Source organism: Cynocephalus volans, chromosome 13, assembly GCF_027409185.1.
Source record: "Cynocephalus volans isolate mCynVol1 chromosome 13, mCynVol1.pri, whole genome shotgun sequence".
Classification (NCBI taxonomy): Eukaryota; Metazoa; Chordata; class Mammalia; order Dermoptera; family Cynocephalidae; genus Cynocephalus; species Cynocephalus volans.
This window is the reverse complement of record NC_084472.1, coordinates 54,551,349-54,623,437: the sequence shown is the minus strand read 5'-3', so window position 1 is coordinate 54,623,437 and position 72,089 is coordinate 54,551,349. Positions and strand designations below refer to the sequence as shown.

The window sequence follows — 72,089 nt, the reverse complement described above, 5'->3', positions numbered from 1 at the left end:
CTTCTTCACTTTTCAGACTCACATTATTATTATTATTATTATTATTATTATTATTATTATTATTATTATTATTATTTTGCAGCTGGCCGGTATGGGGATCCGAACCCTTAATCTTGATGTTATCAGCACCATGCTCTCGCTAGTAAGCTGACCGGCCAGCCTCAGATTCATATTAGATAGCCCCATTCTTAGCACTTCTCAGCCCCTTTCTCTTTGACATCCTCCCACCCACTTGGGAGGTTTGCTTGGCTACCTGCTCCTGGCCCTCCCACTCCCCTCCCCTTGCAAGCTATACAGTGTCTTCCTCAGTGGGCTGCTTCTTCCTGCGTTCACAATGGTATAGGAAGAGGGGGAGAAACGCTTCCAGAGGCAGCCACCTACCCCAGTGCAGCAGAGTCCACCAGAAGCCTAAGAAAATGTCTTGAAATGTACATCAGAAGTGTCTCTAATCACAATACTCGCGGCTCTAAACAAATCCTACCCGCTATGGCACTGACAGTTTTGATGCATATGCCATATTGTTTATTTATAGGGAAGAGGGCATCAGAATATGCATACTCGTGCCAGAAAAGGTGGGAGGAGGGGAGGCAGGAGGTATAGGAATTGTCCCAGCCCAGCTGCACACCATGACCACCTGGGGAGCTTAAAAAATACTGATGCTCAGGCCCCACCTCTGGCCAATCGAATAAGAATCTCTGGAGTTGGGATGGGGCATTTCAAATCTCTGCAGGTGATTCTAATATGCAGCTAAATGTAGGAAATCCAGTCCAATGGCTCTTAAATATTACTGAGTCACAGACTCCCTTGACAAATACTACAGACCTCCTCTGCAGAATAAAACAACCCCTTTCTACATAATTTCAGGGGAGATACTGACAACATGAGATTCCTGTCAGGTCAGACTTTTTGGGAAATGATGAGTGAGGCTGGGAGCAGTTGATGAGCTTCTACCCAGCTAACAAGGACTGTGAGCCAACAAACAGCCAGACCAACGTTCTTTCTCCTCCTCTAGTGGTGAGCAGTAGCCAGAAACATTTTCTAGCAAGGTATCATAAATGATGAGAAAGCTAATAGTTGCCATTTGTTTTACCAAAAGCATTTATTGAGCAGATCTCAGGCAAATCATATAATAATCATAAAACTCATCAGTCTACTGAAACTGTCCTTAGTGAGGTTTTACTTATTATTTTAAACACCTCCTGTTATAGATTGGATTGTTCCTCCTAAAAAGATATATCGAAGTCTTACCTCCCGATTCCTGCAAATATAACTTTATTTGGAAATGGGATCTTTGTATGTATAATCAAGTTAACATGAGGCCATTAGGATGGGTACTAATCCAGTATGACTTGTGTCCTTCTAAGGACAAAGCTACATGAAAACCTAGACACATAAGGAAAATGCCATGTAATAATGGAGGCAGAGATTGGAGTGATGCATCTACAAGCCAAGGAATGCCAAGGATTGCCAGCAACTACCAGAAGCTAGAAAGAGGCAAAGAAGGATTTTCCCCTATAAGTTTCAGAGGGAGCCCAGCCCTGCTGACACCTTGATTTTGGCCTTTGGCCTCCAGAACTGTGAGAGAATACAGTTCTGTTGTTTTAAGCCACCCAGTTTGTGGTACACTTTGTACAGCAGCCCTAGGAAATGAAAACACCTGCTAATTGTGTCATGGGTTTAAACAGCAAGCTGGGATGTAGAAGCCACAAGGAGAGCTACTAGGCATCTGCACCTTAGCCTTTGTGCCTGGCTCAGTGTTGAGCTAGGGCTCAGAGACCCTTCAAACATGTTGTATAGACTGGGTCACCAGACCCCTCACATGAAGATCCATGAGCTAGGTAATAGTAAAAAGCCCCAGGAGCCACTGGCAGAGTTGACAGTTTCATTCCAACACAAGCTCAGTCCTCAGCTTCCTCAGCAGGAGCAGCAGCTTACAGCAGATCCAGCAGCAGCAGCAGCTCATAGCAACAGCCTCCAGCAGCAGTAGCGGCCTCCCTGTGCCCCACCTCCCCCAGGGGCGTTATGGGGGTAGAGGGCACTGTGGATCAGAGCCATTTGTCCTTACACTTAAATCCAATAACCCAGGAACACCTGGGTGCGAGTCAGACAACCCTGTGTGCACGTGCATATTTACATCAAATGCTCGGCAGGACTCTGAACATCTGAGGGACTCTGACCATTTACCTTCACTTTCCCTACACTTGGTGAAGAGATTTCCTTGATGGGATCATGAAGGCTGTCCCGTACTCTACTTTTTAGAAAGATTCCACTTGAATATTTTGTTCTCTGTTAGTTTTGCCCATGGCACTTTATTTCCTTTGGGCACTTTTTTTTTTTTTTTAATTTTATTTTGTCAATATACAATGTGGTTGATTATTGTGGCCCATCACCAAAACCTCCCTCCCTCCTCCCTCTCTCCCCTCCCACCCAACAATGTCCTTTCTGTATGCTTGTCATGTCAACTTCAAGAAATTGTAATTGTTGTGTCTTCTTCCACCCCCCCCCAGTTTTTTTTTTTTGTGTGTGTGTGTGTGTGTGTGAATTTATTTATTTATTTTTAGCTCTCACCAATAAGTGAGAACATGTGGTATTTCTCTTTCTGTGCCTGACTTGTTTCACTTAATATAATTCTCTCTAGGTCCATCTATGTCGTTGCAAATGGCAGTATTTCATTCTTTTTTATAGCAGAGTAGTATTCCATTGTGTAGATGTACCACATTTTCCGTATCCACTCATCCGATGATGGACATTTGGGCTGGTTCCAACTCTTGGCTATTGTAAAGAGTGCTGCGATGAACATTGGGGAACAGGTATACCTTCGACTTGATGATTTCCATTCCTCTGGGTATATTCCCAGCAGTTGGATAGCTGGGTCATATGGTAGATCTATCTGCAATTGTTTGAGGAACCTCCATACCATTTTCCATAGAGGCTGCACCATTTTGCAGTCCCACCAACAATGTATGAGAGTTCCTTTTTCTCCGCAACCTTGCCAGCATTTATCGTTCAGAGACTTTTGGATTTTAGCCATCCTCACTGGGGTGAGATGGTATCTCAGTGTGGTTTTGATTTGCATTTTCTGAATACTGAGTGATGTTGAGCATTTTTTCATATGTCTGTTGGCCATTTGTATATCTTCCTTAGAGAAATGCCTATTTACCTCTTTTGCCTTTGGGCACTTCTAACTGTCTCCAATGTTCATGTCCTCAACTGAATCATAACTTCCCTGGGGGCAGGAAAAATGTATGTCTTGTTCATGGCCCACACTTATCTCAGTGCCTGGCATGAAGTGGAGTCCAAATAAAGGCTTGGATGAATGAATAAATTAATAAATGTGCAAACGGTATTCAGTCTTTTTCTTGGTGGATTTCTCTGCTGCATCTCACCCTGTTGATACCACATCTCCTCCCTTGACTAGAGTGATGCCAGTATTCTACTGACCATTTCTGACTGTTCCTTCTTATTCTCCTTTAAAGGCCTCTGTTTCTCTACACATCCCTCAAACCGTTGTGTTCCCCAGATTCATTTTTCATCTCATTCTCTGTTCCACTCTTCTAGTTGTAACTACCACTGATACTCATATGACGCCCAAATTTTGGACTAAGTTCTTTCCTGAGCTTCATAGTTATATATTCATGCTATCTGCTAGATGTTTCTACCTGAGAGCCCACAGATATAGTAAATAAAAGTAAACCAACTTTACCTCTTCTTTATATCTCAAATCCATTCCCTCTTCTCCTACCCTTAACACCTGCCAACACTGAGGCCTTCATCATTTTTCTACAACAATCTCCTCTTTGGTTTCCCAGATTTTAGATTCATCCCTCTCAAATCCATCCTCTATATAGGTACCAGATTGAGATATTTAAAATATCTACTTTCCAGTTACTCCCTACTTATACTAGCATAAGCATCCTACAAGGTAAAGTCCAAGCCCCTTAATATGACATACCAGGCCCTGGTTCTCTCTCCAGTCTCAAGCCCTACCTCTCCTGCCTTCAGCATTAAGGGCCAGCAGCACCAAAGTGTCTCATATGCATGCTCTTCTCCTCATGCACCTGCTCAGACCAGTTCCTGAGTGATATGCACTGTTAACTTCTCACTCCTTAAGACTCATTGTGGTGGTGGACAGCCTTTAAAAATGGATCCCAACTTTTTGTATTCACACCCTATGTGATCCACTCCCCCTGAGTGTGAGTGGGATCGACCTAGTGACTGGTTTCTAACAAATAGAATGCAGTGAAAGTGATGGGAAGTCACTTCCATGATTCAGTTATAAACAATTGTGACTCCCATCTTGTTTGTACTCTCTTTCTCTCTCTGGTTCTTCTCAAATGCTTGTTTAGATGAAGCAAGCTGGAGAAGCCCAGGTTGCAAGAAATCGAGGGTGGCCTTTAGCCAAATGCCAGTTGAAACTGAGACCTCTATGCCAACAATGGTATAGAAACTGGGTCCTTCCAACAGCCACCAGAGAGCTTAGAGTTGAATTCTTCTCCATTTGAGCCTTCAGATACAGCCATAGCTAACACCTTGATCAAAGCCTTGTGAGAAACTCTGAAGCAAAAAATCCAGCCACTCCATGCCTAGAATCCTGATCCACAGAAACTATGAGATAATAATTGTGTGTTGTTGAAAGCTGCTAAATTTTGGAGTAATTTGTTACAGCAATATGTAACTAATACAATCATCTCAGGCAGAATCTGTTTTATGAAGACTTCAATATCTCCTGCGAAACACATAGACACACACACACACACACACACACACACACACTTTGTCAGCCTCTTCAGAGCTCCCACAGTGCTTTGTACTCACCTCCTAACACTGTACTGACAGGATTGATTACAATTGTTTGTTTTTGAGTTGATGTCCCCACTAGACTTTGAGACATTTGAGGCTATAGCATGCTTCTTGGTAATTCTATATTTGTATCTCTAGTTCTTGACACATATGGTTAAAAAATATTCCATGGATAAATGAACGCATGAGTGAATAAATGAATGAATGCAACTTTGCTAAGTGAAGCAGGCGGTAAAAAAATAAATTACATCTGTTATACCTGTAGGAGTTTATAATCAAGTTGGAGAGTCAGACATAGAACAACTAACATAAATGTGAATGAAATAAGTGTCGGATCATGATTTTTTTTTTTTAATGTGGTGTGGAACCCAAAAGATAGAATGTCCTTTCTGATCTGGGCAATCTGAAAAGACTTCTCAAAGGAAATAGATTTTGACATGGGCCTTGAAGAACAACAGAGCTTTGAGCAACAAAAAAAAAAGAGAGAGAGAGAGAAGGAAAAGAATCCAAAGCTGATGAAATGCATAAACAAATCTTAGAAAGTGAAGAAATCTAGCAGGGAGACAGAGGCAGGGGGGACATGCCAGAGGGAAATGATAATTGGAAACCAATGAGCTTAAAGAGGGCACATGTGGTCATCATTCTGGGATAACATGGCTGAAATAGGAACCTTGTGAAACTGACATTTAGAGAACAAGAAGGAAGAGGAACTTGCTACAAAGAGTGAAGAGCGTTCAAGGTACATGAAGACATGTGCTAATTACATATGTGTGAAGGAGAAGGTGATGGTCAGAGGTTAAGCATGATGCAATGTAAAAAGAGGCCTTGGGATGTGGCAATTAGACCACAAGTGACCTTTAAGAAAACAGTATCTATGGGGGAAAAAAAAGTAGATGGAAGACAGATTACAAAATGACAAAAATACAGTCTATTTGAGGAAGTTAACCAAGAAAACTAGCTTTTGGAGAAGCAGTCCCAAGGATAACTTAGTAAACCTGCCCATTAAGACTTCTGGTGATTGTGATAGTGAAATAATTTATCTGATAGTGAAAACAACACCTTTCTTTATTTGAAATAAAAAATAACTGACCTTACTTGATTTTTAAATTTTTTCCAATGAACACTTCATTGGTTTATAATGTTCATTCTGGACCATTTGCAGAGGTTTGCCTGGTGGTGCTCATCTGTCTCTGCAACTCAGCAGTAAAGTCTGTAAGGCAGGGGGAAGCTTTCTCCGTCTCTTCACTCAGTATGTGTGTTGAAATTGCAATAACATCCACGATAACATTTGGTTTTTGTAAACTCTTTGTAATGCCCCAAATTACTTTCTTCAGGAGCTATTTATTGGGGGCTTACTAACTTCCAGACCCGGGCTAGTTTTCCTGATTAACTTGAGTAATTTGCTCCCATGATATCTTTTAATGCCCTTAGGAAACTTATGATAGGCACAGCACTGGGGAGTTATGATTATCCCCGTCTCATAAATGAGTCAAAAGTAAGAGAAACAAAGAAATGATAATTGCATAAGGTGATTGATACCTTAACTACCCCAACCTGATTATTACCCAATATATATCAAAACATCAGATTGTACCCTATAATTATGTATAATTACAATGTGTCAATTAAAATTAAAAAAAAAAAAAGAAAACCCATTGAAAACCAACATTGGATAAATGGTTCAGAAACAACTGTATAAAGCTTATGTAAAAGATAATTATACATCATTCCCAGAACAAAGTTTAATCCACTGAAAAGGAAAGGGGGGAGGGGGGAAGTGGTGTATAATTTACTAGAAATTCTCAGGGCTAAAGATGTTAGAAGAACACATGGAATCACATTATTTCTATACAGGGGTGACTAACTGTGTCAGTTTGCCAAGAACTGAGGGCATTTCCAGGACAAGGAACTTTCAGTTTTAAAACAGGACAGTCTCAGGCAAACCAAAATCAAAAAGCATTCCATATTCTTTTTAGGATGAGACAATAAAATGCTGCCATAATTACAAGAGCTGATATCTATGGCCCACTCACAATATTTTTCATGAAGAGATTTCTGCTGTAACTGTAAAATGGTTTGGGTTGAAAATTATAGCCAAGTATGTTTTCAAACACTTTTGCATTTAGCCACCTTGTTCTAAAAATAGTGTGTTTGCAGTAATGCTCACCCCTGCCTTATTACTATCCTTTTTCCTCTAAGGTAATAAGTCTGGAAGAAAAGCCCAGATTTATCACGTCAGGCTGGGTACTTTCCACCGCCCCAGGAAAGGTCCCTGGCTTCCCTGGCAGCTAACGAGTCATCTATGACTATCAGCCTGACTTCCTTATGTTCTTCTATTAATTACATTTTGAAAGTTAAAGTTTTAGTCTTCATTTGGGAATTCTCAGAAACCTGTTGTTTTTCACGTGACACCAGTAAAAATTTCAAAAGGAGTCTTCTCACTGTAGTTGCCAGTGCTATATTGTGTTGAAAGTGTCATCGTTTTTCTCAGATGGGAAAAGGGGAGTGTTCTTCTGATTAATTGTTAGATGTGTGTTTCCTGAAGCATCTGGAAATCTCTTACTAAAAAGTAACCTTTGTAAAACTGTTACCGGACGGCATATCCCTGTTCATGGCCCATGAAAGAAGAATCTTTCACGGGACCAGCAAAAGGAAAGGGAGAGAGAGAAAAGAGCACATGACGGAGCTTTATTACCAAGCAAAGGTACTCGCCCAAGTGCACAGGTCCCTCCACCAAAGAGACGCACGGGCCCCCACCTGCTCCTTCCCGCGTCTCAGGTGCACGCTCCTCCTGGCCCCTCCCCCCACCCCCTGCTCCGCCCAGGGCGCAGGCGCTGGCCGAGCCCGGCTGAATATTTATGATACCGGCCCTGGGGCGTGACCTTACTCCGTCCTGACTCAAAACCAACGGATTTCGTAACCAACCCCCCACCTGTGGATTTCTGCCCCACCCCAGCACTTGTCCAGAAGGAATCATCAAAAACACGGACTGGTTAATTTACATAGTCTCTATTGTTTGGTTTTTTAAAAAACTGGTGGCAACAATTCCGTCTTCCTTCCTAACTTCTGGCCGACTTCGTGAAATGGGGCGGACAGATGCTGCTGGGCTGTGGACAAAGCAAACAGGTTGCTGTTTTGACGGGCTTCTTTTAATCCCTTTCTTTACTGTTTACATGTAGCTCGTGGAGGTCTGTCTCAGTGGGTGCTGTTTTGGTTTTAGCTGGTAAAAAGCTCGCCAAGGGGTAGTGTACCATGCAGAATTAATTCTGTCCTCCTACCACAACATTCCTGCAGGGATATAAAATGCGGCTTTGCCTTCCCCGCCTGACGCGATTTGGCTTCTCGGAATAAGGTGAGACAGTTTACCCAGGTCCCATTTTATTGCTGGAGATCGGAAAGCCCCAGTACAGGAGAGGAATGCAAACAGGTGCTGCACTTTATCAGTCTTTTTTTTTTTTTTTTTTTTTTTTTTTTTTTTTTTTCACTTAGCAGGCGTAACAATCAAACTTCCACCCTCAGAAAACCCAGGGGTGTAAAACATAATGAGGCGCTGGACTGGAAAACAAACTAGTCTCGCTCTGGGATGAGGACCCCTCCCCCAAGCACACACTGGAAGGCAGCTGTATTGTGGTCGCAAAAGAAGACGGTTTGGAGCTCAGAAAGGCCCAAGTGCAAATCCTGTGTCTCATTTGCCAGTTGACTTTGGGGAAATTGCTGATTCTCTGAGGCTGCTCTCTCAGCAATAAAATGAGAAAGATAATCATACCTCCCGAATAGGAGTGTTCTGAGCACTAGAGATAATAAAGTTATGTTTCTAAAGATCCTGGCACACAAGGGCGATCTGTAGGTAGTATTGATCTTGTGGAATTTTGTTCATATCAGTACAGGTTCCAAGTAGCACAATGGCCCCCCTGTGAATGAATGCAACTCTGACTCCCTAAAACCAAAAACAAAGCAGCTGGGATTTGATCTCTGTCTTCCAAATTAACAAATTTTCAGTCTCATCTCAGCGGAGAGCCTTTCAAGATTCCCAGCTGGAAAACCCACCTTCCCCAAATCTGGCCGTACCCAAATACAAAATAACTAGGCAGCTACTTTCCTTCTATCTCTTGAGGTGATATTATGTAAATCAGGACCTGAATTTTTATATAAATACAGACAAGTGGCTTCGGACAGTTAAATAGCATTCGTGAAACCTGTTTTATACAGGGTGAAAATAAATGGTTTACCATCCCTAAGAGTTTACAAACTAAAAACAGCCTCATCAAGGGAAAAACTGCCCCTTTCCCTCCATCTCCCTCAATGCTCTGCCACCTTCCCTCAAAGGGTTTCGTTTTAGTCTAATACTCTTAACTGTGCAAGATTTTCCCATAGTTTTGTAGAAAAGCTAATCTCTAACCCCCCACCTTGAGGGGAAAGTTAACTGACATTTACTGGGCACTAAGTGCCAGACGCTATGCACATATTCTCATCTCGTTTGATTTTCACGATGGTCTGAATAGTTATATTTTACAACATTTTATAAGAAAACAAAAATCATGTATTTATCCAGAGTCACACAAAGAGTAAGTGGCAAAATGACAGGCTGATTTCAAAGCCAGAAGCAATGACAGTCATGGGGAGAGGTACACTGTGGTTTTGAAAATAGCTGAGTAAAGACCTGAAGTTGGAAATGAGCAAATCTGATAAGCTCTAGTAGAGATCATAGTGAGAGAGCATGACAAAAGAATAGAAGCCTTTTTCTAAAATACAAGAGATATAAAGGGGTTATTTGCACATTCTATGTTGTTCTGTGCTATTCTATTGCACAATTCAAACCCAAGCCCAGGCTCCTTGCATTGTGCAGTTTCTAATCACAAGGAGTATACAGTGTGCCTATGGCGGGTAGGGGGACCCAGAGCTTGTGGTTAATAACTTATAAGTAAAGGAATACTAAATCCCCACCTATAACTCTCATCAATTCTCCCATTTCTCTGTTGTTTTGAAGAATAACATATCTGAAAAAAAATATGAGAAGAAATTGTAGGTGAGTGTTAATGTTTGACTCTAAATTTGCTAAACTGATTTCTGAAAGTTCTTAAAAGAGAAACTAAAGTTAGTGCCTGGATTGAATTAACAAAGGTTTTCCTCTTTAACCATGACCTATTACTTAAGTACATGCAAGTGATTATACCACCATAGGGTGTGTCTGTCAGGTGATCCCAGCTATTTTCAGCTACATATAAAAAGGAGCTCCAACAGTGACACCACCACCAGGGAAACCAGAATGCACGGGGACTTCTCATGTCCAAGAAAATACTCCAAATCCAAGAAGTTGCCACCCAAATTCCTCTGAGATTTAGAATCAATGTTTGGGAGAAGAATCTAGAAAATAGATTTTTGGGAGGGGGGTTTAAAATTCCACCTCCCTTCTTCTCTTTGCAAACCCTTCAGGTTCCTTTTATACTGTGTGAAAAGAAGTCAGATATGGGGGCTAGTAGGGCTGGAACTGTGGTGGGAGGCCTTCTTCAGACCCCCTTGACATCCCACTTTCTGATTCAAACCACAAGGCACCTTAAAGGTGATCTGGGTCTCTTGATTTCAGAATAACTCTGGCTCAGAGAAGTTGCCCAGCCCAAGGTCACATGGCTCATGACTGGTTTTGCCTTGAAAGTCCAGCTTCAGGATTCCAAAGTGGGGTGCTCTGTGCATCCCACCACCCTCAGTCACTGTTCTATTTTTAAGGTGTCAGTTATCTTCCTGATAGATCCTCCCCTTTGACAAAGGTTTGATGAGTTTAAAAGGATTTTTACCATTTATGCTGTTCCTGCCCAGTGATGGGGAGTGAGGGTAGGAAGCAGGGCAGGAGGGAGTTTGTAATTATTGCAAGGGATTCTAAAACCCAAATCATAGCATACAGTTTTTAGACTGAAGAACAATTTATCTCATTCATGAATAGATACATAAATAGATACTCTTAAAATATACACACTATTGAGGTTTTCTTTTAAATATAATTAAAATGCTAGTAGTTTGTCAGTCAACAGACACAATAACAATTATGTGAACATCTTGGGAATTTTTTTTTTTGCAGCTGGCCGGTACAGGGATCTGAATCCTTGACCTTGGTGTCATAACAGTGTGCTCTAAGCTAACTGGCCAGCCCCTTGGGAATTTAACATTAAAATATGCTTCTCAAAAAAATACGTAGTTTTCATATCTGAAGACTATGAACCTGCGCCTAAGCCTTCATGTGCTACTCCTTACATAAAAGAGCAAAAAGAGTACTTTTAGCAAAACAGTTCTCGCTATGCAAAGGCTTAGAGACAGGAGTCGCTCTTCCAACAACCCTCAAGTCAAATCACACAGATTGACTCCGCCCTTTCTGAAGCCAATCTTCCCCTCCAACTCCTGCAATACAAAGCCCTTCCTCTCTGGACATTGTTATGTATCTTCTTCTTAGCCCTGCATCCTACAGCTCTTCGGCTTTTCTTTTCCTCCAATAACTCCTTGCTACCCACACCACCCACTTCAGCAAGGCAATTTACATTCCATGATGTCAGCAGACTCTTTTTGAGGGCAGGGGTGGGGGAAGATGTGACTCCTAGATCCAAGCGACAATCTAGGGTTATCTTTTAGTTCTCACAGTCAAACAGGAAGGCCATTGAGTTACTGCTTCTGCACGACTAGCTTCAGATGAAGTAATCTTTGCTGCTCTAGAGCTGGGGCAGAGGAAGGGAGAAGCATGAGGTCACCTAAAAAAAACTGCAGAGCAGCTCCTCTTGTCTGGCAGACCCAGGAGCAGTCAAAGACAAAGGTTCATAATACGTCTAATTAGATCATGAATCCCTATAGCTATTTTAAATAAATCACTCAGGGTATTCATGTGAGACACCCAGCAACTCAAGACCTATTCCTGGCATTTATTTCCTATTTCACTATTCCCCCCACTCCAATTAAAATGTAAGCCCCTATGTAAGCCCCTTGACAGCAGAAACCATACCAAATGCCCCTGTGTTTTCTATTCCTACCACAGAACTAGAACAGAGAAGATGGTGATGGTCAAAAGATGCCTGCTTATGGAAATCAGTTAAAATATGTTGGCTTGATAATTAACACTTAATAACTTACATGACGAAAAAATAAACACACAAAGAACAGTGATCATTTTTAATAGTTTACTGCCACAGTATCAACTTTTGTGTATATACATTTAAATAGTTACAGACATAAATACCCACGTGGCAAAATATCTGCCTCTAGTCACAAAAAAAAAAAAAAAATCTTTGCAACTAAATAAACAACCTTAAGTAATACTGAATAAAAGCAGATGTGAGGTAATTTATCTAAAGTGACTATAGCCTATATAAGACATTCTTACTGTAAAAATTCAAGTAGTTATGAAACCCTGTCTCATAACTCAAAAATACAAATTTAACTTAAAAACACATTTTCAAACTAAACAAAAATATTTTATTTATAAATAGGTAAAATAAATAAGATTATTCCTGCTGAAATTCAATCATGACATTATTATTTCTTTTATAGGTATGTGGGGACTTTGTTTATATATACCCCAGATAAAAAATGAAACTTACAAAACCCTTCTAAGAACTTACATATTATTCTACTGCACATTATCTATACAGATATACGTGTGTGTATACATATATTTTCATGTATGTATATATGGGATTTTCATTTGGGATGAGAAATATTTGTTCTTTTTTAAGAAAAGGATATCCCAATTATAAAAACATTCTTAGTTTCTCTTAAAAGATCACTTTTATAGGATGCACACTCACTAATGTGAGAACAGCATTTTATAAATTTTTAGAAACACTCATTCTCTTACCAAGTTACTTCTGATTATCTGTTTTACTAAGTTTTATATCAATTAAAAAGTCAAGATCCTTTTTTTTTTTATTAGCCCTGGTTATTCAAAATCCCCATGCTCTTTATCATTTAATATGCAATCTGCAAGAGTTTTACTGGCATCAAGTAACCCACCTATACTTCCATCCAATTTTTTCAGTTACTTTCCAGTATTCCATACTTTCCAATTAGTGCTCAAGGTCATATGAACATTCAGAAGCAAAAGAAACAAATTATCAAATTATTTTGCACTTTGTAGTGACCTATAAAATCTACTTTCATCATGACATTCAGTGTTCTCAGAATGAAATTTTTCATTTTAACAAGATAATACGTGTAAACCGAGTATTATACATTGTTCTGGAGTTGTCATTGAAAAGCAAAAACACTGAACTGTATCTTCTTGCTGCCCAGTCTAATCATTTAATAAGTTCTCTTACACTAAGTTGGAGAGCAATCTTCAGCAAAACTACTAGAATAATTCTCTTAAGCGAAAAAGAAATGTATTAATAATCATTGCCCTATTTTCAAGGCTCTTCCATTCTTGCTTTAAAATAAACAAAGTTTAATAAGATAAACAAGGTTTAATAAAATGTCCTCACATCCCAAAGAATGACTTCTGGGAAACTTCCAACAGAAATTCATTTTTGATGTATTTCATCTTCCCTTTCCAAGGGTATCCAAAAGCAAGTGACCGCTCTGTCACATTCCTCTCAATTACAATGCAGTCTCTCCTCTAATTGACAAAATTTCCACCTACTGAAGAAACTTTTTTTTTAAAGAGTCTCCTCATGCAAAAGCTTTTGAAGAAGTCATGTTCCTGAAGGCAAGAGTTTAGACATCAGATTCAGCAGTTTCTGCCGGAAACTCAGTTTGTCTCCAATTCTCCGGAGTTGATTGGCACACTCAACTTCAGGCTCTGAAAAGAAAAGCAAAACATCCAAATTAGATTAAGAGTATTCCAAATTGTAACAGCAAGAATTAATACACCCAAAGTTGAGTACCCCAGGAAGTGTTTCTCATAACTTTAGCTTTTTGGGCATCTGTTTTCTGAACGTGAGAGAGACTACTTAGAAGGCACCATGCAGACACACAATGTGTGTGTCTATACACACACATTGTGACTCATTAGCAAAAAACTAGTTAAGAATAAAGACATTTACTTTGAAATTTTTTTTTAAAAGCATTCTGAATAAGGCAAGTGTTATTTTACTTACAAATAAGGAAATTTCATGTGTCAAATACTACAAAGAATAACGTTAGTCACCTTTACTGGCCTCAGGTGATGTCATCCCTTCCTCATTTAAGGTTGGTTGGGGAACAGAAGTCAAATTCTAAACACTTGTGTCGTTTTCCAGTAGGATTTGGTTTTCAATGGCAATAATTCATGGCTTAGATTATGCCATGATTAAATGGCAAATCTGATGTATTCTTTTCCTCATTAAAAAACTGATATTTTCTCATAAAACACTCAAATTCTTATTCCAAAATTAAGCCCACACTCTCTAAAACAATTTTTAAATTTACATTTTAATGTAAGCCAACTTCTTCCCATGAACCCCATCTGTACCAATCCACTGGTTTTATGAACATGAGTGAAGCAAAAAATAAGTAATATTTAATTCACGTGTTTATTACTTAGAATTGAGATATTCAATTATCTGATTATTATAGTTAATTAAACTAATATTATTTTCAGAAAATTTCCAACTAAACTTTTTCAGCAAATGAAATTAACACTAAATCTATATTGAACACAATTTCAACTTTCTTGAACATTTTAAATAGCAACTCAGGATTTTGGGGCCCACTTTAAGATCATGATTGTGAACATTAAAAATCATCATTACTACAAATTAAAATTTGATGTATTTTATAAATAGACTGTATAGTTTGGCTCAAAATATGTCAACTGCAAATATATAGTAAAGCAGTTTTTTAAATCTACATTTCAACCAATTTCTTTCTCTACAAAAGCTGAGTGAAATCTTCCCTAATCCCTACACCAAGAGATCTAATAGCTCTCATAAGATGCTATTCTTTAGGGGTTACAGAGTCTAACATTTTAAGAAGTATTTACAGAAACATGTTCTTTTCAGTGAGTGGAAAAATATTAGCATACAGTTCTTAAAAAAGCACAATATCATTCTGCATACGAATTTGAAAACTCTGAATTCTAAGAGGAAAAACTATTCCTTTTGGAAAAAAAAAATTTTCAGGAATAGATAGATCCCAGTTGTTTCCTCAATTTTTTTTTTATTGCAGTTGCACATCTATAAATGTATTCATATCTAATGTCTAATCAAGTTTAAGGGGGACTTTCTGCTGTCCCTTGTTTTGGGGAACTAAGTCGGACTGAAGTGAGCTATGTATGCTCAGGTTATATCTTTCAGGAACATAGTCAGAACTCTCGAACATCACAAAAGGTGGGCACGGCAAGAGCCACGCAAGAGGCAAAGAAAGCAGCCTGGTGCCAACCTAAGCCATAGTCACATTTGCAATGCACCACTTCTTTTGCACGCCCCACGAGCTCTATAAAATGAAACTAAATTTAAAAAGGGCCTATTACCGTCTGATGCAATAGCAGTATGACCTACATGGATTCCTTGCTGTCTTCCTTGCTACAGTATTTAACTGCCTTCGTTGGTAAGATTTTTTTAAAGGGGGTGGGGTGGGGTAAGAATGACCTGAAGAATTAGGATGGTGTTGCGTGTGTGTGGTAAGATGGGGGTGGGGGTTGGGAATAGATGGACAAAAAAAGGTAGGGAACCAACTCTTATTCTCCTATCCTTCCCCCCACCCTCACTGATTGTTAAAATGTTATACTCTTAGCAAAGAGGGAAAACTTCCTTGGCTCCTAAACACAAGGGTCCTTGCGGGGCCTCCATAAACCCTCACCAGTCCTGTGAGGAAGAGCTGTGATAGTAGCAGGGTGAATTCCTGCTTTTGTCCCCGTCGAGGGTGAGGGCAGTGGTTACCCATCAGGGGCCCTCAAAGGTCGACTCCGGAGGAAGAGGACTTGTCTCAGGAAGCGCTGGGAGGCCACGAGGCTCTCGGAGCCCTCTTCTGCCCGCACCTGCTGTGACTGTCTCCTCCGGGCAGCCGCCTGCACTTGCACTTTTCGTCCCGTGGCCCCGGGAAAGGGAGAGCGGGGAGGTGGAAAGGGCAGAAGGGAAGAAGCTTTCTGCCCCGGCTACAATGCAAGCGCATCCTATTTCCAGGCCGGGCTCCCTCCCTCGCCACCTCGGCAGTCCTGGGAAAAACCCCTGAAGAACTTGCAGGAGGAGCAGACCTGGCCCGACCTCAAGGTTTTGTGCAGTCTGGGCCCGAGCCCCGACGGGCTGACCCCGCCCCGCCCGAGACCTCGATCCCGGCCTGGGGGGTCCGTACCTGCCGGAGCCCGCGGTGGGCTCGGTGGAGCGATCTTACGCGCCTTCCTCCCGGGCATCGCCGCAAGCACCGCAGCGACGGGGTGTTGACGGCGCTCCGCGATGGGTGCTGTAGGCGCGTCGCGATGGGTGCTGTAGACGCGCCGCGATGGGTGCTGTAGGCGCGCCGCGATGGGGTGAGGACGGGACGCGCGGAGCTGCTCAGTAGACTCCACGCGCACGCGGGAACCTCTAAGGTCCCGGCACCCGGGCCCGCGCTCTGCTCTTACGGGGACTTCCTCGGTGACGTAGGGAAACCTGATGCCGGGCCCGCCCCTGTCCCCGCCCCGCGGAGAGCGAGCGCGGGAGCCGGCCGGTACGGGAAACCCCGTCGAGCGCCACCTGCCCGAACCCGCTCCCGACCTGCGGCGGCGCCGACCCGCGGCGGGGGGCGCAGGGAGCTCGGCGGGCCCGACCCTGCTGAGCCCCGAAATGAGTTCCTTATAAAACGGGGGTTGGAGGAGAAGGGGGTCTTCTGGAGAAGCCGCAAGCTCCGGAGATCGGGTCGGCCGCGGTGGCTGCGGAGGCTGGGAGTGGCGGAGGAGGCAGGTTTTCCCAAGGGGAGCGCTGGAGGCGGGGAGGGAGGGGCGCCGGGTCCTTATCATAAATTAGCAATTGGGGACTTCCGTAAACAAGCCCCGGGAGAGTTCGGAAAAGAAAACTTCGAACTCGAAGATTGTGGGTAGTTCGGCCCTGGGTTAGGGCGGTGATTTTAAGACGCAGATCATATTGCCTCTGGATAGGTCGATATTGCTCGTTTGGGGTGCTTATTAACCCCCAAAAGAGTGGGTCATCATCATATAGAAAACGTTCAGATCTTTTGTGCAGGGAGGAATGATATATCTGGGAACGTGAAATTATCTGCACAGCGTTCGGTTATTCAGAAGAGGAATAGTTAACAGGTATTGAGGCCCACTTCACTCTAAAGGCACGCATTTTCTTATCCCGTCCACAAAACCACCCTCAGAAGCTGGCATTCTTACCGTCGTGGCCACTTTACAGGTGCAGAAACAGGTTTATAGAGGTTAAATAAACTCAAATTCCCATAGGCAGAGAGCAGCGCCAGAACCCAGGGAGGTGTGCAGGCAGCAAGAGTTCTTACCCACTGGCCTTCCCGGCAATCGCTGTTTCTTAGAAAATATGGGTTTCTGTATTATCTGTGCTACTTAATGCTCAGGTTGCAAATTGATTGTTTACAGCTGCTAGGGCTCCCTAAACGTGCTTGGTTTGGTTCAGAGTATTGGTCTGTAAAATGTCTTGTGAAAACTCGAGTTGATTACCAGCATCTAAAAATTGAGAGTCCCTGTTCAGTCAGCCGCCCCCAAAATTAATCAATTAACTTGAAAAAATAAAATTTGAAAGATTGCATCAAAATCCTGGACTTATGACATCTCTTAGAAAATCAGAAACCCTGACAACCTGGGATCGTTTTCCAAAAGTGCAGAGTAGGCTAGAAATGTAGTGGACCCACCCCCGTTAGAGGGACCTTGGGCACTCTTGTTCACCGGCAGTGCCTGCTGTTTGCTTTTCTCATTTGCATTATCTGGCCCAGTAGGCATTTGAGCTTGTTTATTTGTTTTGAACCATTCAATCAACACAAACCAGCAAATATTTATTTATGGCTTGGCCCTGCAAAAGGTAAAGACAATGCTATAAGCACAGAACAAAACTAGCCTTGAGTTTAAGCAACTTAATTTTGGGGCTGATGTTGGGTGTTTTTGAGTGTGGTAAATACGTAGGGATGAGTGGACCGAATTCAGGAGTTATCACCACATGACGCAGGATGCCCAGTGGAGATTTGACTTAATACACCGTTAACTTCCTGATTGCATAAATTAGTAAACTTCTGCTCCTGTTGTGGACCCTGAAATGCAATGAATATACTCAACAAAAGAAAAGCGAATTACATACACATTTACCTACAAAGGGTGTGTCAATCTTGTCCTCTAATATTAGCATTATAAAAGGTTGTTGACCCATACTGGATACAAAAAGTAGGGCAAGCTGTGCCTTTTAGGGAATTGCAAATTCAACTTGGTGGGAGGAAAAGGGAGAAGAGAAGTTGGGGGATGTGGCTTTCAGAAATGGGTAAAAATCAGCTGGATTATGGAGGACTTTTTATGACTTTGGATTTGAAATGGTCCATAAACTCTTTTATATCCAGCATTCTATTAAGAGAATTAGAAGCAGAGTGTGAAAAGCCTCTCTTGACTGTGTAACTCTCTAGAAAAGGGATGTATCATTTAATGTTGGGCTTGCAAGAAATATAAACATGGGGGATATTTTGGCCTTTGGAGCTTTTGAAATAATGAATAAAGATTTACCATGAAATTTTAGAATCCCCTGCTCTTTCTTTTAAAAAATACAACTGCTGAAAATGACATTTTTTTTTTTCTTTTTTTTTTTTTGGCGGCTGGCTGATACAGGGATCCCAACACGTGACTTTGATGTTATAAGGCTGCACTCTAACCAACTGAGCTAACCAGCCAACCCCTTGACAATGACAATTTTAAAAATTATTACCAGATAATCCTTTTTCATGCACCAAGTTCAAAAATGACAGTGCAAATCCAGCCATGTCTATGTTGTTGCTTAGAGTGTTAAAAAATTATAAAACATGCACACAACAGCAAACATGATTAGTGACGGTCATGTATTTCATGCAGAAAATAGAGCTTGACAACTAAACAAGAGAATCTGAGCGATGAATGAAGGGGGATTTAGAGGAAGCCTGTGACGAAATGTAGAAACTGTAGATCTGATTCTATTTATTCCAACAAAAAGGAACTTTTTTTCCTTCGTAGCATGTTTGTTGACCAGAAATACCTGGATGCATTCATCAATTAAATCTCTATTTTAAGACAGACATTCTGCTGAGCTCTGGGAAGACAGTGCTCCCTGCCCCTATGGAACCTAAGGTAGACAGACTAGTACCTCCCAAATTTCATGTGAATAAGAGTCATTTGAGTGCCTTGTTAAAATGCACATCTGATTCTGGAACTTTGGTTGGATCTGAGATTCTGCATCTTTAACAAACTAGTGATAACGCTGCTTCTGGTCTGTGGACAACTTTGAGTAGCTGGGCTGGAGGGTGACTCAGTGCCAGTGTGGTGCCAGGGAAATTATGGCATGCGACGGGGCCACCTGGGAGGGCAACTAAGCAGGAAAGGGCATCTACATAGAGACCTAAGGTTCGAATAGGAGTTGGCCAGGCAATGAGGCCAAAGGGAAAAAGATGTTCCAGGCGCATAGGGAATAGCAGTGTGAGGCAGGGAGTGGCAATGAGTGGGGTGAGAAGCCACCAGAGGAGTCAGGATATTTTTGTGGGGGCAGTGAGGGAACTAATGAAGGTTTCAAGCAGGTGGGTAATATGATCAGATTCTAGAAAGCTCACTCTGGCTGCAGTGTGACAGTGTGACCTGGGACAGTGAAGATATTTTGGTAATTCTCTTATAAGATGGTAGTGTCAGCAAAGACAGTCACTTTCAACTGCCTTAAAATTCCCATTTTCCTGAGTAGGGTAAGACCACCTTCGTACTTTTTTCCAGCGTAAATGTATTTGACATTTTACCCTAGACTAGTTTCCTAGGACTGCCATAACAAAGTACCACAAACCAGGTAGTTTAAAACAATAAAAATGTGTTCTCCCACAGTTCTGGAGGTGAGAAGGCTGAAATCAAGGTGTTGACAGGGCCATGCTCTTTCTGAAGCCTCTAGGGGAGGATCCTTCCTTGTCTCTCTTCGCTTCAGGTGGTTGTCTGCAATCCTGGGTATTCCTTAACTTGTATATGTGTCACTACAGTCTTTGCCTCTGTCTTCACATGACCATCTCCCCCTTGTTCCTGTTCAAACTTCACCCTTCTTATAAAAACATCAGTTATTGGGTTAAGATCTACCCCAAATCAGCATGACCTCATTTTAACTTGATTATATCTGCAAAGATCCTATTTCCAAATAAGGTCACATTCACAGGTTGGGGGTTTGGGACTTCAATGTATCTTTTTGGAGTACACAATTCAACTCACAACACCTCCCTTTACCAATTGCATTTAAAAATTAGAAAGGTCTGGCTAGTTCTCAATTGGTAAAGCGCAGCCTTATAAACACCAAGGTCAAGGGTTTGGATCCCCACACTGCCAGCTGCCAAAAAAAAAAGTAAAAATTAAAGTATTTTCTCTCTGTCTATAAGTTTTTTCATCCTATTTGCAATTTGCTCACTTTGCAAACCAAAACGCCCTTAGTAAACCTGACAGTATATTTAAAGAAGCCTGAAATGAACCTCAAGAGCAGTATAGACAAGAAAAGAAATAAGATGACTTCTGAGAGAATAGATTTAGAACACCTGTCAGCCAAGAAAGCATGTGTGTCTTACATATTCTTAGTTGGGGGTTGTGGTATGACCCAGCCCTCTACCCCCACCTGAGCTCCCCACTTACAAGGCTAAGCAAGTTTTCAATAAATGCTTTGAAGGAGCTTGAAAGTAAATTTAATTTCTATTTGCACAATATATAACCACATTATAAAATGTGAAAAACAGAGAAAAAAACTTTTTAAATTTTTTAATTGACACAAAATAATTGTACATATTTATGCAGTACAGAGTAATATTTTGATATATGTATACAATGCGTAATGATCCAATCAGTGTAATTAGCATATCCATCACCTCAAACATTTATCATTTCCTTGTGTTGAGAACATTTGAGGGCTGGCCATTTAGCTTAGTTGGTTAAAGGGCAGTATTGATAACACCAAGGTCAAGGGGTCAGATCCTCATACTGGCCAACTGTCCAAAAAATAAAAAACATTTGAACAACTCTCTGATAGCCATTTGAAAATATATAATAAGTTATTGTTAATTATAGTCAGGTAGCACCACTATAGGACACTAGAACTTCTTCCTGTCTAGCTGTAATTTTGTATTCTTTAACTACCTGTCCGTATTTCTCCTGCCCCTCCCCTTCTCAGCATCTAGAAACCACAATTTACTCTCTACTTTTATGAACTTGACTTTTTTAGCTCCCACATGAGTCAGATCATGCAGTATTTGTCTCTCTGTGCCTAACTTATTTCACTTAACATAATGTCTTCCAGGCTCATGTTGCTGCAAATGACAGGATTTCATTCATTATGGCTGAACAGTATTCCTTTGGGTATAGATACCACATTTTCTCTATCCATTTATCTATAGATGGACATTTAGGTTGATTTCATATCTTGGCTATTGTTAACAGTGCCGCAATAAACATGGGAGTACGAATATCTCTTCAATATACTGATTTCCTTTCTTTTGGATAAGCACCCAGTAATGGAATTGCTGTATCATATGGTAGTTCTATTTTTAGTTTTTTGAGGAACCTTGTACTCTTTTCCACAATGGCTGTACTAATTTACATTTCCACCAGCAGTGTATAACAGTTCCCTTTTCTCCACATCCTCTCCAGAGTGATTTTGTTGTTGTTTTTAACTTTTCTTTTTTCTTTTTTTCTGGCAGCTGGCCAGAACAGGAATAGACTCCTGGACTTCGATGTTATCAGCACCACACTCGGACCAACTGAGCTAACCAGCCAGCCCCTAGCGTTTATTTTTCGTCTTTTTGATTATAGCTATTCTAACTGGGGTGAGATAATATCTCATTGTGGTTTTGATTTACATTTCCCCGATAATTAGTGATGTTAAGCATTTTTTCATATACCTGTTGGCCATTTGTGTGCCTTTTTTTGAGAAATGTCCAAAAGAATGTTTTTAATCTCCTTCAATCTCGGCACCTTAACACAACCATTACAAGAATTTTGGTGTGCATATTTCCAGTTTTATCTTCAGTGAGTGTTTCTAAAAATCATAATCACATGCAGTACAAGAGTACTTCAAAAAGTTCATGGAAAAATAGAATGAAAAGATGTACAAATCTTTCCAAGAACTTTTTGAAGTACCCTTATTTATATAAAATTCTGTATATTTAACATTATATCAAAAGCAATTTGCCTGCCTTCATGTCCATCATCTTTCCTGCTTCCTGTCAGTGTGACCAAGTAGGCAGCTCCAAACTTACTTGGCCATTCACCTGTTGATAGGACTGTGTGGTTTTTCTCTACCTCTTCTCTCCTGAACACCTCCTCCACACCTCCTTTCTCTCTTTTACTTGCAAATTAATTTTAGTTTAACTCCTCTTAGAGTCCACATACTACTTAATTGTATTTATGCTGCTGATGTAAGGGAGAAAAAAAATGTAAAGGTTGACCCTGCTAGTGCTGACACTGTCTTGCTTTTCACTGCCTCTTCTGCTTTTCCCATCGGATAATTTAGTACATTCAACACCCAAAGTCTACATTCTTCATTTCATTCTCCCTTGTCACTAATTTTTCTCTGTTTTTCTGGATTATCAGAGATAATGGCCATTGAGCATGTTTGTTTTTTTGTTTTGTTTTTTTTTAACTGCAAGGATTCCAGAAGAGAAATAGGCAGTGACATGTTTCAAAATCTGCCAGTGGGATGACAGGAGAAGGTCAGGAATATGTAAATTAGCTTAATTATTTTTTAACAAGAAAATAAATCTAGTTAGTTTAGAGGATTTCACGGAAGAGACTATTAATAAATGCTGTGTTTATCAGAACCCTGAATATCTGGTGTTAAAGAAAATGATGTTTAGGTAGTTATTGAACAACTCTAGTTATGTAATACATCCTTGTGGGAGGGTAGAAAACAATGATTGTCAAAGTGTAGTCCGTGTACAACCTCAGAATTAATTGATTGGTTTATGTAAAATGCATACCTGACCTCATACTGGGAATATTCACTTTAACAAGTTTCTCAGGTTTCACGGATATACTAATGGAGAGAATGAAAAGGTGCTTAAGAAATGATGCCTGACCTGAAGCAGCTTATAGTTTAAAGAAAGTACATAGGAATTAGCAGCAAATAATAGAAAATGGATTATAATTTATGTGTCAAATTATGTGATACATGGAAATATTTTTGCAAAATAGCTAAGTAAAAATAATTTGTAAGGATATTTTTGTTTTTTGGCGGCTGGCCAGTATGTGGATCAGAACTTGTGACCTTCGTGTGATAAGGCTGCGTTCTAATCAACTGACTGCGTTCTAACCAATCTAACTAGCCAGCCCTGTAATGATTTGTTATTAAGAAATATTTTTTTTAAATAGTAAGAAATAATTTAAAATAAATTACTAATCTGCATATTTATGTTATGTACTTTTCTGGTTGAGTGTTATATTTTACAATTTAAACTATCTAGGGGAAGAAATAAAAGGCCTATTAATTATCCTCAGGAGATGAAGGAAGTCTGGACCTCCTGGATTAAATCAGTTAAAAAAAAAAAAAAGGATGAGTGTTATAATACCAAGGTCAAGGGTTCGGATCCCTGTACTAGTCAGCCACCAAAAAAAAAAAAAAAAAAGGAGAAAAAGAAAAAGATGAAGACAGTAATGATACCTACATACTAATACAACTGACCATAGCATTTGCCCTGTGGAATAGGGGAAAGGCAGAGCCAAAGTGGATGGTAGTTATGATCTACAAGAGGCAGTAGGGACAAGACAAAGACACAGTTGGTGAGAAGAGGGGAACAGGGAATTGGAAGATGTTTTGAGTATTACTGCCAGCATGCAAAATTATTATCCGTCTGTGTGGATAACCGGTGGTTGCTGCCTGTAGTAAGAGATACAATTTCATTCTGGAAGATAGACTTGGAGACTGAGACAGGCTGAATGATAACCATCATTCGTGTCTAATTTAATCCACCAACAGCACGCACAATGTGTATTGAGTACCACTGGTACAGAGCAAAGGTGAGCCTTGGCTTGGGAAAGTAGCAGGAGACCACTACATCTGCTACCAATGTCCCTGGCCTTCCTCCTCGAACTCTGAGCTCCTTCCTGCTTAAGTCATTGCCCTTCCTGTTGCCTCTGCCTGGAATGATCTTTCTCCTGATCTTTCCGTGTCTGGACAGCTGGTCATTTAGGTCTCAGAACAAGTGCTGTTATCTCAGAAAGGCCCTCCCTGACTATCCTGTCTAAAATTGCCCATCCCTACTCTAGATGAATATCTACCATGAAATCTATTTTATTGAATTGGCTAACTTGTTTGTTGTCTACTTCCTTTTGAAATTAAGTTCCACGTAAGCTCAGACCTTGTGTATCTTGGTCTCCATTATTCCCAGGCCTTTGAACGACAGTGCTAGGCACATAGCAGACACTCTACAAATAGGAGTTGAATACGCTTGCAGACCATTGTGGGGCCTGTTGAGAAGAAATTTCTACTTTAAAAGAATTTTGTGGACTAAGTTTTCATTTTTCCACATTCAGATGAGAAAACCAAAGCTAGAAGAGGTTAAATTATTTGCTCAAATTCACAGAGCTAATAAGTGAACAAGTAGTCATTGTATTCCAAAACTTCTTTCTTTATACCTAGTTCATTACAGTTACTAATTAACAAGAAAGGCTGATAATGATAAAAAGAGATCACAGGCACTGAGGATTTACTGCCTCCCCCTCCGCCCCCCCATAAAAGTATTTCTCTTTAACGATAAGCTTCCATGGCTGGTTAGCTCAGTTGGTTAGAGCATGGTGCTGGTAACAGCAAGGCCCAGCATTCAATCCTTGTACCAGCCAGCCACCCAAACAGACAAACAAAAGCAATAAGCCTCCAGATTTACAAGCTTAGAAGCTCAGAGGGAGAGGTTATAACTAAACAGACTTGGGAATGAGCACTGTACAAAGTACTCTGGTCTTGCCCATCTTCCTGGCTCCTCAGTTTCCTTTGTGCTGTCCTGCCTTGAACATATTTACTGACTCTGTGCCCTCCCCCTGAACAATTTCATACGTTCTCCAAGCTCATCCTCAAAGATGCCGTCCCGGATACCTTTCACATTTCAAACTTCAGCTCACAATGTCCCCACATTCACCTCATAGGTACCTGAAACGTGTGGTTGCAGAGGGAACCTCTAACTTCTTTGAACATCCTTTCATCTGCCAGGTTCAAAGTCTCCACCCACCAAAGCCCTCCAGTTTCTCCAGCCAGAAGCCCAGGACAACTCCACCCCTCCCTCGTCCTCACCTGAGACCCAGTCAGTGTGAAGTCCTGCTGCTTATCTCTGTGCTCTGCAGTCTAGGGCATCACCTCCTCTCACCTGGGCTGCTGCAGGCGCCTCCTACCAGCCTTCTCTCTTCCACACCTGTCCCTCTTTCATCTATTGTTGACACTACAGCCAGAGTGATTTTCTTTAATACAAATGTTCCCAGGCCCCTTCTTAAAACCGTTCTCTCCACTGACCACAATGCATCCAAAATGATCAGATGTGTTTTGCAGGTTAAGAGTCATTTGGGGCTGGCCGGTTATCTCAATTGGCTAGAGTATGGTGTTATAACACCATGGTGAAGGATTCAGATCCCTGTACTGGCCAGCCTTCCTCTCCCCCGAGAGTCAATAATTTATTTAAATAATTTGTTGAAAACCTACTATGAAGCTGGCACCATGTTAGGTGCCCAAGTGCTCTCTTAAGCGTTGAATTAAATCTTTTGTTTGCTTGTTTGCTTTTTTATTATTATTTTTGACTACTCATAACAATTATACATATTTAGGGGATATTTCAGTACAAATATACAATATGTTATGATCAAATCAGGGTAATTAGCATATCCATTACCTGAAACATTGATCTTTTCTTCGTGCTAGGAACTTTCAAAATCCTTTCTTCCAACTATTTGAAAATATACAATAAATTCTTGTTAATTATAGTCACCCTACAGTGCTGTAGAACGTTGAATCTTATTCCTCCTACAGAGTCCTTTGTCTGCTTAAAGGCTTTGGAGGGGAGGGGGTGTCTTCCGTTGCCCTAGAGTCAAATCAGATATGAAAATCCACCTGCCAGAGCTGAAGGGAAACAAAGAGAGTGACAGTCTGTCCTTATTCTCAGATAGGACAGTGGAGGGGGCAGTACCTGGGAGAACCACCCCCTACCCACCCCTGTCCCAAACTATACATGTGGGGAAGATGAGAGATGGAAAATGAGTTAGAGAGAGAGAGAGAGAATGGGAGAGAAAGGTATCCAAAGGAATGTATCCAGCAGGCCCACCACTCCTAGCAGGAGAGAGAATGAATGAGAAAGAAGAACCATTAGAAATCGTTAAGAGATTTCAGTCAGGCTAGATACCACATTAGTATAGTCTAGCAGTAAACAATTTTTTATAGTCTAGCAGTAACCAATTATACTCCAGCAATAACTGGTTATAGTCCAGCAGTAATCAGTTAGAAGAGGTAATGTTTAAAAAATATTATCCCATTTGTAATAGCAAATGCAAAACCTAAAAGAAGAATCCTGGCTGTGTCCTGAAGGACATAATGGAAGAGTTATTCCTGGGTGAGAAGACTCTGCCCAATTAATCTACCAATACAATGCAATTCTAATTAGAATCTCATGGATATTTCTTTAGGAATGTAAAAACCCATGGAAAACTGGCACTACCATTTATTAAAATATTATAAAGCAAATATAAAGATGATATTATAAAGTCAAATAGTTTAACAGAACAGAGAGTTAAAGATACAAACCTCAAAACATGTGGGATTGAAGTATATAATGGAGGTGGCTACTTATTCCATAAGTGGTTTTAAGAAGATTGATTCTACATTCAGGAAAATAAAATAAAATAAAATAAATTAACGTCTGATTCCTGCCTCATTATCTGCATCAAAACAAATTCCAAAAGTTTCACAAGTTTAAACATAAATATCAAACATATTAAAAAAAAAGTACATGAAGAAATCATAGGTGAGTGTTTTCAAAATCTTAGAGCTGAACTGGCTTTTGAAAACCTGCTGTGAAAACTAAATTCCGAGGACACATTTGACTTCCTAGAAATGTAAAAGTTTGGATCAGTAACATTATGAACAATGTCAAAAGGGAAAGAACAGAACTCCTGAAGAACAAAGGCCAAATCCAGAGTCTGGTCCTGCCCTCTGCCAGCTGTGGCACAGCGTGCCAGGACAGCTGCAGCCAGGCTAGCAGCAGCACGGAGGGCCAGCCACGAAGGAGCAGAGCAGGCTCCTCGGGTAGCCACAGCACTCCCCTTCCACCCACCGCCCCTTTGTTTAGAATATGTGGAGGGACAGATCTGATTCTGGCAGGTGTCTTTCTCCCTCCCTCTCTCTAGACTCTGTGGGATATGATACAAGGCTGGGGAAGGCATGGAGAAAGGCCTTACAGAGGGTTTCATGGAGCCCCTGGCAGCCAGGTACTGGCCTTTCTAAGTCTATTTTTGCAGAAACTTGAAATGTAATTATTCCAGCCCCCCAGACTACAGCACTTGAGACCACAATCCATCACTGATTTCTCACTCTTCTTTATTACCCCCTGTATTCAAGCTGTCGTCAATCCTTACCCATCTTTCTCTAAGGTGGCCTTTGGGTTTAGCCTTTCTCCTCAAATTCCTCTGCCTACAGTGTGCTTCTGTCACTCTAGCTTTATTGCAAAAGCCTTCTTCCTAGATGCCTGACCTTCTCTGCCAGTGGAGCCCCTCACCTTCCTGCTGCCTGTAAAACTCCAATTCCTTGTCATTCATTCCCTTGCTGACAAATTTATAGAAATTCCCCCATTGCTCACCCAAACAGTAGTGTGGTGTGTCATAAACTGATTTATAGATTCCCTGAAATAAGCTGCGTGCTCCTGTGGGCAGCAACCCCGTTTCTCCCTGATGTTACCTTTCCTCCAAACTATTTTAGCTTTTTCTGTTACCCAACTTTATTTTATCTGCTTTATTACTTCAACTTTATTTTCTTTGAAAATAACAATTACCTGAAATAATGATCCAAGTCTCAAAGAATTACAAAATATGACAAAAGTCAAGTTCATGGAGGAAATGTGTATTCAGCTTCATTATTTACTGTATATATGAACTTAAGCAAGTTGCTTAACTTCTCTGAGCCTTGATTTTTTAATTTGAAAAGGGAGAATAATAATGATGCCTTCTTTACAGGCCCTTTTAGATGTCAAAAAGGAATAAGACAGGCAGACCAGCTACCACAGGCCTGTCCTGTGGGGAAGGCTCAAGATGAGTGGGGTAATCCTCTACCTGCCTCCTCCCTCTACCACCCCGGAATAAATTCAAAACTGGGTGCATTCCTCATCCCAAACAAAGGAGCTCTGCCTGGGAGACCTCACGAGCCACTGTGTTCACGTGGAAACACAACAGGCCAAATTACAACCAGAATCTGCAATTAAAAACAGGACCATTTCTGTTGAGGACCTCAGAAAAAGGAAAGAGAAAATAGGCAGAGAAAGGAAACTAAAAGAAAAAGGAAATGAATCACTTTCGGAGTCATAGACCTCAAACACACAAAGCAGGGCGGGTTAGCCAGATCTCGTCAGTGGGTAACTTTTTCTTTTTAAGTGGTCTCTTGGGCAACATGCAAGACCAAATCCCCAAATTTATTTTACTGAATAAAATTCTGGTGGGAAAGGATCATGGAATCTCAAACATTTGTTGGGAAGCATGGAAGTTTAGCCCTCTCAAGAACCCTGGAGCTCTGTGCCGAAGGAGGCCTTGGCTCAGGCACAGATGTTCAGGCAGCTTGTAGCTCTGGAGAGACAGAGGAGCACCGGATACAAGGCCGTGTCAGTTTTTACAGTGTCACCGTCAATATTAACTTTGACTCCCTAATGCAGGAACAATACCTCGGGTTGGAGTCAGAAGTCCGGATTTACTCCCAACTCTGCCACTTAAAACCCAACATGATCTTAGACAAAGGATTTACTTCCCTTTGGCCCAGTTATCTCATCTGTTAAATGGTTGTCTTAACTGTGTACTTACTGTCTCGTTTTGGGGGAAGATTAAATAGTGAGAGAATGCATATAAAACTATGATATAAACTTTACAGAAATGTACATATGGGATTTATTAATATTACTAGGGCAGCAATTTGATCAATTAGGATATGGTTATAAAGCTGTCATTGTCACTGATAAAATGTGGTCATTCCAAAAAAGGAAAAAAAAAGTGACCTCAAAAGAAATCAGTACCAGTATGCTTCTCAGAAGGAGAATGGAGTGGTTGGTGAAGAGGGGTAGGAGGGGCAGCTATTTTTCATTATACACTCTTTTGTAACTTTTAAATATTTTAAAATATATGTTCATATTAATTCCTCAAAGGATATGCAAATCAAATTCAAATGTATGCAGACCAAGCATTTTTCTTCCTAGGTATACATCAATAGAAATGTATTTATATGTCCACCAAAGACACGTACAAGAATCTTCATAGCAGCACTGTTTGTATGGCCCCAAACTGGAAACTGCTTCAGTGCTCAACACCTGTAGAATGGATAAATTATAGTCTGTTTTCACAATGGGATACTACAAAGTAACTACAATAAATGATCTACAACCACAGGCAACAGTATGAATCAATATGACAAAAAACATGGAACAAAAGAAGTCAGATACAAAAAAGGACATACTGTGTGGTTTCATTTATAAAAAGCTTAAGGGCAGGCAAAACTAGTATATGCTGTTAGAAGTCATAACAGTGATCCCCCTTAAAAAGGTTAGTAACTAAAGAGGTCATAGGAGGGCTTCTGGGGTGTTGATAGTATTCCATTTCTTGGTCTGGGTGTTGTTTGCATGAGTGTGTGCAATTTGTGAAAATTTATCACACTCTTTTCTGTCAAATATTTATTTATTTAAATCTTGTCAATTCATGGTTGAAAGAAAGAGATTGGATAGGGATAGGTGTCATCCTAATGGGACTTACAAAGAAACAATAGGACAATAAAATAAGTTTTGATTTGAGCTTTTCTTGTGATTTCTAAATGGTATCCATTTCATTTAATCTCTAAGTGGCAGTTTAAGAAATCCACAGATGCTAGCATTTGTTAGTGGCAGGAGAAATTAAAATACAGAGCAAAATGAGTCAGAGTCAGGTAAACTGGTATGTCTTTCAGTACTGTCAAGTAACGAAACAATGACATAGAGATGTGATGTATGATTGGGAACCATGTCAAGATCTTGAAATGAAGGCACAGAGGTAGCAATGTTCAAATTCTAGAGTTCAGAAAGGCAGTGTGAGAGTAAAAGGCATTTTTATATTCCTTAGAACTGAAAAATGTTGCTAGAGAGCACAGGAAATTTAGCAATAAGTATTCAAAGCAGAAGTCAAGTGAAATGTAAATAGATGAATTTTAATCTCAAAGGTCATTAGATGAAGACAATATATTCTACCACTATATTTTATGACCTCAAAATCCCAGGGCCACAGAGCTGGTAGGTAGTGGGGTGAAGATTTGAACCCAGATCTTCAAAGTCCAACATCTAAGGACTTGACCTTTTGTCAGTTACTGGGTCACATATGCAGCTCTCTTTCTTTCTTTTTTTTTTTTTTTTAAAGATGACCGGTAAGGGGATCTTAACCCTTGACTTGGTGTTGTCAGCACCACGCTCACCCAGTGAGCCAACCGGCCATCCCTATATGGGATCCGAACCCACGGCCTTGGTGTTATCAGCACCACACTCTCCCGAGTGAGCCACGGGCCGGCCCTGCAGCTTTCTTTCTTTAAGCTTTTGTACTTACTCCTGCTTGCCCCGGACCCTGGCAAGGTTGACCCCCTCTCATCCTCCAGATCTCAGCGGAAATGCCCCTGAGGCCTGCTCTGTCACCTAAAATAGTTCTCCCTCTTGATCTCAATTCGTTGCTTTTCTTTCTTCATAACATATCAGAAGTTGTAGTTGCTTCATTTATTGGGGAGTGGTGCTTGATTCTGTATTTGTGGTCCCCACTACTTGACTATAGGCTCAAGGTGAAGGTCTCGTCTCCAGCTCTTCCTCCTGCAGTTGGCATGCAGGGGATGCCCAATAGATGACAATTTAAATAAGTCAACTGTAATTAGTGCTAGGAGAACATGAATTGGCTGATGGCATAGGAGACCAGGAGAGTAGAGTGCAGCCTAATTCTGCCATTTGCTTTCTGTGTACTCTCCAGCAAGGAGCTCCCCCTATCTGGACCACGGTTTCCTCCTGTGTAAAATAAAGGCCTGGACTGATTACCTGCTCTCTAAATTTCCTCCATTCTGATTCTCACTCACTAAATTAAGCTAATTCACAACAACGTGTGAATGGCTGATGACTTATTACCATTCCCAGAGGGGGTTGCATTTTAAAAAGATAACGTTCCACATTATTCTCTATTTTTAAGCTATCAGGCAGCCTGAGAAGTGAAAACACTGGAACTGATTGGAAGGAGATAGTTCTGTGCTGAGGACAGTTGAACCTGTGAGTCAGCTCCCATAATAGTTCCTGCTTTTCTCAGCTTCTTCCTCTCTCCTTATTTCAACTCAGACTTCAAAGGCATCAGGATTTTTTTTCCCCTAACCGTTCCCCTCCCCCCTCCCTTCTTAACTGCTGCAGTAAGAACAGCTACAGGGCTTGTGTGGCTTTCAACATTAGAGAGTTGTAAATGGGGCCCCAGGAAGGCAGTGGCTCCTGTCTGAAACTGTATGGTCCCAGTGAAGTTTGATTTCTAGAAACCTCGGGATTTTTACTTTCTGTTGCCAAGTGTGGGGTATTACCTGGTGGCCTGGCACTGTAATTTTGCATGTGAGGCAATAATTATTTCTCCCAGAGCCTCCAGTCCTTCATCTTGCTATCTTTCTGGAATTCAAAATGTCTTACCAGTGAAATTAGTGTCTGGGCAGTGGGGACAAAGTTTGACTCAGCAGAACAAAGAGAGGAAGAACTGAATAGTAATAACGACATTGGTAAGAGTGGCAAAAAGTCCAATTTGCCCTGGGTTTCCAGAATGACTGTGTGCACAGTCTTTTCTTTAGTTATTTTGACCCATCTGTTATAAAGTCTATAACAGTGGGGGCTCCCCTTACCACCCCCATCCTTCAACACACGCGTGTACACGCACACACACACACCCACCCCTACCTCTAATCTGAATGCTCCAGAACTCTAGCCAACGGCTGGCTCAGTAATCTTCCCAGCTGACGCTAGCTCCTGATGAAAGTGAGGGTATATTCCGTCTCTTCTCAGGGGTCCCACCCTTGTTTTTTCCTTTGGCTATCATTTTCCTCCTGCCAGCTGGAAATTGAGGTGCCCTTCTTTGATGCCTGGGTCAAAACTAACCCTGAGGAATGTTGTTGGCAGGCCTCTCTGGGCACCTGCGTCCACACTTGCCAGCATTGAAGTGACAATTGAAAGGCTTTGGTCATTGTTTCTTCAACCAGTGCTTTCTTTCATCTTAGCCTCAAAACTCAAGCCCCCCTGCACTAAAGTTTCATTCCCAGAGAAATTTAAATAAACAGCTGCTAGGTTAAAATTTGCTAGATCCCACCTTGGGAATAGAATCCCAACGATCCCACCTTTTCTCTTTCCCAAATTTTAAAGGATCCAGGCAATCTCCAGGGGAATCACCATTAATACATTTGAATGACAGAGATCCAAGAAAAGGGGGAAAAATTCAAATATAAAAGAGATTTATCAGTGTTTGTGACTTGGTAAAAAAAATCGCACCCCTTCTCCCAGTGTTTTTTAAGGAAAGAGAATCCCATACCCAGGATGCACTTACTTTCTTGTCAGAGGTTGCCTTATACACTTTTGCCTCCAGAGCAAAACTAACCTTTCTCGTTCTTGGCTGATCTAACTCACTGCTACCATCCTTGCTACTCAGTATGAGATCAGGAGACCGAGACCATCTGCACCTTCTGGGAGCTTGTTAGAAATGCGGAATCTCAGGCTCCACCCCAGACCTACGGAGTCAGAATCTGCATTTTAACAAGATTTCCAGGTGATTCCTATGCTTCTTACAGTCAGTTTAAGCATCTCTGTCTAGCGTCTCTCACTGTTACCTTTTTTAAACTAAGGACATGCAATTGAAGAGAATCTGTGTGGCATTGTCGTGCCCATAACATACTGAAGTCAGAACATTTCCAGAGCAATTGGAAACAAGAAAATACATTAGGATTTAAAATACTGCATGCATTTAGTAGTTAAAAACAGAAACTATTCAAAACCCAAACCAAAGACAAACCAAAAAACCTTTGGCACCTGTTGAGATGTGTAAAAGTTTTGTTTTCTCGTCCTTTTCTTATTTTGATTTGGTCTTATTTGCAAAAGGAAGATTTTGGTCTTGTTTTATTTTTGTCATTTTCATGGAAGAAAGTGGGTAGGAAGTATGACTTGTTCCCAATCCTAACAAAATCCACAAACAGTAGACAGGTTTAACAAATTTTGAATGTTTTAAGAGCTTCTGTAAAACAACTAAAGAAACATGTAGGCTGGTTGGTTAGCTCAGCTGGTTAGAACGCAGCCTTGTAACACCAAGGTCAAGGGTTTTGGATCCCCACATGGTCCAGCCACCAAAAAAAAAACGGGATGTCTAATGTTAATTACCTCTGTGGATGAGCAGTAGTGATTAATTAAGCACTTTTTGAGGGGAGGGAAGCTGGCTTATTGTTAACTGTGGGCATCAATGGATGTACCTTTCAAATGACCCACCTTTTGTATGGTCATGCAGTGGGGGCTTAAATGATGCCCCTTTGACTAGACCTTGAACTGTTCTGATCCGATTCACTGTTTAGATTACTTTTATACTAGAAGATGTGGGTATAGATGGAGAATAGGGGCTTTGTGGTCTGCTGAGCCAGACTGGAGTGGGGAGTAGTTGCCCTAGTAACTACAGTTTAAAATTAAGCCTAATTTTCTTAAACACCAGCTACACAGAATAACATGCAGGTCCAAATTTTTTAGACATCCTACCTTCTTAAACATATATAGAATATAAATGTAGACACTCTGTTCACAAAATATTAATCCTAAAGATTTCATTCTCTTAAACATTTCTATGCCTAATTCACATTCTTCTCTTAGTTGAAAGCTATTACTCACAAAGGAAACTACCTTTTCAAACTACATGAATTTGGGGTTAATCTTCCCATGTAATTTTGGTGGTTGGAATGCCCACTGGGGTCCTTTCAGACACTCCGATGGAATATTGTGTGCCTTATTTATAGTCCAGAACTGGGGCTTCATGACTTGCAGGTCCCATAGCCTGTTGTGACTTCTCTTTCATTCTCTTCTACCCATGGGCATCTGCAATTCCTACCTTAGTTGGTCTCTTGATTTTGCATTTCTTTGGATCTTAAGATATGTAAATGGATTTTCCATCTCACCTGAATTTATTTTTCATAAACTTCCAATCTCAGCACTATACAAGTCTCAATGATAAAAGGGGTTTGCTTAGATTCTGGAACAGAGTTGTGGTTTTGTGTGAAAATTTGGTCACAATGTCCAAGATCATCTGGCTGACACACTCTAACATACAAACAGGCATGCACAATTACCAGGGCAAATGGAAATAGTTATAAAAGGGAATTATTTCTGATATCGAGTTAAGTGATATCTTGTAAATGAAATACTATGCTTTCTCAGAAGCCTAGAAATAATTTTAAACAAGTCAATATATTTCTAACCAAAGTCAAGAAATATAAACAGAGAAATGACATCTGGGAGGCCAGGGAATGTTTCTGTAATAAAATGGTTTCTTGATTGGGCAAGATGTAGTGAAAAAAGGAAGTCATCTATTCTTAGTTCCTTGGATATTCATCTACGTAAAAGAGGAAGAGAAAAAACTCGCCCCTTCCCCAAAAAGTGTGACTTTACCTTAGGATAAATCGATAAAATTAAATATGCTGTCTCTATGATTTCTCTGATTTCAGACTTTTTTTTACTGCAGTGTCATAACCTGTATACATAATATGTTAAATATTTCTGATGGAGTTGAAGGACACTGTCCTATCTGGAAAGAACATTGGGACTGGAGCACAAAATTCTGACCATTTGGGACTGAATCGTCATGGCTAGCATAACAGACTCTCCTTTTTGAGATTTCTAGAACCACCCCGGGACTCCTTCAGTTCCTGTATCTTGAGAATATCCTTTGTGGCTGTGGTTTCTGATGTCATTTTCCAGTGGGAGGGTAATCTCTCTGAGATTCTATTTCTGGCTGAGAATTTGTTTATTGTTTTTAAGTCACAAGTTCTTAGTTCTATATTGTTATTCAGCAAATATATCTCCTCTTTTTGTTTTTTATACACATAGTTTCTAGGATAACTAGGATAATATAAATGGGTAAGGTTGTAATAATCTCAGGGGCACAAATCTCATATAGTGTCTTAATTGTCACTGCCACCCTGTTAAATAAGTATTGTTTCAGTTTCCAAGATATGAAAATTGCCCTTGGCTACATAGCTAGTAAAAGTGGGACAGATAAACATGGAGGAAACTGGAAGACATTATGCTAAGTGAAATAAGACAGACACAGAAGGACAAACACCACATGATCTCACTTATAGGAAGGCACTTCAAATAGTTCATTGGAAGATTTGCATTATCTTTTAATTCTATTTTTCACAACCTTTTTGAAGTACCCTTGTATGTGGATTCTAAGAAAATTGGACTCACAGAAGCAGAAAGTAGAATGGTGGTTGCCAGGGGCCAGGGGGTGGGAGGGAAAATGGGGAGATGTTGGCCAAAGGGTACAAACTGTTAAGTTATAAGATGAATAAGTTCTGGAGGTCTGATGTAGTGACTATAGTTAATGATACTGTGTTGTTTACTTGAAATTTGCCAGAATAGATCTTAAGTGTCATCACACACATATACAGACACACTCACACACATGCACAAAATGGTAACTGTGTGGTGAGGTGTTGGGATATGTTAATTAATTTGTGTTATCACTATGCAATGTATTTGGGGGGATGGGCGGCTGGCTGGTACAGGGATCAAACACTGGACCTTGGTGTTATTAGCACCATCCTCTAACCAACTGAGCTAACTGGCCTGTATATCAAGTCAGCATGTTGTGTACCTTGAATATATTCAATTTTTATTTGTCAATTATATCTCAATAAAGCTGGGGGGAGGGGACAAAAACAAATGTTTTAATTTTGAATTTCAAGCAATTTCCTTATACTGAGTATCTTTGCGCTGACCCATATCACCACTCAAGTCTATTTTCATGGATTTCTCTCAGGCAGCTCTTAAAGAGAGGAGATCTACGTCTAAACTTGAATATTAGCGGTAAGTCTGAGATGATGGTTGTTGTGTTATGCTTGCATGAGAAAGGCTGAAGTCTGATGGTGGATCACTTCAGTAGCTTATGAATTCCACCAAGTAAGGTGAAGTCCAAACCATTCGAAAACAAATCAACTGAAGTAATTTCTTTTGGTTGATTTACCAAATATGTGTAAAATCACTTTGTAAACCCCAAAACAACTTTATAAAAGTAACAGGACTTATTGTAGTTTATATTTTGATTATGAGTTGCTTGTTGTGTATTCAGTCTTCAGTTGGAGCATTCTGGGAAAGTGTCAAAGTGTCATTCCACGCAGACATTGTAATGAAAAAGCTGTAATAATTTATAATGGAATTATACCCATTTAGAGATTTGTCCTAAGAGGATTTATCTCACAGAAGAGTAGAGTTATCTGAATAGCATCTAAAGTGAGAATCAGTCCTGTGCCCTCTTCTGCCTATGTGTGAAAACTTTCCAAGCTTTTTTTCATCATTTTCCAGGATTCTTGAGGAAGATAGAGAACACAACCTTGGAACAGAATCTGTACTGTTTTCTAACAGACTGAAGTTTCCATAATACCTACAGATACTCATTTCTACATGTTTGTATAAATATAAGAATACAACCTGGTTATTTTTAGATCAACAACAGTCATTTCCTGCCCTACCCAGATGCAAAGAAGAAACCTGGAGATTTGTGCCTGACTGTTTTAAAAGAATTAAGAGTGAAGCCAAAGTTTTGATTATAAAGGCCTCATGTCATAAGGTTCAATATTAGGAGAGATCTCCTAGCTGGACATGGCTTATTCGAATGACTTGAACTCTATTTTAATACTAACAATGGCATTGAAAGAATTAGCAAAAAGCAATGTAGTTAATTATTCAAAGAAGGCAAATTATTAAGAATTCTAGATTTTTTAAATAGTATAAGATTAAGAACAAGTTATTAACAACATTTCAAGAAAAATAAATTTTAATGCCTTTAAAATTTTCAGAAATAGTTGCTAAAATGTATATAACTTATTAAGTTTTTAAAAGAAACAGAAGAAAATAGTGAGAGACTATAACTAAAAACACTAAGTTTTAAAGAGGAATAGAATTCCGGGTTTAAAGTCATTTCATAAAATAGTGAAGGGACATAGTTTAGGATTAAGAGTCTTGGCATCTGGTCCTGACTTTGTCTCTAACTCAGTGTGAGATCTTGGGCAGGTTACCTAATGTTTCTGGACTTCAGGGCAATTAACACATCGTTGAATACTTATTTGCAAGACTTGAGTTTTGTTTATTCTCTTTAAGTATCAAATTCCTCATCTGCATAGTCAAAAATATTTTGAAAAAAGAACACTCCGTCTTCAGGTTACAATAAGAGAAATTTTCACAGCAAAAATCTTCATCAAAATTTATCAAGAAGGCTGGCCAGTTAGCTCAGTTGCTTAGAGCACAGTGTCATAACACCAAGGTCAAGGGTTCAGATCCCCATACTTGCCAGCAGCCAAAAATATATATATATTATTATGGGATACCTGCTCATGTGGCCCTTTTCTTAACTTACGTATTTATTACCTCACTCCACTCTCATGTCATTAAACAGGTATTTCTCATTAATATTGTATTAGTCCGTTTGTGTTGCTTATAACAGAATACACGGAACTGGGTGATTTATAAAGAAAATGAAATTTATTGCATACAGTTTTTGAGGCTAGGAAGTCCAAAGTCCATGTGCTGGTGGCGACAGTGACTCAGGGGTCTCACTCACATTGCAAGATGGTAGAAGCAGAGAGAGCAGAGAGAGAATGAGACAGACTCTCCCCTTCTTTTAAAGCCCTCAGAACCACACCCCTAACCACCATTTTTAATTCATTCCCTACTGCAGGGTCCTACAACCCAATCATCTCTTCAAGGCTCCACCTTTCAATTACCATAATGGGATTTCCCACTCTCTTAACAGTCACAGTGGGGGCTAAGTGTCTAACACATAAAACTTGGGGGACACGATTCAAGCTTCAGGGAGTTTTGGGGGGACAATTCAATCCACTACAAATACTGAGATGCTTTTAACCCAGTTCTATAGTGGTGAAATTCCATTTTATTTCCACATGTTCTCCTTACTTGAAAATGCATGTTCTCTCTTTAACAACAATGTTGGTTTTAAAAAATGAAAATTTACAATAAAAAATGAGTCAGATATACATTAAAAACTGTTGCATGCATACAATCCTAATAGATGCTGGTCAAATGAATTTTTCCCTCTCATTTGTGATCTTTAAATTACATCATTCCTCTTTTTAAATAAAATTTGGGCAAAACCATTTACTGTCCCTAATGTTGCATTGTTGTTGGGTGCATTATATGAATTTGGTAAATACAAAATAGTAGAAAGAATGTGGAAAATACATACTCCTTCTACTTTTTTCCTATTAAAATGTAAATATATTTTTTGTCATTATTAAATAATTCATGTTTGTTAGTTGTATGTTTAGAAAACTCATGAGCATAGAAATATAAGAATTGGGAAGTAAATCCCGTGTTATCCCGTTCAATAGAGATAACTCTCAGAGATAACTCTTACTATTTTTAGTATATACTTTGGAGGCTTGTTTATATTAATATACAAATATATGTGCACATATATGTATATATGTAGAATAGGCCATACTTGAACATACGTATCTTTTTTAAATTTAATAATGTCGAATTTTGATAGTCTTAAAATCAAGTAGTATTAAGAAAAATGTTACGTAAATTCTTATGTTTTTGGTTTGCTTTTATTTTGTTTTTTTATTATGCATATTCTTTTTATCATTATTATTGGTAATGCATATTCATGGGGTACAAAGCTGACCATCGCTACCGGTGCTCAAGATGTGATGGCCAGATCCATAGTGGCAGCATGCCCATGACCACAAACTGTGATTATTCCCCATGTCCCCCACCCAATTAATCTGTGACCTCCTTTCCCCTCCACCCTCCCCCCAGCCCACTCTGCAACCTTGGGTATATGTTCTCTCCCTCCGCAAGTCCAGTGCACCGCTGTGGTCTTTCTTTCCTTCCTTCTTTCTCTCTCAGCTCCCACTTATGAGTGAGGACATGCAGTATTTTTCCCTCTGTGTGGCTTATTTCACTCAACATAAGTTTCTCCAAGCTCATCCGTGTTGTTGCGAATGGTAGAATTTCATAAACATAGGTATCTTAACATACTTCTATAAGTATATATGAATAGGTAAACTAAGTGGGATTGTTGAATCAAACACATTTTAATTTCTTATATGTTACTCTGTAGAAAGTTTGTATAGCATTTACATTCCCTCTAATGGTATTTGAGAATACATGATCAGCAATCCTTCCCCAACAGTTTATCTCTCATCTGCACTGCAAAAATTATTTTCTCCAGTTTGAGGTTTGCATTTACTCTATGATACATTTTTGCCGTTTAGAATTTTAATTTTTTAGGTAGTCAGATTTGTCTCTTTCCCTTTATAAGTTTTAGCTTTGGTGCTATTCTAAGCAGGTCCTACCTCCACCAAACTTATAAAAATACGTTCCACTGTTTTCTTCCAATATTTTCTTTTACACTGTTAAGGTCATCCATGCAGCTACTTCTTTCTTTCTCTCCCCAGAGGAAAACAATTTGAAACAAACTGCCCCCCATGTAGGTTATGCCCCTTTAAATTCCCACCAGCAGTGAATGAAAATATGTTTTCACAGTTCTCTGCTACACTTGTATTGTCTTTCTTTTTAATATTTGTCAATTTGAAAAGAAAACAAAAAGTGTTTCCCTCTTATACTCCACATTTCCTTTACTCTTATTAAAACCAAACTTTTATGATGTTTATTTACAGTTTTTATTTTTCTTTTGAAAATTGTTTAGTCATGTGCTTGGTTCATTTTTCTGCTGGACATTTTTAAAAATTGATTTGCAAGAGCTCTTTATATTTTCATACACATTTACAACAAGATCCAGAAAAAGAATGTGAAGAATATAGACACTTTTTAAATCATATCTGTTGCAAATACTTTGAATTGTATTTTAAATTGTATGTGATAAGTCTGGTGATGATGCCTGAGACTGTGCAATCTTTGCTTTTGTTCAGAGGTAAACACCAAGGTGGGGGGTGGGGGTAGGGCGGGAGGCAGAAAAAACTTTCCAAACAGTTTATGATCAATACCAAGACAAAACAAATCCCAGGAAATAGCAAAACAAGCCAGCACAAAACATGAATCATTTTCATGCTAGTATTAATCTATTTATGGTGTCTTCAGCTGTATGAGTCTGGGCTTATGTTAAAAAAGGCTGGTTGTAAGGGCGTTGGCCAGTTAGCTTAGTTGGTTAGAGCATGGAGCAGGTAACACAAAGGTCCAGGATTCCAATCCCTATACTGCCCAGCTGCCAAAAAAAAAAAAAAAAAAAGTAAAAATGCTATAAGAGGAGAGTGGCTAGAAGCGAATCCAGGAAACAACATTCATATTCAATGCTCTTGAGGAACACCTGGAGATTGCCATAGATTGAGTGCATTTTGTTTCTACTTTGATTTACCCGTGTGATGCATGGGTGAGAACAAAGAATTAAATACATATAATACTGTGCGATATCATAGAAATGTGCTTTTTCCCCTTAATCTGGAGTTCTACAGTCAAAGATGTTTTGGCTCCAAATCGTACCCTCTCCCCTCACCCCCACTGCCAGCAATCAGAGACCGGTGCATTTCACTCATCATGCAACCAGATCAACATAGAAAATAAATTATTTTCATATGGTAAACCTTATCTACAATGCTCAAAGTCTCAAAACTTGGAATTTTGCATCTCACTATTTTCAAGCTCTGGATTCAGAATCCTGCAGCTTTCACAGCTATACCTAGCTATGTGTGATGTCATCATTTATACTTCTATGTGTCATTAAAATGTAGGCACATAAGTAATAAGAACATGATGTTTCCCATCTCACTTTACACGTTTCCATTGAAAACTGTACATTATCTCAATGTTAGCAGCCATACCAGGAAATACCTCCTTTTTACACTTGTTGCAAGTACATAGGCTCAACACATTCATGCCAGATAAAGTCTCCCTGTTTGACCTTTGTCATTATGTGCTGCACTTTTGTCATGAGCCTACTAACAACACTTTCATTTAACATTTTCTGATTACTTGGAAAACTTCCTGCATGCCGTTCAGCATGTATCCATTCACTTTTCTGGGTAGTGAGTTTTGCTGCTTTCCTGCTGTCAAAGCCCCAAAACAACTATCACCTGCAACAGCAAATAACTGGAATGCAAAGGTCATGGCCAATGTCTTTTTCTTCATTCTTGAGCCTGGAACTACTAATAGTACTCTATAAAATACACGTTAAACATTCTAAACAGAATTAGGTAAACAAAACAGTCTCTGCTGCTTGAAACTTTCCTGATAAGACTCAGATCCTCCACTACCTTGGAAGGAAAGGGTGACTTCATTAAATCAAGTACTCATTAGAGAACTGTGGTTGAGGCTGGCCAGTTAGCTCAGTTGGTTAGAGGGCAGGGTTATAACACCAAGGTCTAAGGGCTCAGATCCCCGTACCTGCCAGCCAGCCTCTTAAAAAAGAAAAAGTGTGGTTGAATCTCTATGTGGTTACAAGGGGTGCACATATATATCTTCCCTTTGTTGTCTCTATGTTATCTGCCATTTTTACTGTGATGCCAAATTGTGATCAGACTTATCTAATGGTGAGGTTAACGTAAAGGGAAGAAAGATAGTGCAGAAGGGGTGTGGAGAGACCAGGGAGACAGCAGTTGTATGACAGGAAAATAGATAGGCCTGCTGGATGGTGTTGACATGGCATAACCTTGTAGAATACTCTGAAAAGCTCTAATGCTAACTAAAGCGGCATAAGAGAGACATCTTTGTTCTTTTATGCCATAGTTAGGATAGAAAAACATTACATAGTATGAATGCTAAACCACTCTGAGGCTAGGGTGGTAAACACTGGGCGGCATGGCAGTGCATGTAGAGAAAAGCCACACTTTATACTAGCCTGACCCTGAATTACTCACTAGCTGAGGTGACAAGGTTGGAGACTTCTGTGATGCAAAGCTGAAGACTCCCAGAGAGGTAGAGAAAGGACATGATTGTGGAAGTCCGTATTGCTGAGGATAAAAACAACTCATTTTTGGACTGGCATTTTTTTGTTTGTTTTCGTTTTTGTTTTGGCAGCTGGCTGGTATAGGGATAGAACGCTGGACCTTGGTGTTATCAGTCAGTATAACTTTTAGTTGGTGAAGTTTTGTATAACTTAACTATCTCAGGCTATCTTCTATAATTTTAGAATTTTATTGATGCTTAATTCTATAGTTTAGCCGGAATACCAACTCCAAACTTCTATTCCTTTTCTAACAATAGTATTGTCATAATAAGTATGTTTATAGTAGTTCTCAAGTTCCTTTTATTCATAGGCATCTAGGTAGTCACACAATCACTTTCCAGATAACACATGATTAGGGTTTGTTTGTTTTTTATCTGCCTTGTCTCGCTCGTACAATTTTAAAATTGTGTGTTTTTCTAAGAACATCTTAGAATTCAATACTTTAGTTTGGAAATTTTTTTAACCTACTGACATACATATTTAACTCTTGCCTTGGCCTTTGTTCAGTTTTTTGTCATAAAGTCAATTATTGCTAGATAACATATGCCTTTCCTCGGCTGGTTTTGAAAAGCAAGGAATGAGAGAATAATCCCATCTGTAATACAAACTTTGTTTACCAGAGAGTTTGTTTACCCTCATAGAAAAACACTTCCCATTCAACTGAAGGTGAATACACACCAGAGCAACAACAGCCCCAGAAGCTTCCCAGGACCTTGGTTCATTGTTGTGGTTAAGACTCTGCAGGTGCAGGATTCTTTGGAATATACAAAAAAAAACTGGCTTTGTGTAAATCGTTTCCAGCTGGTTTGGACTTTCCACTGTGGGTATCTATGTAATGGTTATGGACAGAACTGACTTCTGATTGTCTCCTCTCCTCGAAGTCTGAAACTTCTTTTTAAAGACTATTGTTTTAAAAAGCAGTTTGAGGTTCACAGCAAAATTAAGAGGAAGGTACAGAGATTTCCCATATATCCTCTGCCCCCACGTGCACAGCCTCCCCTGTAGGTACCAGAGTAGCACATTTGTTGCAATTGGTGAACCTACATTGACACAGCATTCTCACCCAAAGTCCACAGTTAACATTAGGGGTCACTCTTGCTGGTGTTTATTCTGTGGTTTTGAACAAATGTATCTTGACTTGTATCCACTATCATAGTACACACAGTATTTTCACAGCCCTAAATATCTTCTGTGCATCTGAAACTTTTTAAAGGAGAGTGCCAAGTGTAGACTCCTTTCCTCTTGGTACTGGGAAGGGTGTGCTTAATTGAACAGTGCTTCTTTCTCAATGAGACCTGAAACTTTTTAAAGGAGAGTGCCAAGTGTAGACTCCTTTCCTCTTGGTACTGGGAAGGGTGTGCTTAATTGAACAGTGCTTCTTTCTCAATGAGACAAAGAGGCTCTTACTAGTATATGTGGGGGCGATGGTTGCCTTTTGCCAGATGTATGTCTGTGTCCATCAGATGGGGGGGCATAAACATTTAAGAACTTCCAAAAACCACTGTGATTATAGCCAAAGAGACCTGGTCCTGATGCTAATTACACGGGGCCCAGCTCGGGCCAAATGTGCCCCAGGGACCAGAGAACTCCAGGGTTCTTCTTTATATTTATGCCAGATGTCTGTCAGCACTTCAGAGATAACCAGGTCCAGTTGCCCTGTCTTTTATTTCACTAATTACACGCTATTTAAGACCTTCCCTCTGTAGGACCCAGACCTGGAAGCCTGTTTACCAGCCAACTTTATCTATTGAAAACATACTCATCTCTTTCTGCCTTGGTTTACAGCCTTGTAGTACAAGTCTTATCTCCTCTGCTAGAGACTTAAACTGTCTGCAGGAGGGATCTATGCCCTAGTCTTTAGAGCCCCCAGTGCCCAGCTCTGTGCTCAGGACAGAGAAGGTATTCATTATTTATTGGGTGGATAAAGTGAAAGGTGAATGTAGTGTTTCCACATTATGAAGAATTAGAGGGAATGGTCAGAGCTGACCCAGCCTTTATAATTACTGGATAATAATTGTTACCACCTTTTGGTCTCCAGCGAAGTGTTGTGGTCAACACATCCTCTCTCTAGTTGATGCAACTGTATTGCAAGATAGATTTTTAAAAATCCTCTTTTTACACAGGAAAAGACAGATACTCAGAGAAATTAAGCAATTTGCCTAAAACTACGTGGCTGTGAGTGGCAGAGCCAGGAAGTTCATTGGTCTCTTAGGCCCTCGGGGCTTCCTCTACATCAAGCGCCTGCCCAAAATTGCTAGAGATGTACAAAAAGAGATTGCAGTCAGGATCACTCTGTCTAATGCCTGGCCTAGCAAACAGGCAGTGGCCTTAAAGCTGCTGCACAGCCTGATGGGGTAAGAGCAAAGGGCTTAGCTGGCTGTCTTCCCTTAGCTTGGGCATTGGACCATTGGCACCGTGTTGAAGGGCCAGTGACCCGCAAGTTGCTAGCCGCCCAACCTGTCTGCTCCTGCCTAGGAGTTCTAAAAAGCGGTCAGAACAATCAAGTATCCGTGTCTATTGTCTACTGTTGCCTATTTCTTCTGGTCTATAGCTGCTCCCCTGCTGGAGAAGCAAGACTGTTGCAAATACAGCCAATGAGGAAGGGGGAGAGGTGGGCAACAGAGTGGCTTCCCTCCCCCTCCGTCCAGTGGTATGCTGTGCTGGTTAATAGGATGGCCTCAGAGGCAAGGACTCCAACTGTGGCCCAGCCATGGCTTCGCCCTGCCACTTGGACGGGCTACTTAAGCCTAATTTCCTTTGTCTCTCAAGTAGGAATAATAGCAGTACCCACCTTACTGGGTACCTGAATGGATTAAACGAGATAATGCACATAATGAACCTAAAGTATTTAGTACATAGCATGTGCTCGGTAGCGCCTGGTTATTATCATCATTCCAGGGAGTACTGTAAAAATTCTTGTCTTGGCTGGCCAATCAGCTCAGTTTGCTAGAGAGCGGTGCTTATAACACCAAGGTCCAGGGTTCAATCCCTGTACTGGCCAGCTGGGAAGGAAGGAAGGGAGGGAAAGAGGGAGGGAGGGAGGGAAGGAGGGAGGAAAAGATCTTGTCCTGTAAAAAATATTTGCTAGAACTTGGCCCTAATTCTTAACCTGTCTCCGTCTTCCATCCATTTCTCTGCTATGGTTTGGTTGAAGTGAAAGGAAATCATGGTATGTTATGGTTTTCAATGTTATACTTATTAAATACTTTCGTATTCATTATCCCAGTGCCTCAAACGATCTGTCCTTAATAAATATTTTTATTTTTCACAGCTATCTCAGGAGACAGATGGGATATATTACGATGGTAGCATCTTATAAAGAGAAGGAATCTGCCAAGGGCTTCCAGGTGGGCATTCTGGCTTCCATCCCTGGTTCTGATGGCACTTGCTGAAATAGCCCAGAATAATCCTATTTCTCTTCCTCAGAACACACCTTCTCCCTTCTCCAATCCTCAACCATCCATTAACCACTTATCATGTGCTGGGTCCTAAGTTAGGTGCTGGAGAGGTAGCGATGAGAGATGGAGCCCTTTTCCTAAGACGAGGCTGGGCAAGCAGGTAAGATCATAGGCAGTAACACAGAGCAACAGGAGGGGCTTTAGAAACAAAACCCAGGGTCACTCTGTTAGTTTCCCAGCGCTGCCATGACAAAGTACCACAAACGGGGTGACTTAAACAATTGCAATTCATCATCTCACAATTCTGGAGCTGGAAGTCTAAGACCAAGGTTGTCACAGGACATTCTCCCTGTATATGTGTCTGTCTTTGTATCCAAATCTCCCCTCTTTATAAGGACACAATCATATTGAATGAGGACCCACCCTAATGACCTCATTTTAACTTGATTACCTCCGTAAATACCCTATTTCCAAATAAGGTCACATTTTGATGTACTGGGGGTTAGGACTCCAACATATCATTTTGTGGGGCGACACAATTCAGCCCCTAATAGTTATCAACCCAAATTGGGAAGGAGTGAGCCAGTGGTGGATGCGAGAAAGAGCCTGCGGGACGCCTGGGGAATTGCCAGTCACTGAGTGTAGACCCAGTAGGCTGGAGTGTGGGAAGAAGGCAGACGGAAGAGGAAAGCAGGCCCCAAACCTTGAAGGGCCTTGATTCCATCTTCCGAACTGTGAAAACTTTCCATCTGGGAGGATCGTGATCCTAGCATGTCATGGGGCAGCAGTGTGGAAGACGGTGGAAAGTCCGGAGCAGGAGGCCAATGAGAAGGCTCTTTGCCATCATCTTGGCCGTGATTAATGAGAGACAGTGTTCAGATTTCTGGAGGCAGTTATCTTCTCTCCACTTGCCCCAGGTTAAATGTGCCCATTGCCTTCACTCATGGCACATAAGACACAGCCTGCCCCCTGCCCACCACTCTGATGCCAGCCCTACCTAGCCCCATTCCTTCCATCCCCTGCTCTGGCCCCATACCCTGGCTGCTGCCCGCCACCTCCATGCATTTACATAGCCCTCTGCCAGAATGCTCTGTCCCTATTTGTATATGGGGCAAACCCTTTAACTAAATTCAAGAAGTGGCTCAAATGTGTTCCCTCCTCAGAGAACACCTCCTGACTTCCTCAGACCAGCTGTTTCTAGATAGTAGCAGCCATTATATTTTGGACTGTATTTGTCTGCTTATCTGGCAGTTTTCTTATAGCTCAATGGCTTTCCACCTGGCTGTTCTTCAATATCACCTGGGGAGTTTCAAAATAAGATTCCTGAGGCCAGACCCCACCTGCAGAGTCTGGGCTGGAAACTTGCATTGTCTAAAAGCCCCCCCAGGTGATGCTAATATGCAACCTAGCTTGAGGAGCTCTGCTCCAGACCAGGGGGCCTGTGCTGCAGCCTGCATCAGAATCCCCAGGATGGCCTGCTTGCTGGGCTCCATACCCAGAGTTTCTGATACAGTAGTTCTGGGCAGGGGCCCAAGAATTTGCATTTCTAACATGCTCCCAAGGTGGTCCCGGAAGCTACTAGTCCCGTGGTCACACTTCAAGGACCAGCAGTGTCCCTTTCTACTCGAGTTCATTTCAGCATCAGCAGGGGTTTTGTTAGAAATGCAGAATCTTGGGCCTCAGCCCAGAGCTACAGAATAGAATCTGATTTTAACAAGATCCCTGGGTGACTCATGTTCATGTTAGGGTGTGAGAAGCCCTGCTCCAAACAATATATTCCTCTATCAGGGACCATGAAGTTTTACGTAGGTGGCACCTAGCGCAACCTGACACACAGTAAGACACTTGGTAAATATTTGTAAAACGAATGAATGGCCATTAGCATATTGATCTTTATTCCCATCAACTGAGCAATTTAATTGTGGCATCTAGAAGCCTGACTATGTATGTTTACTTAAGCAAAACAACAGGACCCTGTGGGAGCTCCTGCATGAAAGAGCAGTTGTGGGGACGCACAATAATCATAGCATTGTCCATCCTTAAACTGAGACTTCATGCATCTCTTTGGGGCCAGGCCAACACTCAGGTCCCGGACATAAAATGCTGAGCAAGACTCAGTTCCTGATGTGGAGGAGATTACCACCTAGTAATCCGGAAACCTTTGCCCACTTCTTATAATCACTTCAGCAAAATGTTAGTGCAAGAGATGGCAGGAGATGGTGCTGTACAACAGCCACCCTGGGAAAGAGCCAACCCAAGGGAGTCCTGAGAACTTGCCAGAGCACCATGACAGCTGAATGGGAACAGTCACTACTTAGAAGGCCTAAGGGCAGGCAGGCAACATCTGGAGTGTGTGGCAGGCAGCGGGGCCACCGCCATCCAGGTATCAGAAACAGGATGTCCGTTCTCAGAATAGGGATTAGCAAGAACAAAGCAAGGGAATTTTAGAGGCTGAGTACTGGTCAGACATCCCACACAGAAAGAAAGATGGAGACCCGACTGCCAGGACTGAAAGAAAGAGAAGGAACCACATCGTGGAGATCAGACAGAAACTCAATTTGGGGCCTGGGGCAAAAATGAGTTTTCAGAGCCAGATCAAGTGTGGAAGGAAGGAAGGGAGGAAGGGAGGGAGGCAGAAAGAAATCGATCCTTACAAATCTTAGGGATATTTTATCATCCAACAAATACTCTGCTTCACTTTACAGCTAAAGAAACAGGCTCAGCAGTTTCCTGAATTCCTTTCAGTTTGCAGACACTGAACCAAATATTCCACTTTGGCTTTAACCAGAAGGAAAGTAGACAGCAGTGTCCATTTCCGCATCTATTATTGTTTTCACTAAATCTAGAAAGTTCTACGGGAGCTGCAAAGAGAATTTTTGGAGAGCCTCGGGAACAAATGTGTCTTAGGTAGTCTAGTGAAGTGGGCAGACCACAGCTGGCGCTGAAGGTGGATGCAGCCCAGTGCTAAAGGACACAGGACAAGGGCTTCCCACCTGCCCCTTCATTATTTTTGATTGGTCTACTAAGGGTCACTCTGCAAATGAAGCACCTAGAAGCCGTCCAAACTACTTAACTCAGAATGACTGAGGTGCCAACAGGCATTAGGCCTGTAAATCTGTCTTTTATTATCTGGTTGGCTTAGCCAGGTCCCCAAAAGGAACTGTAAAGTTTAACGGTATACTTTAACAAGCCCACTTTCAGAGCCAGACTTTGTTCTAGATGAAATTTTCCCCTAGCAGCAATCAAGTTCAGCTAGATTACCCCACCTGCCCCAATCCCATGCATTGGTGGGCTGAGCTTAGACCATCGAATCTAGTTTTCTCATTCAGTGTGGTGAAATGTCCTTGTCTTAGTGTACACTTATACACTGCACATGCTTATCCTCTTTATAAGAAGTATAATTATAAAGATTTTCTGGTCACTTAGTCTTTTATTGTTGCCATTGTTTTTACGATCATAGTTTCCGGTGCCACTTTAGGGTCGATAACATGGAAATATTTTCTCATTTATTTTATTTATTTACTTTCATTTTTTTTTTTTTTTTGGTGGGGGTTGGCTGGCCAGTAAAAGGATCCAAACCTTTGACCTTGGTGCTATCAGCACCACACTCTAACCAAGTAAGCTAACCAGCCAGTCCTCATTTCTTTTAAATACTTCCTTTTTTTATTATTAGTTATTACTATTCAATTTCTCTTCAATTTATTTGCTTTTCTCTAGAAATGTCATTTAAATACGTCCAAATTGCTGGATGGTTAGCTCAGCTGGATAGAGCACAGTGTTGATAACCCCAAGGTCAAGGGTTTGATCCCTGTACTAGCCAGCCACCAAAAAAAAACGTAATGCCAGTGCACCAAACACCCAAGTTATTGAAAATTTTCTTTATCGTTGTCTATTGGTCTAATTAATATGCGAATTTATCTGCCCCAAAGCAAATTTCATTATCTTTTTGTCACTGGTTCAATCTATGCGCTATAAAAAACACTTTAATTTCATTAGTTTGTGCTTCAAAAAATTATTTTAATAATTGTAAGATTTAAAGCCCAGTTTTAAAATAAACTGCTTTTGTTTTCTTTTCTTTTCTTTTCTTTTTTTTTTTGGCTGACTGGTACTGATCTAAAACTTTTATGTCCAGGTAAGAGTAATTGTTTTCAGGGTGTCCTCACAGTTTGTTCAATGGTGTCATTGCCAAGGAAGTTCTGGAAATGTTTTCCAACCCAAAGTCTATCTTTTGACAATCCTCTAACGTGACAATTTTTTTTTTCCCTTTGATTAGAGCTTTGCTTTCCAGAAACAACTTAAAGTTTATTCTTTGAGTATTGCTGGTGGTCCATCTGGGCAACAATATTTGTGTCTAAAACCCAGTTTGAATCCATGGGGTAGGATTTTCTTGTGTGATTTGTAAATCCATTCTGAAAACAATCCCAGAAGAGTTTCATATGTGTTTTAATGAAAGTAAAGATTGTAGGCAAGAAGCATAGCTTCCCCAAGTGGCCTTTAATCATTAATCTGGCTAGAAATCACAATGCATTTTTAAAATAAATTCACGTGAATTTACAGCTATGATTCAGATACCCTTCCAGAAATGAAAATGCCTTAGAGAAAGATAAAGAGAACTTTAAAATGTTTTATTTCTAAAGTACATATTTAGAGAGGAAGTACTTTTGTTGCCTTCCCCTTCGCATGCAAGAGTGAGGGGAGAGCTATTTCATCATCCCCAGGGCTGCTATTTTGCAAAGAGACTTAGAGTTGAGAACAGAAATAATGAGAACACATGACTTGTGGTAACTAGGGGGACTGCTAAGCTAATTTATGGTTCTGGAACAATGTTCTTCTTGCCCTCCATCATTTACACTGGCTTTCCAATACAAAAGCACTCATGCTAATAACCCACAGATACAGCAATTATGAGATTAACATCATGGGTAGTTCAGACTCCAAATAAAACTTGTAATGGAATTTATGTCTTTTACAGGACTTTTTTGCATGATCCTCCTGAGAGGTGGGCAACACAGGGAACTATCCCCTCTTAATGATGTGGATATTGAAGCACAGAGGGTACAGTGTTTGCACAAGGTTGCAGGACTAGTCAGCAACTGATACAGATTTAGGACGCTAAGTCTTATTAACTCCTAGGCCAGGGTTGCTTCATGGCAATATGCTTCCAGAATTGAATTAAAATCAGCCCAGCACTATGCATTCCAGTTTGCGCTGAAGTAGTATATACAGTATACTTAAAGTATAATTTATTATGAAGTGTTTTAGGCAAACAAAAAATATAGGTGTTAGCACAGTGGATGAAAACTGTATCATCCAGCTGAACAGTTAAACACTTTAAGCCTCTTTTCTTCCCCTTCCGAATCTAATTCCCTTGTCTCCCCATGGGTAGCCGCTCTCTTGGGTGACGTGTTTAACATTTGAGGTGTGCTTTGTACATGAAGACAACTTGCTTGGGCTTTGGTGTAATGGATCTTCTCTGGGGCTGTATCTCCTGCTCACCTGTTTCCTTTGTGAGTTAGATGGGACTGAGGGCAAGTGGGGAGTGGAGAGAGGCTTGAGTTCTTGCACAGAGCAAAGTTAGCCATCAGGTGCTCTAGGAATTCAGTGTTGATCAGGTAAGACAAAAGGAAAGGGAGATTCTGCCTCCCCAAGTACTAAATTGGAATTTATTTCCCAACAGTTTCACTCCTTCCCTGAAAGCACGTGGAGCAGAGTCAGGGAAATGAAGTGTGTCCTCAAGGAGCCCTGCTTTTCCCCTCCTATTCCTTTGTCTTAGGGCTCCCCCCTCACTCTGGTGTCAAAGCTCTTCCTTGGATCCCAGATGGTCCTACAGAGGACCGGAGCGAGCACCCCAGCCACCCTGCCCAGTGCCCCCACGTCTGCCCAGGCTAGGCCCCCCTCCCCAGGCCTGGCTTTCTATTTTCTGCCTCCACTGGACATTACCTGCCCATACTGGTTCCCGCTGGCTGTGACCCCCGTGGCTTCCTTCCAAAACGATAATTTTGTAAACCAACCTGTGACAAGGGAAGAGATTAAAGAAATGCCATAAAAGGGGTCTGTGCATTTGAACTGTGGTTTAATCTTTTGCCTTCCCTGCTTTGCAGAAATATTTTGAGGGGAATTTCCCAGCCCAGGGTAGAGGAAAATGGCCCCAGGGCAGGGGGTGGAGATCTTTGGATGTAAACAGTGCTTGAGGATCTAGGTCTACACTGGGAGGGGCTGTGGCTCTGGCTTCACCCACAAGAGGGGCCTCAAATTTGGATCTTTAATGTTCTTTCTAAATGAGGTTGGTTTAACCATCGCAAAGATCATCTGATGCTACTGAAAGAGTTTTTCATGCAGCTGCAAACCTGTGTCTCGTTACCAGACTACACCATGAACTAATTGTTTTTATGCTTTCTGTAATTACTATTTGATTCTGAAATTCTATTTTAGCATGATATATTCCATTGTGTATTGTTTTAAAAGCATTCATTTATTAAACGTAAACATTTAAAATATATCATGTTTTTGGAATTTATTTTTCCCAACTTTTTATTCTGAGAATCTCCAGAAGAGTTGAAAAATAGTGTAATAAGCATATTCTTCACCACATACACCAATTGATAACAGTTTGCAAATTTTCTTTATCTCCGTTTCTATTTCCATATGTATATGGGAACATACACACATATATTCTTTTTCTTGCTAAATCACAAAGGAAATTGCAGAAATCATGGCACTTCACTCCAAAATACTTCAGCATGAATCTCCTAAGAATAAGAACATTTTCCTAACCATGACAATGCAATTATCACAACTTAAGAAAATTGACATTAATTCTCTATTGTCTAATGTATAGTCCATATTCAAGTGTCCCTAGTTGTCTCTGAAATGTTTTTATATCTATTTTATTTTTTATCCAAGATCCAATAAGAATTCACACATTACATTTGGTTATGTCTTTTTAATCTTTTTTCACCAAAAACAGTCTCTCCCCTCCACTTCCCCAACCTTGTTGTTTGTTTTTCTGGGCAATGACTGTTTTGAACAGTCCGGGCCAGCTCTTGGATAGAGTGTTCCATGCTCTGAGTTTGTTTCCTCTTGAGTAAATTTAGGATAAATCTTTTTTCAGCAAACATTCTTCACAGGTGATACTGTGCTCTTTTTATTGCAATATATAGGCGGGTATATGGTATCAGGTTACCGTTCAGATTTCTTCTTTATAAAGGCACATTTCTCCCTCTTGTGATTAATAAGTAGGGTAATACCTTGACACTATGTGAAAACCCTGTTTTCAAGCTTTCTTTCACTCAAGAGTTTTAGCATTCATCGATGCCTTTGGAGGGTTGTTACTACATTAAGGATTGCATAATGAGCATTCTATCTCATTCCTTCTACATTTATTAGTTGCATTCTCCTTTCTCTTTTGTGTGTGTATTAGTGAGGGCCCATTACTTTTTTTTTTTTTTTTTTTACAAACTTTTTATTTTCCAACTGTTTTAGATTTACAGAAAAATTGTGAAGATAGAACAGACAGTTCCCATATAGCCCACATCTAGATTCCCCTGCTACTAAAATACCAGTATGGTGCATTTGTTACAATTAATGAACCAATATTAATACGTTATCTTTAACTAAAGTCCATACTTTATTCAGATTTCCTCGGTTTTTCTCTACCATCCTTTTTCTTTTCCAGGATACCACATTACGTCTAGTCATTATGTCTCCCTTATTCTCCTCTTGGCTGTGACAATTTCTCAGACTGCTTATTTTTGCCGACTTTGATAGTTTTGAAGAGCACTGCTCAGGTATTTTGTAAAATGTGCCCCCAGTGGGATTTGTCTGATGTTTTTGCTCATGGTTAGATTGGGGTAATGTGTTTTGATAAAAGGCCATTCTCATCACCTCACATCATACCGTCTAAAATTATGCTTCACCTCCTTGAAGGTTGAACATCTATGTAAATTACTTGGAATTCATTTACTTGGAGGTTTTGACTATTCTCCCACATTTGTGTATTCAATCATTTATTTATATCAATATGAACTCATGGATACTTATTTTATACTTTTGGTTATAATCCAATACTACTTTATTTTTTAAAATTGTTCTGGCTTGGCCATTGGGAGCTCTTTCAGTGGGCTTCAGCATTGCTTGGGTGTACTCACATCACTGCAGTATTTTTGGCCAGGTTTCCTTTTTTTTTTTTTTTTTAAAGCATTTTCTTACTTTGGGGCATTATGAGATGCTCTAGGCTCATCTTGTACATTTCATGCCTCAGTCCTAGAATCAGCCTTTTTTTCCAAGGAGCCCAGCTCTGTTTTCCTTTATCAGACAATGATACTAAAAACCTGGGTGTGAGGTGTTTTCATTGCTCCTGGAATGCTGTTACTTTTAGGCCACCTCAGCTGACAGAGCAAGAAAATGTGTGTGTATATGAACCTGTGCATATACTCCTGTCTGTAAATATTTCCATATGTAATCATTGTATCTGAATTCATGTCTCCGACTCTAATCCAGGATCACGTGGATTATTCTAGCCTCTTCCCTTTGCGTATCTGAAACTTCCCATTGCCACAGTGTGAAAGTTGGCTCCCACCATCTGCCATCTATTTACTTAATTGTTCATTGATTTAAAAAAAAATTATATGTTACTACCATCACTGTCATTATTCATTGTGATGCTCTAATTGTCCCACATCTGACCAGTGGGATCCCTTACATACATTTCCATCAGCCTTTGAGCACCTCACGACTTTCTGTCGTAAGAAGATATTCTAGGACCCCCTGGACTTTGTCTCAGACATAAAATCATCCATATCTTCAAGAATCCCTTATTTATTTTTCCCCCAATTCCTTTTAATAGGGAAGTTATTGTGTTTAGAGAACAAGACCTGGGTACCTAGTTTGCTAATTGCTACTGGGATTTTATTGTTTCTAGGCCCTTTCAGTTGACAGAGCTCTTTAGATTGACATAATAAATTTATAGTGATATCTCCAATTCAAATCCAAATCCAACACTACAGGGCAGGATTATAAAGTGTTTGGGAAAAATCCACAGAGCCATGATGGACGATGGTCTCATGGGACTGAAAATAGACCATTGGAGTAAATTCTGTTTTTCCTTTCTATCTTCCTTTTCTTCCTTCTTTTATTCTTTCATGAACTTCTGGTACAAAATTGAGTTAATCCTACTCCTCATTCACAGCTCATTATCAGCATGAGCTATGCAAGGCACCTGTTATCTATTTTTCTCCTTCGCCTAGTGCCCAGGAGACCTTTCATAACATACCTGAGGTCATGCTACTCCACTCTCAACCCTCCAAATTTCCCATCACGGCTGACGAGGCCTCGCAGAACCCCATGGAATATGCTTCCTCACATCTTCATGTAGCTCGTTCCCTCTCTTCAGCCAGACCTCTGCTCACCTCCACCCTGCACCACCTGCAGTAGCACTCTCAACCCCTCTCTCTATACTTCCGTGTTTGATTCTTCCCCCTTGCACCTGTCATTCTCTAACATTACCCTGGCCAACTATTTATTGTCTATATTCCACACTAGAGTGTAAGCAACACCAGGGCAACAACTCGGATTTATTCTCTGGTCCTAGGACAGTGCCTGGCACACACTTGCATTCTCCTCTCCCCAGTTTTGCATCCATTCTAATGAGGTTGCTATATGTTCTTATATATAAGTTTATGTAATGCTTAGTATTGCATTTATGATGTCTGTGTAGATTTGTTTAGGAGGACACTAGTCGGTTTGGGAAAACCTCATCTCTGCTTGGTTGTGGCCAGACCAGTCAAAGTGCCATTTGCTAAGTGGAATTGGGCTCCACCACCGTTGGCTAATCATTGAGAAGTCTGTTTGGTGGGAGGAGAGGAAAAGGGAGCAAGAGAGAGTGAATAGGGGTGCTGTGGGGGTTAGTGTCAAAGGTAATTTTTCTTTTTTTTAATGGATGCGTCTGTTGATGATCCAAGGCTCTGGAAAGGAAGCTAAAGGAGACACTTCTTATTCAGAGCCTGTTGAGAGGAGGAATGGAGACATCGTGTTCATCTAGAGGTAGATAGGAGATACGGTCAAGACATCTTAATGGAAAAAGGGCTCTGCTGATGCAACAGCTTAATGGCCTCAATATTTGAGTAATGTAGGAAGTAAGCCCCGGATACTGGCTAAAAAACCACAAATCTACATTTTTTTAAAAAAAAGGCAGTGAGAATCCTGGCAGACTTTACTTATTCATTTATTTATTTCAGCAACTAGCCAGTACAGGGATCTGAACCCTTGACCTTGGTATTACCAGTACCATGCTCTAACCAATTGAGCTAACCAGCCATACATGTTCTTATCATAGATTTTTTTTTTCATGCTGAGTTTCTGTCTTTCAGGTTGAAAATGAGTTTTTTGTTTGTTTGTTTTTTGGTTTTTTGGCAGCTACAGAGATCCCAACCCTTAACCTTGGTGTTATCAGCACCATGCCAGCCCTTAGTTTGCAAATCGAAAGTAACTAAAATGTTAATTTGGACTTGATGTAGGAACAATATGCTAGATATCCTTACTTAATCTTTACATGAAATGAAATTTAAAAATACGGTTTTGAGATGTTTTTGCGGTTATTAGAACATCTGTAAGCATAAATCAGATATCACAAATCTAGTCATAGGTATCTCTGGTTATCATTTTAAATCAACTCTCAAAGCAAGACAACCATACTAATGTGCTAATTATGATCTGGGGTGCTAACTACCCTCCTGGATTAGGCCTGTTTTCTCAGCCTAATTATTGACAGTGCCTCCTATCACTCTGAGAAGTAGCCCAGTTCACAATTTTGTTTCTGCAGCATCTCCACCCTCTAGTGGCAAAATAGTGGCAGTGGGAAATGTGGAGAAAAGTAGGCTTTTGTGAAATATATGTTCATTCACGAACAGATATGTACTGATTTCAGGCTGCAAAGCTAGAGCTGCAAAAGGTGTATCAAGTCTCCTAATCACTTCATAGACATCATTAAAATATTATTCAATTCCAACATACAAAACTAGGTGAGAACCCCACAAATAATGACTTTTTTGTTTGTTTTTATTTCTACTTCCTGGCAAAATATAAAATATTACCAAAACCCAGGAAAGGCATATTAAAAGTGAACACACAAGCACTATTTCTGGGAGTATAACCTTTCAGGAAGACACTTTGATAATAGGTTTCAAAATGTTACATGTTAATATTGTTTGACTATGTTGTTTCATCATTGAGAGTTTATGTAAAGGATATATTTACACAAGAAGCAAAAGACATATATAAAAGAACATAGTTTAAAGGATAAAAATTTGAAAACAACCAGTGTTCTCAAATGAAGACCTGATTAAATAAATATGGCTCGTATTAGGGGTCTTCAAAAAGTTCATGGAAAGATTCATATTATCTTTTAATCCCATCTTTCCTTGAACATTTTGAAGTACCTTCATACATACAATGGAATACTATAGATCTATACTTATTGATAATAAGCTGTTGAGTGAAAATAGAAGATAATGGGACAGAATAAATATTATAATTCCATTTATAAAAATATGTGTATGTGGGTGCTTGTATAGGTATATATATATATATATATATATATATATATATATATATATATATATAGGTGTGTCCACACGCAGGAAGATATCTGAAAGAATAAACAAAAGAATGTTCACAGTGGCTATTTCCAGATGTTTGAATCACAGGTAATCTTTATCATCTTTTTGTATTTTTCTGTATTTTTTTGAATAAATAAATATTCTTTTTATAAAAAACTATAAACCTATATTCAAAATCAAGCAACATTAGTAAAATAGGTTAAAATATAAAATAAGCCAAAGCACAATTTTTAAACAAAAGCCATGCTGAAATAGTACCCAGCAATAAAAAGGAATGAACTACCGATTCATGGAAAACACGCTCAGTCTTAAAATTATTATGCTGTGTGATATAAGCCAGATGCAAAGGCATTTCTATTGATATGATGTTACAGAACAGGGGAATTGAAACTGTATTGACAGTAAGCAGACCACCAGTTATCTGCTGCCTGGGGTGAGAGATTAAATTCAAAGAGGCAGGTGGGAATTTGGGGGAGAATGATGGAAACATTTTATATCTTAATTGAGGGGGGGTACATAAGTGTATATATTTTTATAACGTTATTGAGGGCTGGCCAGTTCACTCAGTAGAATGTGGTGCTGATAATACCATCATCAAGGGTTTGGATCCCCCTACATGCCAACTGCCAAAAAAAAAGTTATCAAACCCTATGCTTAAGATGAGTGCATTTGATAACATATTAAAAAGCAAAGCTACTCACCTATCATTAGATCACTGTGTTTCATGGGGATACTGCAATTCGCTTAGAATTCTTGAACTCAAGGTGGGCGCTTTGGGCAAAGAGGACCTTGGGCAACCTTGTGAAATCAACAAGATTTGAATTTCTCTCTGCCTGGAAACTAACCCAGTTCCCAAGCCATCCATGACCTTAGACAGCACTTTATTTTACCCTCTGTAATAAAAACACCCTCAGAGCTTTCATTGGAAGAAGTTTGGAAATTATTACTACCAACTTAACATTTTATACCAGAGGTGTTTATGTTTTAAGTACAAGCTAAATCTGAGGCTAGTAAAAGGGAGCCTAATGAAAAACAGTGGGAGAAGTGTTGATGTGTCTAGGGTCTCTGGGGACACTTAAGAGATCACTCAACTCTGTCTAGGAGCAAGACGTGCCCTGACTTGACACCCACTGCCTGGCATGGTTTCAGTGTTTAGGTCTTCGGAGCTGAAAAGGACCTTACAAATCATCTTCATTCATTCGTTTGTAATCCTAGTTACTGAATGCCCTTTGAATTCTGCTCTGCAAAGTATTGAGGACATAGAGGGAAACTAAACAGGTTGATCCCCATAGAGCAGACCGTCTTGTAGGAGATTCCAAGACAGCAAATATGTATCAGGTGTCATCACTCGGTGCCTATGGAAGGTATGGGTGGCAGATCACTGAACTTCTCTCAACACGGAGCTTCAAGGTGGCACCACCAACGATTGGGGTTGGCATAAATAAGGTTAGTCTAGTCCACACTACATTTTACAGCTGAAGAAACTGAAAACAAGACAGATAAGTGATTTTCCTATTATTTCAGAGCTAGGCCATTCTAAGACATTTGTTTAGAGGTGTGCAAGATAAACTATTCTAGAAGACTGTGCTCTCAGTTCGCCGTGTAACTTTATTATTTTTAAGATCTTTCGTACCCCTGGTTTTGGACACTAGATACAGTTTTAAAAGAATAAAAGTTCATTTCACAACTATTCTATAATGAACTCAAAGTTTGCAGCATCTGAAATGGTATTCCCTGAAAGAGACTTGATAGATGGAATAGAATAGAATAAAGCATTTTAAAAGAAAAAATACTGGGGCTGGCCGGGTAGCTCAGTTGGTTAGAGCACGGTGTCATAACAGAACAAAAACACCCTTGTAAGAGACAGCAAATTGATTTTATTCTAATTGTCTGCATTTGGGCCTGTGAAACGGCCACAACTACTATAGTTTCTTTCTTATTATAAATCAAGTTTAAAATTTACATTTAATAACTTATATTCAATAAAGTGCACTCTTTTTAGGTGTACAGTTCTATGAATTTTTATAAACACAGCCGTTTTAGGCACCACTAGAATCAAGGTGTCAGATATGGAAATATTTGATATTTCCACTATCACCAGAAAGTTTCCTTATGACCCTTTGTAGTCCCAAAATACAACATTTTGGAGGTGAACCAGAATTCCAGTTGAGACATCGCAGCTGGTAAGCCAAGCTTTTCAGCTGGGAGAATGCCCTGTGGGAAAATGAAATGTGAACAAGACAACTAGCTTGGTTTTGCCCCACCCTCTTCCCCAGTCCCTGCTGATCTTCCCAACTCTCTCACTGGTCTAACTGAGTTTAGCAAGACAACATTGTTCTTTTTGCTTTGCAAATTTATTTTCAATTTAAATAAAAATTAGATGGAGTTACAATGGGATTTTTAAAAAATATCTTACTTAAACAGAGCCCGATTCTAAAACAACACAATATTATTGACCAGGGAGGTAAAAAAAATAGCTTGTAGGCACCTGAGTTGCATCAGGCTGCCAGAGTTTGCTGAATTCTTGGTGTTGACGAAGTAGGCAGGGTGACGGGAGAGAGGTGGCAGGCAGCACCAGCCCAGATACTTAATGCCTTTCCAAGAATTCTAGGCACTGCTAGCCCCCAGAATATCCAAGAACAACATCATATTGGATCAAACCAAATGTGGGAAGATACACATATATTTTCACAAATGCCATCACCTGGAGTGCCACTTATACTATAGCATGAGTGAGGATGCAAATTTTCCTGGAATTTTCATTTCTTTAAAGATTGTTTATTTTGGAATACTACAGATAGTTGCCAGAGTCCTTTGTAACATTAAATACAATTCTCTTTTACTTTTGTGAAAAGACTAATTTGATTTTTCATTTGGGAATGTGTGAAGGTTTGAGGTGTGTTGACATAACTGGTCAAAACATTCCTTCCCTCTTCCACGTTCTGCTGTCTCCAGTGGCTGGTGAGCACAGGTGCCCCAGCAGGCATGTCTAGACCACCTGGGTCTTTTATTTAAATTAGTAGGCCACCTAGAAGTGCTTCATCCTGAGTGATAAGTGAAAATCAAGATAGTTAGTGTTACTGAGACCTTATAGGGACTTTTGCAAAATGCTTTTGTTAATAGGAAAGTGATTTTAGAGTGATTTGCTAACATGTATTAGAACACCCAACTGAAAACAGTTTAAACAATGGGAACATATTATATCATATGATAAGAAGCATATAGGCAGTCAAGTTCAGGACTGATTAACTCAGCAGCTCGGGATGTCTTTCAGGACACAGGCTCTTTCATCGTTTCCCTCTGACTGTGTTGGCACAAGAGGAACCCCTTGTGATTTCAAGACGTCTGGCTGATTCAGTTCCACACTCCAGGTTCTTTTGGTTATCAATACCAACTGGCAGAGTGCCCCACCCTAGTTTCTTCTTTCTGTAATAGAAAAGAAACTTTTCCAATTTCAGCATCTGCATGGGAAGTGAGCTCATTACAAGAAGGCAGGGGAGGGAATGGCTGTCAGGTAGAGATACAAGAGGGTCTGCCACAACTCGACACCAGTTATTTCCCTGACATTTCCACCCAGAACCCAGTGAGGTGCTATTATTGTCCTCCTTTGCAGGTTTGGAAACCGAAGCTCCCAAGGCTTCAGTCACATGCTCCAGACAAGGCTGATGTCAAGACTTGAACTTGGGTCTGCCTGGCTCTAAGCTCCAGGATCTTACCTACTGTATTAAAGCTGAAGTCCTGGTTTCCAGAACAAAGTAGAAAACAATATTGTGTATTAAATTTACAATAGGCTACCCAAAGTCAGAATGAACAGGTAGCTTTCATGCCTGGAAATGCTTGAAAAGCCTCAGCCAAAAATAAATCTTTGAGTTAAGGAGTTGTCTCTGAGACACCATCATAAGAAGGGCAAATATATATCTATTTGCCCACATTAACATTTTAATGGGGATGCAAATGTGTATCTGATAGTCCAGTAGAGAGCACAGGATAGGTTAAGTTTTGACAGGCGAAGGGAGAGAGAATTTGAGGTAAACTTGGTATTAGGTGCGGGGCAGTGGATGTAATAGAATAAGGAGGAACAGCAGAGACTTGGGGAGGGGGAAGGAGGGACTCCATGGAGGGGTAACCCTAGAGGGGCAGGGGGTCCAAAGGCCCTGGCTAATCTTCTCCAGCCTCATCTTCCATCCTTCCCTGCCTCCCCCACTCCACAGGTATGTTAAACTCTACCAACAGGATACTTGGTTCCCTGAAAGTCAAGTTGCTCAAATTATCTCACTGACATTCTCCTTATCCGGAGGAGAGTGAAATCACACTCTAAGATTTGGACAAGTCATGCAAAATTATCTAATTTGATAACTTATGTTTTATTTCTAAAATGAATACAGTTTTGCATTTCTACTGCAAAATATAGTGCAGTCATATATTGTTGGATATAATGTGACCAGTTGGCCCTAGGTGTCACCAGACACTGAGAACTGTGGTCATATTTGCAGAAATGATTAGATTTCAAGATTTCACCCTCCCTGCCCACCACCACCAATTTATTGTCCTGTCTTTTCTAGGACTTTACTGCCTTATGTTCTTCTGGGAAACCCCAGGAGATTTTATATGTGCTATGGGTCAAATGTGTCCCTCAAAAGTTCATGTGTTGGAAACTTAATCCCTACTGTAGCAGTGTTAAGAGAGCGGGAAATCCAATTATGATATTTGGAGGGTGGGGCCTTTGAGACACGACTAGATTTTGAGGACTGTGCCCTTCTGAATGGATTAATCCGTTCACAGAGTAATGAGTTATCATGGGTGTGGACTGGTGGCTTTAAAAGGAACACATGAGAGAACTCTCCCCACTCTGTCCATGTGACACCGTGGTCACCACAGGACTCTGTACAGAGTTCCCACCCAGAAGATGGCCCTCACTAGAAGAACCTCCTGGACCAAGGACTTCCCAGCCTCCAAAACTGTAAGAAATAAATTCTATTTATTGAATTTCAAGTATTCTGTTACAAGCAACAGAAACAGACTGATACAACATGTGTGCCCTAGTGCTTTATTTCCACAAGCTTGTGGGTTCTCACAGTTTGTCCCTAAATTCGCTGAATCAACAGCCCCTCATGAAGAAGCGTTCAGACAGTATCTCTTTCTCTTGTGTTTCTTCACGAGCCAGAAAGGAATGAAGATGTCTCCCCTAAATTATGTCAATGCCCAGGAGCTTGATAAGTCCCGTGTTCTGCCACCTAGGGTCACTCTGGTGGCCTTGATACCCTTTCTGCTCTGCTGACCTATCTTTTGTAGGCCTCAGGGAGAGATCTTTCTGTTATCATGCCCTGCTCTTGCAGCCCTTTCATAGAGGAGGCTCCTGGTACGATACATCTTTCATACCTTGAAACAGATAGCCTCCCCTGGACTCAGATGAATGTAGGGATTTCCACACTCTATGGAATCACTGTTGCTGACTTAACCACCCTTCTGCGGAGAGTGACCTGTCCCACCAGCTCTGCTCACTTAATGCCTTTAAAAAAAAATTTAAAAATCTCAGGGGCTCCATTGTTCTCCATAGTCTGGCTGTCACTGGGGTCTCTCAGTCTTTCAGATATGTTTATAATGAACTCTAATTGTAAACAGGGCTTAAAATTTTTCCCATTGGGTTCCTGGGTCCCATTAAAATCCTAGCCTCAGTTCACATTTCCCCCAATACACAGCAGCCATTCAGAAAGTGTCACCAAGAGCATAAAGACAAAGCTGGTCTTCTGGAGTGGAGACAGGAGGCAGCTAATGAACTTCAGCTGTGACCTAGCCAAGACACACTATTACTGTGAAAGGTGTATAACTACTTCTTAATGAGTAAAGTTGCTGGTTTAAAAGATGTCCCATGTTTCTCCCTGGAAACAGGTGCTCCACACTGAGAAGTGAACAGCACTAGGGGGATTTCCTCCCCAATGTGCCTGACAAGTGCCTGCCTACCATACTTTCCCTCCTCCCAGTCTTCCTTTGGCTAACACTGTCTTCCCTGAAGGTTTGCCTGAGCACCGTCTTATCCAGAAAGCCTTCCCTGGCCAGCCTTCAGCCCCACACTGGTCCCAGTTAATGCATATCTACTGACCTTCTGCATGTGCCATTGCTACTGTCATAACAATTTGTCCCCTTGTCTCAGCACCATTTTATCTTCCTTATTGATGGAGCTTGTGTCTTTCATGTATTTCCAATAAGCGCCCACAGTCAATGCACAATAGAATTTTTTAAGAAAAAATTGAGTAGGTGGATGGATGTGTGGGCCTCTACATGGAAAAACAGATAAACGGATAATAGTGATAAAAAGTAAATTTCACTTTTAAATTGTGAAGGATCATATTTGATTTCTAATACGAACTTGCTTGGGGCTGACTTCTTAACTAAAACAGCCAGTAAAGACTGGGATATTGATGGAGTTTGGATGTGTTGTCCCCTCCAAAACTCATGTGGAAATTTGATCCCCAATGTGGCAGTGTTGGAAACTGATTGAGTCATGGGGGCGGATCCCTCATGAGTGGATTAATGCTCTCCCTGGGGGAGAGGGGACTAATGAGTGAGTTCTCGCTCTATTAGTTCCCGTGAGAGCTCGTTGCTTAAAAAGACCCTGGCACCTTCTCTCTCTCTTGCTTTCTCTCTCACCATGTGATCTGCTTGTACCCGCCGGCTGCTGCCACTTTCGGCCATGAGTAGAAACAGCCTGAGGCCCATGCCAGATGCAGCTGTCTCAGAATAATAAGCCCAATAAACCTCTTTTCCTTATAAATTACCCAGTATCAGGTATTTCTGTTATAGCAACACAAAATGGACTAAAACAGATATATATATTTGGTAATCAGTAAAACATGTATTTCTTTTATTTAAAACATTCATAATCAGTATTAACAGGTCCCCGCGTTTCTACTCATTTAGGCTTCTACTCATTTTGGATTTACAGGGGACTGCTGAAACCTCAGGTTTGTTGTTAGTCACCTACACTTAAGGAAAGACCCCCCAAGGAGTCCCTAATTTCACTTTTCCTCCCTTACCCCTTATCACTGTCTGTGTGCTAAGAGAAAAGCAGGGACAGGGCCTACTGTTGAATGGAAAGCTTAACCTGAGACAGTGAGGAATCCCTCCCTGTGTGTGAGAGCAAACACTTCACACACCAGGGTGAGAAAACGTTCAACTGGCCACCAGATAAGAAACAGAATGTCTGATTTTTGTATAATGGTGGTAATAGCAGACACTTTGTATTGTGCTCACTACATGCCAAGCACTGTTCTAAGCATTTTACTTATATCGTTTCACTTTCGAACAACCCTCTGCAGTAGGTACTGTTGTTACCATCCCCATTATACAGAAGAGGGCACTGAGACAGAGAATGTAAGCAACCACCTCAAGATCACAGAGAGGTCTGTGTGCTCCAGAGCTTGTGCTCTGAACTGGAATGCTTTAGAGCAATGACATGGAACAAGATGGCATGTCAGTGTGGCCAGGGACCTCATCTCCAAAGCAAGGCTCTTTATGGTACAGTATGAAAATTTAAGGGGAAATAAGACAACTGCATTCCACACTGATTCACACTTCATATATCTGATTAATTCTCAGTCCCTCTGATTCTACAAATGAGTGCGTGTGTGTGTGTGTTAGGAGTAGTGGCTGTTAGGGAGGGTTCCTCTGTTTTTAGTAGAATAATTGTGCTCATTTATCTATCAATAAATATCTTTAGTTGACTTGGAAAACCAAGACTTTGGAACCCCAAGCATCTTAAACTAATATTTACTTTATTTCACTGTTCATGAAATTAAATTGTTGCCTTATGGTCTGGCACCCCTTACATTTCTTTTTATTTTCTCTTCAGACCATTATTTATTCCCACTCTTAAAGAAGCATCAGTCAAAGGGAACAATCAACAGAAATAAGCTTTAGAAAAATGAAACTGCTTCTTTTTGAAACATTCCCCACTTTCCTTTTCTATTTACCTGCTGCTCCTTTTATCTCCCTCAGTCTTTCTGTTTCTTTGGTCTTTGAAAAGTCTCAGAATATATGTATTCCACAGAATTTGTTTTGCTAGACTTGCAATTATTTGCTAGAAATCAATTTTTGTGTATTGATTTTTTGCTATTTGTGGGTCACCAGAAAATAACCAGAAGTGGCTTCAAAGTTATCTGTGTGTGCAGGGACTAAAATGACTGTTTTTGAATGATGTTTTGGAATACTTTATGTTCTAGAATGTGTGGAAAGAGAGACACTAGTTGAAGGAAGGTCAACTCTGGTAGTGGAAGGATGAGGAATCTAACCTCTGGCTCATGGGGCTCCCATTGGTGCCAAGATCCAAAAGTCAGTTTCAAATAAGGATGATTGCTGAATTAAAGGTTTGCTTTCAAGGTATTGTTTACAGGTGGCAATAACTCTTGCAGCAGGGCAAGGTACTTTTTCTTTCATAGTCCTAGAGTCAAGAGCATTATTAACTGGGAGGCCAAGAGATGGCGCTGTGAGTTCAATAGAAAGAGAAGGCTGCAGGACCATGAGCCATCTCCCAACTGATCAATAGCCACCAAAGTGCCCTGCCTGGGCTTTTTCTGATTTGCTTTCTCATTGCTTTAGTGGCTTCCTCAACCCCCAAATAAATGCCCATGCCACAGTATATAAGTGCGTATAAGAATCATTTTTCCATCATCCTCAGGAAAAGCTCAGCTCCCAGATGTATGTGATATAAAACTGCAAGCAACACTGAGCAAGCCTGTGTGTTTCTAGTTTTGCTGACAAGGGAATCTAGTGGGGATGGGGTAGAGGGTGGTGACTTAAGAATACTCTTTGCTAAGCTGTGACTGTCATAAACAATAGCCTGATATAAATGACAAAGTTGGGTGTGGGCGAATAAGAGAAAAACAGATGAAGCAAGGCAAAAAGCAAGCAAAAGTTGTTGGCATCATAAATCATTCCTGAGCTCTTAGGATGATGTAAATCTTCTGCTTTCATGCGATGAACACATTTTTGTCCCAGTTTGTCCAACTGTTCATAGAAAATCAAACTAGTTTGACAGTGGGATTACGCTCCATTTAAAACTCTTCTAAGGACAAAATCTCATTCAGCCTCAGTCTTTTTATCACCTTTTCTTGGTCACATTTCCTTTCTTACATGCCACTTGCCATGTTAGGACCAGAGACACTCCCTTAAAACAAACGGAGGCGACCAGCTTTTCTGAGCTAGTTTAGAGAGCAAAATCATTAAGGAAGCATGGAGCTAACTTCAGATCTGAGAGGTGCCGGCTGCTGGTGAGCTCCACGTGCTCCTCATCCTCATCCTCTGAGAACTACATGTGGAAGAGGTTCGCTCACAGAAGGCTTTCCTTCCCCCGCAAGCATATTTTTAACTATCATCCTAATTTCTGCCTTTATCCTCTTACCCCGAACCAATTAGTGTGCTTACCAAAATAAACATAATTAGGAAGATAAAGCCATAGGGCAAAACACATTAAATAGCGCTTTCATGTAATTTAGAGTTGGAAGGCCCCTTAGCACTCCTTCAGAATAAGCTTTCTATCATGCCTTTGTGATCAAGAGACTGTTGCGATGGGGAAATGTTTACATCCCCTAAAGAAGATCTTGGCATCCCCTTTGGGGGAAGAAAGAAAGAGGAAGGAAGGGAGGGAGAGAGGGAGGAAATGGGTAGAAGAAAGAAGTATTTACTGGTTAAGTTGAGCAAAGTCTAGCAATTTTCTGGGTCAACTAAAATATTCACAGCTCAAATTGCTTTAAAAATGTTTTTTCTTTAACTTATTGGTGATCGAGTGTTGAAGCATCTCGAAAAGAGGTCCAGTTCTCTAGACGTGTCCTTCAGGTAATGTCCAACTCCATTTTAACAGCCTACCCAGAAATGAATTCCTTCATTACGGCAAATCAATTTCCTCTTCTGTTCTTGGGGCAGCGGGGAGCATCTGGTTGCCATTCTCTTGATACCTGTGAAGAACCATCATTAAATTGCCACATAGTTGCTCTTCTCCTGGCAAAACAGCTCATTCTCTTCAACCTCCTTAAGAAACTTGTCCTCTGGGCCTTTAATCCTGAAGTCATTTCCATCCTGAAGTCATTGTTATGGGTTTAGAGTCTTCTGTAAGTTTTCCATGCCCTCTTAAACTGCATGGCTTTAAACTGGTGGCAACGTGTTGGTGAGTTTTAAGTTTCAAGGGAAGAACTTTTAGAAGAGCAGTTGTGTTCTCCAGTTGGTTGCGAAAGTCTCCAGTTAGTGGACAATCCTTTCTGGTGTGAGGCATGTTCCGAGTTTATATTGGGGAAAACCAGAAAGCTGGTTCCCCGTTTCTTCTTGGAGGAAAATCCTCACTCAGCTATCAAAAGCTCGTGTCCTCCTTCTGTTTCAGAGAGGCATGGGGTATTCGGTTTTTGTTTGTACCTAGAAAAAATGTGTCCAGAATATGGAAACAGGCATTTTTGGAAATCCTGCAGAACTATTTCTTGTGCTGGAATTTAGGAAAATTTTAGGAATGGAAAACAATGTAGCAATCACTGCTCTTAAAAAAGAAAATTTGTGATTTAAATGACTCTGGTTCCCTGTTTCTATTGATTCTCTTGCACTCAGGGTACTTTTAGCAGCTTGCTACAGTTAGGGCTCTTTTCTTCACCATTTATTTGTAAAAATTTCAAATTAACAGAAAAGTTGAACACACATATACCCTTCATCTAGATTCACCAGTTGTTAACATTTTGCTACATGTGCTTTATTTTTCTTTATCTTCACACACACACACACACACACACACACACACACACACACACACACACACACACACCACTTTCTTTTTTGGTGGAAATATTTGAAAATAAGTTGTTGATATCACAACACTTTACCTCTAAGTACTTCAGCCAACATCTCGTGAGAATAAGGCGGTCTCTTACACAAATGTTATATGAATATCACTCCTAAGAAAATATTAATTCCATAACATCATCTAATACACAGTCTATAGTTAAATTTCCCCAGATGCCCCCCACATGTCTTTTTATAGCTATTCTATTTTCTGATCCAAGATCTGATCTAGGTTCTTTGCATTGGTGTCTTTGGTCTCTGGAGTCTCTTCTAATCATGAACCATCCTTCTACTTTCTATTTTCTTTCAAGACATTGACTTTTTTTGAAGGACCAGGCTAACTGGTCTTGTAGAATGTCCCATATTCTGATAGTGTCTGATTATTTCCTTAGGATTAGATTCAAGTTAAACAGTTTTGTCAAGAATGCCACATTGGTATTCTCATATATTTCTCACTGCATCACATCAGGAGGTCCATGATGTGGATGCTAAGTCCGATCATTTTCCCTAGACCGTGTCCACTGAATCTCTCCAAGGTAAAGATGTGTTTTCCCTTTGTAAGTGGTAAGTGATATATATATGAGTGACACTTTGAATCTGTGTGAATAACTTGTTCTTCAAGTGTCTTTCACCTGATAGTCTATGCCTGGCTTTAGCTTGAGTCAATACAGGGAGTTTCTCTCTCTCTCTCTCTCTCTCTCTCTCTCTCTCTCTCTCTCCCCCCTCCCTCCCTCCCTCCCTCTCTCCAGTTAGTGCTCTTGACTAAGAGATTTCACAAGGCTTCACTGAATTGCTGGTTTGATTTTCTCTGCCCGTGATGGGAGACCCCTGCTTCCTTTATGACTGAGGATGTAAAAATGGCATGGAGTGGGTAGTAATAAAGCTGTCTCCATTTTACTGTGTTTCTCATAGTAACATCATAGGGATTTGGATACCACTTCAAACTGAATTTGGCTTTTTTCTCCTGTTGCTTCCTTGTTAACACTAAAACCAGGTCATGAAATGTATAAAGTGGTGTGTGGTAAGTGGGAAGGGCAGTGCTATGGTTTGGATGTTTGAGTCCTCCTAAAATTCATATGTTGAAATCCTAATCCTAATCCTAATGGGATTAGTGCCCTTATAAAAGATGCAAAGAGCTAGCTAGTTCCTTCAACCATTGAGGACACAGAAGGTGCCATCTATGAGGACACAGGGCCTCACCAGGCACCAAATCTGCTGGCACCTTTATCTTGGTCTTGCTGGTCTCTAGAACTGTGAGAAATCAACTTCTGTTTATGAGTCACTCAGTTCATGGGATTTTGTTATAGTAGCCCAAATGGACCAAGACAGGCAGTGACCATGAACTTCAATTGGACTTGGTTATCTCTTTCACATCTACTCTCCCTTCAAACCTTCACCTCCACCTCCAGTGTCCTCGCTGTTAGCTAATAACCTTGCTTCCTACTCCTTTTTTTTTTCCTATTCTTAATTTTTTTTTATTGGTTGTTTCCTACTTCTTGAATCAGAAGGAAGCAATTAGAAGAGACTTCCACTTAACTTCCAACACTACATCCCCCACCCACCAGCATATGCACCCACACCCTCTACTTTCGCTCCTGTTAGCCCAGGAGAGCTATCTGTGCTCCCACCAAAAACACATCCGACCCCAGCCCTTCCCAGCTATTCAAAATATCACTCCAGGAATGTTCTCCTCTCTCTCCTGCATCATCAACTATATTATTTTTAGTTCTATACTCACACATCACCATCAGCAAACAACAATGTTATTATTTGACTAAAGAAAACTCTCCTCGACACCATTTTGCTGACCAGCAACCACCCCATTACTTTGTTCCCCTTTGAGTCAAAACTCCTCAAAACAGTGATTTCTGTGTCTCCACATCTTCCTTTCCCATTTTCTCTTAAATTCACTCTGATCTGGCTTTTCCCATCTTCCCTCTAATGAAGCTGCTCTTGTAAGATCAGCAGTGACCTCCCTGTTGCTAAGTCTGCTAGCCTCGGTCTCCTCCCTTGATCTGTCAGCAGCATTTGGCACAGCTGATCACTCCCTCTTCCCCAGTCCACTTTCTTTTTTGGCTTCCAGAACACCTCACACTCTCTTGACTAATCTTGGATATATAAAATTTGTGTATCCAAACCTGAGCTCCTGATCCCCCCAACCCACTCCACCTGCTCGTCCCCATCCCAGTGGATGCAACTTCATTCTTTTGTACAAAAGCTTTGGAGTCATCCATGGCTCTTCTTTTCCCCCTCTCACTCCACATCTGGTCCAAAGGTAAATCTTGTCTGCTCTACCTTTAAACTATATCCAGAATATAAACACTTCTCAGGAATTTCATTTTTACTACCTGGGATAGGTCATCTTCTGTCTGCATGGTCTCCTGACGGGCTTCCCTCATTCCCCCCAGCTCTCCTCCCATCTCTTCTCAGAATTTGCTGCACCCTGAACCCAAATGCCCACCACCTTCCCCATTCCTGTCTTCCCCACCCCACCTTCATTCTTCTGTGATCTCCTTTCATCACCTTGACCTCCCTGATGTTTCTTGAACACCTGGCAAGCTTCTACCTTTTGGCATTTGTACCATCTCTTTTGTCTGTCTAGAGTAGTTTCCCTTGATTTTATCTCCTCACTTCCCATCCGTGCTCAGTTATCACCTTTTCAATGAGACCTGTTTCGACCACTCTATTTTAAATTACCATTCTTCCATCCCACCTGCACTAGTGATTACCTTTACTCAGTCCTATTTCATAAAATGCTACAAATCTTTTAGATAAATATTTTATTGTTTCCCTCATGCGAATGTGACTCTGCAAGTTTTGTTCACTGATATATCCCAAGTGACTAAAGCAGTAAACTCTCAACAAATATTTGTTGCATAAATGAATGAATGTAATTAGTCCATATTTGTTCATTTCTTATTAAACACTTTTAATCAATTTCAGAAGGGAGGGTGTTTAAGAAATTCTTGGCAAATTGGATATAAACTAGTCTCTTGTAAAGCAAGGCATACTTTAATCCAGGAAAGCAGACTTTTAAATTTAATTTATGTTTTTATTAATTTGTTCATATGATCAGTTTTAAAAGTTAAATAGTTTTACATTGCTTAAAATGAAAATCAGCATTCCCCTTCCTCACCCCTTCCCAATATTGATTTTCAAATTTTCAGATCAAAGAATTTTTACCTAACCTTTTTAGCTATTTCCCCAGGTATTTATTTCCATATTTCTTATATATACATATTTTTATACTACTGATTTATATTTAATATTTTTTCGATACTCTCTAGTGACTTCCATATTTGGAAGATGAAGATTTATTGCTCTTAAACTGTTCCCTCTCTTCAGCATTTCTCCTTCCTACTCCACCCTCTTTCTTACCATTATAAATATATTATAGATTTTGGTTCAATGAATATTCATATGCATAGATGAACCATGTAATATATTTTTTGTCCAGCTTTTTATTTTCCTTGGAGATAATAAATGCCTCCTTCTTTTCATGTGCTTAGTGGTCTTTGTGTCATTAATCTATCTCAAAACTCTGCCAGCAGAATAAATCTCCTTTCAGTAATTTCAAACACGTCTCTCAATTTCTTTCTATTTATTTATTTTTTCTCCCTTTTTATTGTTTTTCTGAGACATCTCTTTTGAAGCCATGCATCCCACTACTCCAGTTTGGGTTGGTTGCTCTCAAGGCCTGTTGTAAAGTTGTTGTCCTCGAATCTCCCGTTACCATCATTCTTACAATTTCCTTAGTCTCTCTCCTGGATTCATCTCATTTCCTGGATCCCAAATCATGTTTTTTCTTGATTTACTCACTCTTTTTGATAGAGTTTGTATTCTAATAACTTCCTGAGAAGTGGGGTAAATATTTTGAGATCTTTCACATATAAAAATGTCTATTCTATTCTCATATTTGATTTTTTGACAGAATGTAAAACTCTAAGTTGGAAATCATTCTGTTTCAGA

At 40.3% G+C, this 72,089-nt stretch overlaps 1 protein-coding gene and 1 non-coding gene across 3 annotated transcripts; both read right to left on the bottom strand.

The window, feature by feature from the left end:
- Nucleotides 1-13,466: 13,466 nt before the first annotated feature.
- On the bottom strand, nucleotides 13,467-16,102 carry PMAIP1 (phorbol-12-myristate-13-acetate-induced protein 1). Of its 2 annotated transcripts, none has more exons than XM_063076420.1 (2): nucleotides 16,018-16,102; nucleotides 13,467-13,573 (listed from the first exon to the last, which is right to left on the bottom strand). In XM_063076420.1, exons 1-2 carry the CDS (start codon nucleotides 16,100-16,102, stop codon nucleotides 13,467-13,469), a joined length of 192 nt encoding a protein of 63 aa, XP_062932490.1. The 2 variants fall into 2 exon arrangements, with proteins under 2 accessions (XP_062932490.1, XP_062932491.1); XM_063076421.1 differs by having other exon boundaries at nucleotides 16,045-16,102.
- Nucleotides 16,103-55,929: 39,827 nt separating this feature from the next.
- On the bottom strand, nucleotides 55,930-56,004 carry TRNAT-GGU (transfer RNA threonine (anticodon GGU)). Its single transcript has one exon. It is a non-coding gene; the product is annotated as a tRNA-Thr (tRNA).
- Between the last annotated feature and the right edge of the window lie 16,085 nt (nucleotides 56,005-72,089).

Bases quoted from the DNA above. Each gene is read 5' to 3' on its own strand.
- PMAIP1 (XM_063076420.1), bottom strand. From the start codon at position 16,102: ATGCCCGGGAGGAAGGCGCGTAAGATCGCTCCACCGAGCCCACCGCGG. The intron at 13,574-16,017 runs GTCTCGGGCGGG...TTTTCTTTTCAG, and splicing joins CCCCCCAGGCCGGGATCGAG to AGCCTGAAGTTGAGTGTGCC.